This window comes from Perna viridis, chromosome 2 (assembly GCF_037379345.1).
Source record: "Perna viridis isolate PV_CMFRI_1.1 ecotype Kerala chromosome 2, ASM3737934v1, whole genome shotgun sequence".
Classification (NCBI taxonomy): Eukaryota; Metazoa; Mollusca; class Bivalvia; order Mytilida; family Mytilidae; genus Perna; species Perna viridis.
In genome coordinates, this window is record NC_142446.1 from 29892782 (window position 1) to 29964870 (window position 72089).

At 33.4% G+C, this 72089-nt stretch overlaps 4 protein-coding genes across 9 annotated transcripts; 1 reads left to right on the forward strand and 3 right to left on the reverse strand.

Moving 5' to 3' along the window:
* Positions 1–843: 843 nt before the first annotated feature.
* On the forward strand, positions 844–25039 carry LOC148624561 (uncharacterized). 3 transcript variants are annotated; one of them, XM_088567234.1, is made up of 25 exons: positions 863–1020; positions 2765–2824; positions 3103–4884; positions 5695–5858; positions 6251–6449; positions 7123–7203; positions 7589–7705; positions 8250–8348; positions 8821–8976; positions 9923–10015; positions 10788–10901; positions 11924–12019; positions 12739–12935; positions 13434–13499; positions 14232–14319; positions 14755–14981; positions 16445–17124; positions 17945–18068; positions 18626–18710; positions 19172–19244; positions 20296–20310; positions 21908–22051; positions 23290–23437; positions 24402–24483; positions 24663–25039. In XM_088567234.1, the coding sequence occupies exons 3-25, from the start codon at positions 3118–3120 to the stop codon at positions 24783–24785; spliced, it is 4938 nt and encodes a 1645-aa protein (XP_088423360.1). In that variant the 5' UTR covers positions 863–1020; positions 2765–2824; positions 3103–3117; the 3' UTR covers positions 24786–25039. The 3 variants fall into 3 exon arrangements, with proteins under 3 accessions (XP_088423359.1, XP_088423361.1, XP_088423360.1); XM_088567233.1 differs by lacking the exon at positions 2765–2824 and having other exon boundaries at positions 844–1020; XM_088567235.1 differs by lacking the exons at positions 2765–2824; positions 20296–20310 and having other exon boundaries at positions 844–1020.
* A 1982-nt stretch (positions 25040–27021) lies between these two features.
* LOC148624562 (monocarboxylate transporter 12-like) lies at positions 27022–33248 on the reverse strand. 2 transcript variants are annotated; one of them, XM_088567238.1, is made up of 6 exons: positions 33125–33248; positions 31701–31897; positions 31188–31331; positions 29973–30746; positions 28602–28652; positions 27022–28374 (listed from the first exon to the last, which is right to left on the reverse strand). In XM_088567238.1, exons 2-6 carry the CDS (start codon positions 31885–31887, stop codon positions 28007–28009), a joined length of 1524 nt encoding a protein of 507 aa, XP_088423364.1. In that variant the 5' UTR covers positions 31888–31897; positions 33125–33248; the 3' UTR covers positions 27022–28006. The 2 variants fall into 2 exon arrangements, with proteins under 2 accessions (XP_088423364.1, XP_088423362.1); XM_088567236.1 differs by lacking the exon at positions 33125–33248 and adding an exon at positions 32670–32819.
* A 671-nt stretch (positions 33249–33919) lies between these two features.
* On the reverse strand, positions 33920–44949 carry LOC148624563 (uncharacterized). 3 transcript variants are annotated; one of them, XM_088567241.1, is made up of 9 exons: positions 44827–44949; positions 41099–41222; positions 40726–40871; positions 40294–40444; positions 39894–40067; positions 37284–37381; positions 36356–36537; positions 34704–34843; positions 33920–34250 (listed from the first exon to the last, which is right to left on the reverse strand). In XM_088567241.1, exons 2-9 carry the CDS (start codon positions 41213–41215, stop codon positions 34131–34133), a joined length of 1128 nt encoding a protein of 375 aa, XP_088423367.1. In that variant the 5' UTR covers positions 41216–41222; positions 44827–44949; the 3' UTR covers positions 33920–34130. The 3 variants fall into 3 exon arrangements, with proteins under 3 accessions (XP_088423367.1, XP_088423365.1, XP_088423366.1); XM_088567239.1 differs by lacking the exon at positions 44827–44949 and adding an exon at positions 44016–44150; XM_088567240.1 differs by lacking the exon at positions 44827–44949 and adding an exon at positions 43982–44012.
* Positions 44950–52193: 7244 nt separating this feature from the next.
* On the reverse strand, positions 52194–56764 carry LOC148624564 (uncharacterized). The gene is made up of 8 exons (XM_088567242.1): positions 56506–56764; positions 55944–56089; positions 55022–55172; positions 54549–54722; positions 54277–54374; positions 53823–54004; positions 53333–53472; positions 52194–53139 (listed from the first exon to the last, which is right to left on the reverse strand). Exons 1-8 carry the CDS (start codon positions 56620–56622, stop codon positions 53017–53019), a joined length of 1131 nt encoding a protein of 376 aa, XP_088423368.1. The 5' UTR covers positions 56623–56764; the 3' UTR covers positions 52194–53016.
* Positions 56765–72089: the final 15325 nt, after the last annotated feature.

Genomic DNA, 72089 nt, shown 5'->3' on the forward strand with positions numbered 1-72089 from the left:
TACTTTGTTCATTTTCAATAAATTCGGTGACATTAATTGACGTGAAAACCCGTTAGATTTCTTTAAGAGTACACTGCGCTGTTTATCAATATTGCAGTATTTCAGTGATTTTAAAAATTCAGATGGTATTCATCCGTTATAAATCCGTTTGAGCAAACATTTCAATCATGATTGAAAGGCTCCATAGGCCTACTAATGGACCGACCAAAGTTATCAAAGTTCTGGTACTCGGGTTACGCAACATACCGATCTATAATTAAAAAAGAATAATAAAATTGTAAACGATGGCCACGTTTAAAAGGTAAAAAAGGAACTAAATACAAAAAAAATATATGTGAATAAAACGTAAAAACAAATTGGTAAATGTGAGCCCAAATTTTCGGCCTAACGGCCTTCGTCAAGGACAAAGAGTATTGAAGAAAAAACTGTCGTCAACTCTCATGTCTGTGCATGGTTTGCTTCCCGAAAATGTTCTCCGACTGGACAATCCTTCCCATTGGTGACGCTTTGTTTGTGTTCTCCCATAGGTCTCGCCCACGTAAACCATTTTGCAGTTTGCAAACCACAGCGTATACGTTTTCTGTGGTACATGTGAAACCATCTTTTAATTTAAAGACGTTTGTTGGCCCGGCGATCTCATCAGTTAATAATTAAAGAAAACTGTTTCATGTGATAATCAGCAACAAAATGTATAAATACAGGTAAATGCTTTTTGGTATATATAAAAAATTCAAACACTCAAAGAATAAAAATGATTTAACTGGTTTTAAATAATGCAAAAAGCGCAATTCTACGGTTCGAGTTTAATTTACGTAAAATAGGATACTTCCAAATAAATCCGATACTTCCCGAATGGATTCACTTGCGCATGTCCAAAGTTTGAGTTGTTTACGAAATTTTTAGCTCGAAAAACGAGCGTTGAAGGGTTATGGAGCAGTTTTCGCCCGAAGCAATACTAAAACGAGAAAAAGGCTTGAAAATTAATGTAGACTCGTAATTTACCTTCTGTCGACATTTCTTGTAAGTCATTTTCGTACCTGACGTTCAGTTTGAAGTCATAAACCTCTTCTACTTTTCAAGTTGATACACGATAAGTCATATTTTTAGTCCTAATATTTAGTCTATGCCGCCTTGAAACTGGACCAGAGAAAATATCATGCAATTATTCAGGACAGACAAGCAATTTTGCCTATCTTAGAAAAACAGAATTCTCAATGAAAATTGAGAAAACACCCTTTGTGTCTTGATTTTCATTAACAAATTTTACTCAATTCACTCATGTGGGTGCCCTATAATAGATAATCAGGAAAAAAATGATATTGTTAGACATTTTAAATTTGATCTTGGAGATGGTCATAAAATATAGGTAACAATAACAAAAAGTGAATAACTCAAAAGTTGAATGATTTACAGTTCAAGTTAGGTTTGTTTGTTTGTTGGGGTTTAATGTCCGAGCAGCAATATTCAGACGATGAAAATGAAATTGATGATAAAATGAACATAAAATGATGATGAAATGAAAAAGGGATGGGACACAAGGACAATGGGGTCGACAGATTTTGATTGCCACTGGAAATAGGGAGAGGTGGGTAGGGTGGGGCAATTTAGCCTCCTGTGGCGGAGCCCTATGGTTCCTACTCCGGGAGAATACCACAGTAGGGTTCTTTAACGTGTGAGGAACGTGGCATCTTTCTCCACACGGTGCACCACTATGGTTTGTGGTCAGGTTTTCCGCATTATAGCCAGACAACCCCAGCATGTAACACGCCAGGGGTACCCCATTCCACCACCTGGGGCACACATCACAGTTGCTCTGTGGGCAGAGCGTCCTAGCCCCTGGCTAGGGTTCTGAGCACTATTCAGTCGCCATATAGGACAAGCTTAGCACTGCTGCAGGCCTATTCTTTTAATACCCGGACCTGCACGGGGCGTTCAAGTTAGGAGTTTGAGTTATACAGTACATGTAGTCTGAGTCAGAGTTGAAATGCTTATTAACTCAAAAGTTATTTCTAGGATAATTTATCCAGTTTCAATTTGAGTTTGAGATAGGATAATGTTGGAGATGAATATTGAGTGGTGCAGGTGTGTAAATAAACAAGAAGAATAACACAATACTTTGGACTATATTTTGGATGGAAAGGGTATGGAAATGTGGCAGTATGAAAAAGCACATGTATAACCTTTAGTTTAAGATGTGGTCTGAAAAAAAATAAGGGATTGCCTCTGACATTACTTTTTTAGATAACTCTCAGAGCTCAAACTACTTAAGAAAGACAGGGAAAAGTGACTTCTCTTTCAGAGAGACACTGAAAGATGTGGGATTGGTCAGGGAGAAGTGAATGCATATGCACATCATTCACTAAAGCTTTTTTAAAAAATAATATATGTTATATGTTACTTACATGCGCACAATATAAGCAGGTATATTTTTGTGTATTTTCTTGAGATAGATGCTACTTTTTCTTAAAGCTACATAATTATGTAAGTAACCAAATGTTTGGACAAAATGAAATCTGCCTGACTGAATGATTGATTGTATTGTGCATGTATATTCATGAGATTGAATTTTGATACTTCTGTCCTTTACCAAATTTATTATAGCAAAATCATTATCATATACATGTACAAAATTTATGAGTAAAGCAAAGTTTCTTGCAGTGCATTGTCCTATTGATTTTGTCTTTTTTAGCAGCACTAGTATAAAAAATTTCAGACAGTGACATTCTGCTGGAATTTTCATTTTGTTGTGTTTTTTTTTTTCCAGCTGGTCCCACTTAATCCATAATGATTTATTAGTCAAAAAATCCAGTCTCTTGATATACATGTAAGTTATTTACAAAATTTAATACATTTTACAATACTTGTAGTTATAACAAGAGGTTATTTCCCATCCCTTTCAAATCAGTAACGTTACAGAGAATATTTTATCTAAGGCACTTAGAGTTGCTAGTATTTCTTGTTAGACGTATGTGATACTTATAAATGACCATGGTAGTTGTATTAAGCTGTACCATGTGAAGCATTTACATGTATTTTATCTTCGCTAAATCCATTTTAATGTTCTGTATTTACTGCATTGACATGTGTTTTTCTTTTTTGCAGTAATTGATTAAAAATATGGAAGATGAAATTAGCAGAGAGTCAAGTGATCGCTTATTACAAGGCTTAGAAAATAAACCTGAACCTGATGAACAACCAATAGACTTTCAGAGATACTTAGAACCAGACAGACAGTTGATGGATCAGAATTTTGAGAACATGAATCCATTTGATCTGCCTGGACAGCATATGCAACATGAAAGTGTGGAACACCTTATACAAAATCAAAGTTTACCAAGGGATGTGTTTGGTGAAGAGGAATTAATACAGATTGACAATAATGCCCAAGAAAATCATGGTAGTAATGCAGCTTATCAAAGATCCAGACCAGATGGGAGTCCAATGTTTTCACAGAGTTCAGGGTTTGTTGTTGGTGGTGATGCTGAATCAGTTGTATTTCGTCCTGTCAAACAACTCGACTTTTCCTCTCTTGATGACACAGCCATGACAGATGTTATTCTACCAAGAGGAATAAATCGGTCTGCATCGACCCCTGATCACAAAAGCAAAAGTGTATCTTTAATCACTAGAGAACAGTTTATTGAAAATACAGGAATGGATCGCAATGAGTCACCTGATGGAAATTTTTATGAACTGAAATCTTCTCCTAATCAAAGTAGTCCTGAAGAAGAACTGGATAGTAAAGTTATATTTTCTCCATTGCATAGTATAACCAATCCTCAAGAAGAAAATTTTAATGTTGGGATGAGGTCATCTCCATTGTCTAAACAAGGATTTAGAAAAGAACAGCATTTAGGTTATCAGATAAGTAATATAGGAACAGAAAACCTAGAACTTTCACAACAACCTTTGAGTGAAAGTGACATTTCACCATATGCTAACAATCAAGCTATAGAACAGATTCCTCCACAAGTTTCACCCCATAAGTCTGATCATGTATTTAGCCGTCAGTCACCCCAGGCTCAGTCCCCACATCACCACAGTATAAGTCCAAATCTCAGACAGTCAATGGAGACTAGAGAAATATTTGTATCGGTTCCTCAACATGTGCAGTATGGACAGAGTCCAGATAGTTTGAATCTAAGTGATAGAAGTCACAGAACCACTAGTATTGAGGTTGACAAACAATTAGGTGATGTTTATGGTTCCCAGCATCAAAACTCTTACAGTCAAGGTAGCCACAACACTCAACAGAATGTCAATAAAGGTTTCAATAACAGAAATCAACACGTATCAAACATTAATCAAATTCCAACAGTACAGACCCAAGGATCTATACATCAGCCATCTGCATCGCAGATATCTGGAAAAGAAACTGTTAGATCACAAGCAGCCAGTAAACCTGAAGTTAAGTCATTAGTGGATAAAAAACCATGGAACTATGCACGGAATTCGGGAAACAAAGATTCTCAGACTTACATGGAAAAAGGTGCCAGCAAAAGAGAAGCACTGGCACAACATGCTAAATCCAGAATGGTTAGGGAGGAACCAAAGGGAAAAGTACAAGAAAGGCAAGTACAACAGCCTGTAAAACAGAGAAAAGATCTGAAAATGGGAAGTGGACAGTCAACTGAAAACTTAAATCATGTAAATAGTTCATCGGTTTCAAATAGGAATGCTAGACAGGCCACTCAGGGGCAAGGTAGAACAGTTCATGGATCTAAAGGGGTACCAGGACACAGAAGAGAGGTGAACCAATCACTTGACAATAGAACTGGTGCTGTCAAAGAAAATAGAGGTGGTGATGGCAGACCTTTAGAAAAATATTTAACTAAGGAGGAATACTCTCCCGTCACACAGATGGAGCAGTATTCTGATGCCCATGTAAGTCTCAAACGGGTTTTTAAATTACAAGATATTTTTTATTTGTTTGAAGCAGCATTTGCAATATACCTTATTATACTCCAGCTAAGTGAGTTTGGGTATATAGCACTTTTGTCTATACATGTATCAGTAATTTTGTTTTTTGTTTTAAAAGTAGCCCCAACCCTTCATTTTTGGGAAATTTTTGTTTTATTGGGATATATGGTACAGGGGACAGAAATGTGTCATATGTTGATCCACATCTGAAAACCAATACCAAACTGAGAAATACTCATTAGGTTACAACTTGCCAAAAAAAATATTCCCCAGAAGAGAACAAAGTACTGGGCCTGAAAAATAACATCTTGAGGAACATTTCACTGGCTTCCTTACCTGATTTTCGAAAAATTATCCCAGACAATTGGGAGTTTTCCTCCCTTTGGGAAAAATATTTTTCAGCATTTTGGGAAAAGTCTACAGGGTAAACAGTCAACTGTAATAAAAGGGTAACAAAATCACTGTGTATATCCATCCATCCATCTTTTTGTTGCACTTTAGAGGGGTAAAAAGAAATCTCAGATTCTATTTTGTATAAACTTTAATAATGTTAAATCCCATAATGACACATTGTATATGGTTCTTGACCTTGGTTTTGACAAAAATATGTACTTATAAATGTGATGATTTTAGTCCTGAAAGCCTAGACAAAATTATCAGACATGTCTGAAGAATCTACTGACAAAAATAAATAGAATGACATTGTAAATTATTGTTTGTATCATTTTGTAGTGTTTTTTTTTTTTATTTCCATTCATTTATAACTTTTCATAGGACACAAGCTTAGATGTGGAAGGAATGGAGGATGTTAGAAGTCAGTTAAAGAACATGTTGAAGATTTCCTCTAGTGAATCAATGTTAGCAGCTCAAGATTTCCAAGACAGTGGGCAAAATTTGGCTGACCCACACCAAGGGCATGTAGATTATTCCTTAATGAGGTAAACCTTGACCTGAAAATTTGTTATGTATACAATTTAAAAAAGATAAAAGTGTTTGAGTATATATATATACATTTGTATTTAAAAAAAAGTATGGAAATTACTTGGGCCTTAACCAACTTTATTTTAGCTTCAACTTTAAAAAAAAATGAATTGATCTGAACTGTTTTTGTACCTATTTAAATAAAAGGTTTAATTTCATTCTTAACAATCATATTTACTTCCAGCTTTTGTCAGGTCATACTTCCAATATAAAATATGATAGAATTAATGGTGCTTGACACGTATTGTTCTTATGTCAAAGATTAAATCTTGTTATTTGATGACACACATTAGTGCCACCATTTTTATGCATTTATTTGATGAATTTTAAGTATGTTTTAAAATTTTAGTGGAAACAGCCAAGACAATGTGTCTGAGTTACTAGAGAACTTCCCTAGTATAACTGCCTGTATGTGGACGGATAACTCCTCTGTTGGTAGAAATGACGTGTCTGTACACAATGAGAATACCAGACTTAGAGAGATGTTAGAGAAAGAGAGATATCGTAGGAAGCATTGTGAACAGCAAATACAGAAACTTAACATAAAGGTATATATTGAAAAACATTGAATTTATTTATGCTTCAGTATTATTAAGTAATTAGTTTTAATTTATGGAAAATTATTGAAGTGTTCATGATATGCATTATATTGTTTCTTGTGTATGTATTCACACTTATTCATCATCATTTGATACTTTGATAAGGAAATGTCAGAATTAATTTATCCAGATATTAAAAGACAATAACCATAGGATAAAGTGTAACACAGCTTCTAAACATATCAAACATGTGCTATTAGAAAAAGAACAAATTTCAGCTATGTACAATGTATATGTAATACAGTTTTTTAACACATGTTAATTTGTTTGGTGCTTTAGAAAACATTTTATCAAGAATGGTGATACAAAATTACGAATTCATGAAAATCTAAATACTGTGAAAGTACTTTTATGAATGGGTACCAAAGAAACACAAGTTCTTGAATTCTTTATTTGTGGTTTGGCAGTTTTCAGCATAATAACCGATGGAAAGTAAAGTGTTTTATTCAAAATGTTTTTACAGTGCTATTTAACTTTTGTCTATTTTGGCTCCTTGTGTTTCACTGTATTATCATCTGCTTAAATACGGATGGTTGGCCACGTTTTTTAATGGTGATGGTTGGCCATGTTTTTTTGTTTCACTGTATTATCATCTGCTTTAATGGTGATGATTTTTTGACAGCTCTTAGAAACACAACAACAGCTAGCAGTAGCAGTATCAACAGACAAAAGGAAAGATATTATGATAGAACAGCTAGATAAAGTAAGATCATGTAGTATTAGATGGGTTTGGCTAATCTGTTCTTACTGTCATTTGAATTGTAATCAGAAACATTGTAAGCACTGCATAAACATTTAGGAAAGTTTTTTCATAACAACTTATTGCAATCTATTTACTTGTTTTTGTTTATATTTTTCACTGATAACTTGTGTACCCATGTATCGGAAAAGATCAAACAAGATTTCAGTGGTCTGTTTCGTTTGTAGAAATGTTTACAAAAGTTGGATAAAAATTCCAAAGTGAAATTTTACACGTATTTCATATGATCAGTTTTGATGGGACATAATGAAATATTTCCATATTTAAGTGTCATGAAACAAGGCTTATTCTACCTAATCATCAACAACATAATATTTGTATTGTGTAGCAACTTGGAAAAGTATTAGAGGGTTGGAAAAAACAGGACCATGAAAAGACGTTGTCTGTTGAGAAATCTAAACAGGAAAAGAAGAAACTTGAAGACACTATCAACAAACAACAACAGGTACGTAGTTAACTTCTTGTTTAAAATTTATTATAAGGCTTTGAAATATTTTGTACAGTCTAGGTGACAAAATATGTTATATCATTCCTCGATGTTCATTGAAGACCCATGTTTGGTCTCACGCTGACATATTTCATCCCAATTTGGGGGGGGGGGGGGTTGTCTCCTTGACATATTCACCATATCCATTCAATTATATATCATCTTCAAGATGTCATTCATAATTACTTTTTATGGCTTCATAATGAGCAAAATATTAGAATAGCCATGTGTCATCTCTGTAAGTGTATAGTGATGTCATTTTAATGTGATGTTTAGGACAACACAAAATGTATCATTTAAAACTTCTCATTTTAATGTAAACCAGTTAATTTTTTTACGTTTTTCATTTTTGGAAAATGGTTAGGTTCACTTGGCTTATCCAGAGTCTCACAGAGGAATGGGAGGGTAAACATCTCTGGGTTTTATTGTACTTAGGGTGTAGAACATTTATCTGATTTGAAAAACAAAATCAACTATTCCATATTTCGTTTTCATTTTACAGGTTATTAAATCTTTTGAAGAAGACATGTCTCGTGCAATAGAAGCAGTCAGGCAAGAGAGAGATGATGCAGAGGCTACTGTTGAAGAGTTAAGGACTCAGGTATATTTCTCGAAATCTGCTAGTCCTTTGATACTTGGCTTATCAAGTTATCTAGAATATGGTATTTTTGTTGTCAGATACAACTTAGTGTCTTTCTACATGTATGGACCGTGATGTCCTTTATATGATATTTATGACTATTTCTCATCAAAACTTTGTTTGCATATAAATTATTTGATTTTTGTTGAGTTAAAATTTAAATAATAAACTTGTCACATCTATTTATAACTACATACATTGCACTTTGACAGTTTTATACACCCATATCTTGTAGTGTTATAGTGTCCTCAACTGTTTTGATGTGATACAAGTAGTTATTTCGACACATAGTGTATGTAATGTGTATTATTACTCGTAGTATTTCTAATTCAATCATTTACCAAGTTTTAGTAGCTGACAATTAAAATGTTTTAAAAGTTCCTTCATCTAACCTTATCTTGTAAATAATAAATACCTTGGAATAATATTTCAGATTGATGAAAATGATCGAAATAGAAGACATGCTGTGGAAATGTTAGAGACTGAGAAAGAAAAATCTGAACTGATGAAACAAGAGTTAGATATGATCAAAGATAACCGGGATCAGATGGATAGAAAATTCCAGTCTTTACAAGATAGGATGTATCAGGTAGGCCTTAGTGGACAGGATGTATCAGGGTAGGCCTTAGATGACAGGATGTATCAGGGTAGGCCTTTGAGGACAGAGTGTATCAGGTAGGCCTTAGAGGACAGGGTATATCAGGTAGGCGTTAAGAGGACAGGATGTATCAGGATAGGCCTAAGATGACAGGATGTATCAGGTAGGACTTAGATGACAGGGTGTATCAGGTAGGCATTAAGAGGACAGGGTGTATCAGGGTAGGCCTAAGACAACAGGATGTATCAGGTAGGCATAAGAAGACAGGATGTATCAGGGTAGGCCTTACAAGACCAGATGTATCAGGGTAGGCCTTAGATGACAGGATGTATCAGGTAGGCTTTAAAAGGACAGGATTTAGCAGGTAGGCTTTAAAGGATAGGATGTATAAAGAAGGCCTTGGAGGACAGGATGTATTGGGTGGGCTACAGATGGCAGGATGTTCAGGTAGACTTAGAAGGACAGGATGTATCTGGTAGGCCTCAGAGAACAGAATGTATCAGGTAGGCCTTAGACGACAGGATGTATCATGTAGGCTTTAAATAACAGGACTTAGAAGGACAGGATGTATTGGATAGGTTACAGATGGCAGGATGTTCAGGTAGGCTTTAGTCTTGAGAACAGGATGTATTATTGAGTAGGCTTTAGACAACAGGATATATCAGGGTATGCTTATCAGGTATGCTTTACAGGATAGAATGTAGTAGGTAGGCTTTATAGGACTGGAGGTACCACGTTAACAACAAGGACTTTGTTTATTTTTCTTATATCATGATTGAAAATGGAGGTATTACTAGTGAGCCATTGCTCACAGATTTCTTGTCCTCATTTTAACTCCATTATTCTTTCATTACGTTGAGTTTTTGTCTTAATTATTTTGCATATTCCAAGAAATTCTCTGTAATGAGGTTTTTCATATTTTTTTTTGTTTTGACAGGAGCAAGATAACTGGTTCAAGAGAGAACAGGAAATGCTGAATAAGATTGATCAAGTATCAGAATCAAATGTTAAAGTACTTCAACAGGAAAAGGTAGGCTCCTCAGTCAGCGTAACCGGAAAAGGTAGGCTTCCCAGTCAGTGTAACAGGAAAAGGTAGGCTCCCCAGTCAGCGTAACAGGATAAGGTAGGCTCCTTAGTCAGCGTAACAGGAAAAGGTAGGCTTGAAGTCAGCATAACAGGAAAAGGTAGGCTCCTTAGTCAGCATAACAGGAAAAGGTAGGCCCCCCAGTCAGGGTAACAGGAAAAGGTAGGCTCTTAGTCAGCGTAACAGGAAAAGGTAGGCTCCTCAGTCAGCATAACAGGAAAAAGTAGGCTCCTGTCAGCATAAATATTTTTTTGCCTTGTAACACTGTAATACTGTTACAGTGATTTTATGTTTGGAATAACAGGAGGAAGTTGGTAAGAGCCAAAAAGAAAAATACAGAAATTTCACATTGTAGACACCTCAGCTTTCACAGGGTCAAAATACATTTGTAGTAAATAAGTAGCATTGAAATTTAGTACACATATATGAAGTTTATTCATTATACAAAAAGAAGAAAATGAGAAAATGATAATTTGACTTGTAATTTTCTGATTTTTTTATTGTTCTGAAGTATATGATAGCTATTTAGTTAAAAGTTGATTTGATTTTGAGCAGTGCCATTATGAAGTCAAATATGAACAGCTGAAAGCTTTGTAAATTTGCAATTGGCATGTAACTATTTGATGAATGAAGGGCATCTGAAATGCAGTGTCAAACCTTTTAAGAGAGTATATCTTAGTCACATGTTTTTATATATATATATATATATATATTGAAGGACAAAAATGAAGAATTAAGCAACCGTAACAAACAAATGGAGGAAGAAATCCATGAAATTCAAAAAATGATCAAAAAGATGGAAATGGAACATGATGCTGTTCAGAGAGAAAAGGTAAGACATTTGTATACTCTAACTAATAGGATCAGCGATGAAGCATGCATACTTAAGACAGATAAAATCATAGACTTCATATTTTTTGGCTAAAGTAATAATTATAATATTGCAATTATATATTTAACCCTTAAACTGCTACGCATGACTATTGTCGTTAAATATTTTTATTTAGGTTTGCTACGCACAACTATTTTTCTCCGAAATCCTGACGATCTCAACAATGGATACGTGTGAAATGACAGTGCACTGTTTACCGAAAAACAAATGGAAATGAAGGCCAACGATTTTTTTTAGCATTCCTTTGATGTTTTTATAGGTTACAAGTTTTTGACTTACCTTGTTATTTACATGTGACTTTTTAACTTTTTATAGTGTGAAAAATGTTTTCTGAAGTTTTATAATTACATGTGTTTAATTATTATGAAGTGTTATGTTTATAGAATTATTCCAAATATTAGATCGTCAGAACCCATATTATCTTACAATTATTTGCACTTGGACAGGTGAAAAAGTGCTGATGGAAACAAACTAATGTGAAAATATGAAATTGTAGAATCCAACAATACTTATACATATTACTATTATTGGTCTAAGGTCAATAACAACAAAGATACGCTCATTCAAACGTGGTAAACACAATTAGTCATTTTTTCCATTTTTTTATTCAGCATTACACAATAAAACTGGATTTAAATTAGTTTTATAAGACATTGACAACCCCTTTAATGTAAGGTAAAAAATGAACTGAAACAACAAACACATACAGGGTTTTTGAGATAATTCAGGTCATTTGTAAGAGAATTTATTGTCACATTTTTTTATGAAAGGCAGAAGGGAAGAGGGTGCTTTGCTACTCCATCTTAAGCTAGCTGGGGATAGGTTTAATGATTCATACTGATGAAACAAACAGACAAACTGTTATTTCATATCAATTCAACGATAAAACCTGATTGCTTGCAATAAGTGATGAAAACATTCTAAATAGATATATAACTTACCATGTTACTGTTACTTTTAAGGAAAGTATGAAGGTTGAAATGGGAATAATGGAAGCTAAATTTGAGAGTGCCCAGAGGACATTGGAAGCTGAGCTGGCATCGCAGATGGAAAAAGAGGTAATTTTTATAGTACTCACAAAACTATCCTGCTTTTTTATGACTGAACAATGAAAACTCAAGAAATCAGTCACTGACTAAACTAAATTCCTGTCTGTATCAGCTCTTGTCTATGATCTCAGTGTTTTTGTAACAAACCAACCCTTGTATACTTGATTTTGTCAAATTCCCCTCTAAACATCCAGTACTTTGATTTCTTTACAGGTTTACGTGTTAGAACCTTTTTTGAAATATTTTAAAAAATGATGAGAGTTATTGAGTGTAGACTAAAACAGTTACCTGTAAATACAAATAGGACATTGGTTCAAGTTCAGTTGGAAGTAGCCAACAATCTTATTGTACCTAAATGTTTAGATTATAATGAGATACATAGGAATGACACATGGTACCAAAATACAAGGAGACTTGAAGAAGACTATTCTGTTTGTACCCAACTAATAGAACATGATCTTTGAATTGGATAGACTCTATGAATTGAGCTCCTACATGTATATTGTGCTCGAATCTTACTTCACAGTTCCTTTCTGTTGCGAGCAGGTACTTACATTATTATTATTAGAAGTCAGAAAAATCAGAGGTGACGAAAATATTCTCCTACTCAAGTATCTATTCACTTTCTATAAGATCTGAATTAAATGTAAAAACACATGAGCAGGGAGTATCCTTTTTAGTAATGCTCATTGTAATTCTAACTTGTATGATCATTTAACATTTTTCAGATTGCAGACCAAATGTCAGAACTTCAGAAGAGAGTTGAGAAGGCCGACAGTGAACTGAGAGAAAAACACTTTGAACATACTAAAGAACTAAATCAGCGTCACAAGGAGGATTTAGAGAAACATTTAGCCGACTTTCATAGACAGATGAAAGACAGAGATGATGAAAACCGTAAACAAGTTCAAGAATATGAAGAAAAGTATGTAGTAACTGCCCACTAAAATCAACCAAATGTAGCCAAATCAAGAACAATAACTCTTGCAAAGTTCAAATTCCATATACAATCTATATAATTTTTTTCTCAAAAGCGCAACAACCAAATGAATAACTAAGACTGGTTATGTGATCGGTAACTGTCTCAGAACAAGAAATAAAACTGAATTTGGTGGGTTTTTGACATAAATCACCTTCTGTCTGATTTTTAGAAAGACTGCTACTTAAGGTTAAAAAAGATTAGGCTCCATGGACCTCCTATATCTAGTATGAGACTTTATGAATTAAAAAAGCAATATGTTATTTAGTCCCATTGAAACACTCCTTCCTAGGAAAGATAATGACTTAAAATGTTACAAAGAAAGTTCATTTTCTTAAGCTATTGACTTTCATTATTATCAAGTGTTTTGTTTTTGTTTTTTGTTTTTTGTTTTTTTGTTTTTTTTTAAAGGAAGGTGCAAGTTTTTTTTTAATTTTATTTCAGACTTCAGGCATACAGGACAGAAATCAGTAATCTACAAGAAAATAAACAAAAACTAGAAAAACAGAGGTAAAATTAAAATATTTATTTTTTTATAGAAAGGAAAACATTATTTCCTTTTCCTGACTCAGCATAGTATTAACCTCTTCAGTTTGAAACATTCTTGTTGGTGGCACATTATTGGAATTTCTATGTTAATTTTTGTAATGTCTTTTTGTCTTTAACATTCCATACTTCTTTTGTCTGCTAAACAAATCTCTGTTCACCAGTTCTATCTGTCAGTAACACATGACACATTTTTGTTAGAATGCCTTACATGTTTTATTTTAAAAACGAAATATGAAATTCTATGTTAATTTCACTTCACCCTGTTAGACAGGATATTGACATTATACCCCATTTAGCTATTTTGAAGCATTAAGGTTTTAGTTGGGTTTGTAACTTAGATGTAATCTGTTTTAGGTTATTCTTTTGAACTAAATTAAATTTACAATGTAAATGTGCAGTTTCTTGTGTTGTTAAACATTGAGGTTGATGTTGAAATATTAAAAGAAATAATTCATTATACAGGGTTTGACACTAACTTTATTTGTTTGGTGGAACAGGACTACTTGAGAAGTATAACAGGTAGTCTGGTAATTACGGTTCTGTTCTTAGATCTTAGGAAAAATAATGCAAAATTTAGAGATCCCATAGGACTACCATGAAATTTTTTCAAGTAGTCCTCTCCAAAATTGGGGTGGTACAGGACTACCATACTGTTGTTAGTGTCAAACCCTGTTATAATTTTTACATTTTTAGGACTGATATTCTGTTAAAACTACAACAGATGATGCAGTCACAGTGGAATGAAGCATTAAGTCTATTAGCTACAACTCCTCAAAGAAAGGTTTGTTATAGATCCTGGACCTTCTTTCATAAAAAATTTTCAACCAATCTGCTTCCTCATCTTGCTTAAATTTAAAATTTGAGGAAAAACTGAAGGATTTTAGAGGAAAATTTCACTTACAGATTTTATTATGAACACAGACCCTTAGCAAAGACCTACAAATATACTGTTTTTTTTTGCAATCATGGAAAAGATTTTAAAAAATGGATTAATCTATATAAGTGATAAGAAGTCTTCAAAACCAATTAGTTAACTGTAATTGTACTTATGTTGGTAACTAGTGAATTATCCTCTTGTTTCAAAAAGGTTAGTTCAGATATATGATTAAAAAACTTCTTATTTCTGTGTATGGTGATAATGCATTTACTAACGTTGCAATATGGGGGTATCACTAGTGGGCATTGCTTCACATATTTCTTGTTTTTATATCTGAAGAGAGGTCCATCTAAGATTCAAGGAAATGTTGAATTCAGTCTACCAAAGAATCATTCAGATTCAGACCTGCATATATCTGACTTGTCTAGCAGAGAACAACCCCATGAAACAGTATCAGCTCACAGAGTAGACCACTTCCATCCTGGCTCTGATGAAGTACCTCTATCAGCTGAAGTCAACATGACAGATTTTCAGGCATCTTTACACATGCAGCAACTGTTACAAAGGTAACTACATGTATATACGAAACCTCATTCTTTACACTTGGCAGTGAAGACCTTTCTTTTACCTAAAAGTAGTGCTCCAGATTACTCCAGCAGTGGTAGAGGTTGGCTGGTAAGCTATTTTCTGACTTGGTGCCATCCTAACCTCTAGCATCTGACATATTAAAAGCCACTACAAATGTGAATAATCTATACATATGTTTTAAAATATTTTAAGTCTTTTATTTACATAAAAGAAGTTTAACCACTGGAAATCAAGCGATAAAAATACAAAATTTTTGTTAAATACCTAGAAAACATTTGTAATGAAGACATTTATTGAAGTGACCAGCTATTTTGAATTAGGTCAATAATTTTACAGAATACAATATATTTATACCACATGCAAGCAAGTTGTGGAGAATATAATGTTTTTGACCCATCCATCCGTCAGTCCATTAATCCATTTTCAGTTTTCCTGACTTTTTTTGTAATGCTTACAGGTATTGACATGATATTTGGTATATAAGTTCACTATGATAAGTTTCTAGACAGGTTGATTTTTATTGAAATTACAGGCCTTGAACTTAGCTAAATTCACAGAAATAACAGTTTTTCGGACCTTTTTTCTATACGTTTGCAGATTATGATTTGACTTTCGGTAAACAAGTTCACCATGATGAGAAGTTACAGGTTAGGTGTATGTTTTTGTTCTGCTACAATGATATTTACTTTGGATTAATTAAAACTTAAAGAAGTCAGTCTGGTGTTTGAAATTTCTACATGTATTTCTCTTACGAACAAATTTACAAAGTATCCAACATGGGGACACATGGGGTATGTGAGCGCTCTCACTAAGGTTCTTTAATTTTGGCAAAACGAACTTTAAGTTGGTAAAGGCAATTCGTTGATTAATAATATATTTTATACTGCTTTTACCAAGGATTTCCAGGATTGCTGGATTTTCTCATCTGGTAGGTCATTTGTTTTTCTTCAGTTTAGTCACCTTCATTTTGTGTTAGGGTAAAGAAACTGTATAAAATGTTTTACATTGTAAATATTTGACTATAATTCTGCTGATTTTAAAGAACGTCAGAACGAGCAGTATGCAATATGGTGCTCGGAAGTAGGAGGTTGGGGTATGGAGGAACGGAATTCCAACCTCTTGTGTTGTAGGAGTATATTCCAGATCGAAGTTTTATGTGTGTTTTGTCCATCTATTCATCAGCAGTTGATTTGTATCTAAATATAAATAACATGACCTCATAAAGATGAAAAGTAAGTGTAAACTGGAACCAAATCAATGAATCATGAAAAGTAATGAGCAGGATACAAGAGATGCTTAGAGAAGACTACCTGTAAGTATTTGTCATTTTTACTAGCATTGAAATTCAGACAATTTGTTTACATGCTGTTAGTTTGAAAAGTCTTTTCTATCTTTCTTGTCGTTGAACTGCAATCTAAATTAAACCTTTTCATTTTGATAGTTTATCTAGTCTTACAACACAGCCTTTCCCAGCAGGACAACCTGTAACTCATCCGACCAACCAGGACACACAACCTATACATTCTATACCTCCAAGATCAGCTAATACTTCTCTTGAGGATGCTAAACCTGCCTCATATCCTTCTTCTCCTAACCCTAAGAAACAGACGAATGTATCACAAGTATCTCCAAGTCCCCCTAAGACCAGCTATTCTCAGCTACCTTATAATTTGAACCTAGATGAAAACGATGAATTCAATGCTCACCTACAGATGTTATTGAATGCCAATAAACCAAATCCTTCTTATAATGTCTCATCAAATGGGAAAGAAACATTCAACAAATCTGTGTTGTCTGCAAGTGACGCTGAAAATTTTGGACAAAATTTTGTGCATTCTACTAGGCAAAATCATCGAAAGAATGCTAATGACTCTGTTGATCAATGGTTACGACAATCTCAAGGATCTCACAACCAAAGTAATGCCATGTTTAGACAGTCTCAAAGATCATATGATCAAAATGATATGCCACATGACCTCAATAGATCTCACGCTAGTCATGTGAGTAGTCAAGCAGATGATTACAGTAGTCACATAGGTATGGCTGTACCTATCCGTCCTCCACAACAACATGAGAGTTTCCTCAGCCATCCTGATACTGAACATACCAGTCACTTTGTAGGTAGGTTCTGTGTAGTAATACTTCGGTAATATGGAGTAGGCATTGCCTATGAAAGCAAGCACTTTGAATTTCAACATACTTCAAATTTTATACTATCACAAGCAGCTCCAGCATAAGTTTGATAATTTGTACATATTCTGGAGCAATTACAGTTCTATGAAGAGTATTTTACGCATAACCTATGACTTAAACATGTGCACACAACGATTTTAAAACAACTTCAAGAAGATACTGATTGCCTTTCCTATCTTAAAAAAGCTGTTCTTCGATTTGGATAATACAGTCAAAGCTATATGTTAGATTCATAAACAGCCAGTGGAACTGAACAGATGACTCACTGTGGAGAAACATACATTCTTTTTCCCAAACTTATTAAATCATATTCATTTCTTTATGATTAGGAAAAAATAAGAAAAGACCTCATGACTATCAGAAAAAGATTTTGCTGAGATGTGATCTTCAATCAAACATATTAATTTGTTTTTCTAAAGAAAATGTGAATTTTTTTCTGTAAGGACAGTCAATTTTTTCTTGTTACTTCCGGAACATGATTTATTTTTTGTTGGTAAATTTGGGAACCTTAAGGTAATTAAAGATACATGTGATAGCCTTAGAGTTCATGCCCCTTTGCAGTGCTCTCTGTTATCTCAATACATGTATACAATTATATTAGGATCAAGAAAAAGATATATTGAAAAATTACTACTGCTTTATTCCTTATCTATAACTGATAAAAAGTTAGCCCAGAAAATTATTATTGAATAAAATGAAATCAAGTTCAGAATGCATTACAATATAATGATGTTGTTTTGTCATCTAGATCAATCACATTTAGTCCAGCCTCCACAAGTTGTGTCTTATTCTCCACCAACAAAACAGACTCGGACACAGGCACTACAACAAGACCCTCGGAATCAGGACTCTATACTCAATGAATCAGTCAGGTAGATATCAATTTATTGTAGATTGGATTGTAGAGATTTGTAGCATTTACTTCTTTTCTTGGTCAGTTCTCTTCTTAAATGAATTATTTGTTTAATTGTTTTCGCACAGAATATAACCCCAGTTTTTCAGGGTATTTTAAAAATGTCACACTAGTAGTTCATTAAACACCAAAAACGGCATGTAATAGCTGATGTTTACATTATAGTTATAACAATATCACCTGGTTTTTTGCTAGTGAAATGTAACATTAAAGTGACAGCTGTGGTGAAAGGTATTTTCCTCCTATACATTAAGTAAATTGTTTGTAGTAAGTAATGTTTTTCTGAGGAAGAAGTAAGTATTTATGCTTGTCCTGAGTAAAAATCTGAAATCCATCATTCTTTCACATTCTACTTCACTTTCTCTTAAAAGAAATCTGAAGTTCTCATCCTCTTGAAAGAAATCCTAGATCTTCAGTACTATGCAAGAACCTACAGATGTATTTATCTTCTTGATACTTTTTCAAACAAGAGTTACAATTTTTGGTTTAGAAAACCACTTATTTTTTGGTTTGCAGACTAACCAGAAACTATGATGATATATCTGACAGAGTAGAGGAGCATGAACATAGACAAGGAGAGTTACAACATTACATACAGATGGTAAATATTGTTAATCAGGTGGAGAATGGTTCTATATTTAAGCACTAACTTAACAAACAACATGTGATTTGATGAGACTTTTATATATATGTATACATGTATAAGTAATGGTCAGTTGATAGCTCTAATATTTAATTATACTCCAGCTTGAAAAGTTGGAGGTATACAATGATCATGCTGTCTGTCTGGCTTTAGTACTTATCTGCAACTTTTTTTTTAAACTGTTAAATGGAATTTGATGAAACTTCCATACAGGGAAGGGCAAGGTATCTAGAGATGAGCTGCTGTGCTCATTTTCTTTAGTTCTATAATGCAACAATGATGTTTGTGTTTCTGTAATCATTACATATGTACACTGGCACCCCACATGATGGTCTCATATTTTCAAGATTATGAACCAAATTCACTTAATGTAGTGTAAAGTCAATAGGTGATTTTCAAGTTCTCATTTTATTTTGTAGTTACTACAGAAACCTCCAGGAGACCCAGTCCCAGAAACTGATGGTGTGTCCCTCTTCTCTCATGATCAAACAGGTAATATGAAAGAGATATGTATGGGGTAGGGGAAGTTTCAATTGCCTCTACTGTTGAAAGTTGAACCTTTTTTTTCTCAGGGGCGTGTATGTTTATTAATCATGTTGTAAGAACTTTTAAATCCAGATAACTGTAAGCAGGCTAAGGCAGCATAAAAGAAGTAAATACTGGTCTTTCTGTGAAGATATTGTCACTCATATCTGTCTTTTATGGGTGAAATCCATTAAAAACAGAGATTTTAAAAGATATCATAGTTCATATTGCTCAATTAGCCAGACATCTCCGAGGATATTTATGAATGAATTGACAATGTCACTAAAGGCACTGTAGCAGTATAGTGACAGTACTGAAAAACAGAGCCAATTTTACTACAGACTTTGGAAAGCTTAAATGTGATGAAAGGAAAAACATTTTTTCTACACTGGTACCTGTATTAGATCTTTAATTTCTTCTGCTTGTGAGGAAGGTTCAATGTCTCTCAACAGAACTGTCCACATTGTTTAAAAGATTAAAATTTCAACAGAGGCTCATGTAAGAACTTATCAATCTTCTAAGCTTTATTCTAGAAATGAATATTTATTAAGTATCACCATAATTTACAAATAAGTAAAAAAAAAAAAAAACTTGGCGTACTAAACAAAGGATTTAATTTGACTTTAATACCCCACTTCATTCGTCTGCAATGTTGTTTTTGGTTTTCTACTTATCACAGCCACTTGATATTTTGACTGAAGCTTAATATAGTATGCCATATGATGGGATTTGATTTCAGACTGAAGAAACATCAACTTCCTGTTGGGCAATTTATATTTTGACCATATGATTACTTGTGTGGGGAGGGGGTATCAAAGGTCTGAAATTTGTTTTAGATAGCTACTAAGGGTTCAATTGAAGTTGTACTCTTTTCTGGTACTTCAGTTATGGACCAAGCTGCAGTATTCTTAAATCATAACCTTGAAGACCAGAATTTAAACAGAAATTTTGTGTTTCTATTTCATTTCAAATTTGTAGACAATTCCACTAACATATAGATTTTTGTTGTTGTTGCCAGCAAATAATTCTCGAGGTAAGGTTTTAGGATTACCAGCACTGGAGTTCATTTTTTACACGTTTTTTTTCCTGAATGCACTAACCCAGTGTTTTACTAACACAAACACAATTGTAATGAAAATGTGTTACATTATATGGTAATACATATGCAGGACATTTCATGCCAAAAAGAAAAAAATGGAAATATTACAAACTCTTAATACCTCTGTATTTTTGTTTTAGTTCCAATTAATTCTGCTTGTGCAGTCACTTTGCTTGGTTGGACTGTTTTTGTCTATCTTTGAATTTGTATCTTCATTCAAGAAGTGTAAGAAGACATGGTACATGTAATAATATACATTTGTCCATTTGCTGTATTTTATGGGTGCATCTCTTCTGAAACTGCTACAAATTGTTTTCATATTAATTAATTTTGTTTATGAATTGTAATATACGTCCATTTTATGGAAGTATTTGACATTTTACCAGCAGCTGGGATCATATGGCTACATGTAGTAATCTAGTTTAAATTTGCTTAATTTCATAGAAACTGTTAAGTCTAGTATTGCTAAAAGAAAATACCAAAAAGGGACATTAGTTTTTGGTTGGATCAAATACTAGTTTTCATTGGCATTCTGCATGTAATTCCATACCCTGATATGTCTAGTATTTTTGTAGTAATTCAGTAAATGATTATTTAGTGCAATGAGTAACCATTCAGAATACTTATTGCACTTGGTGACAATGTAGTGCAATGAGTAAAAACTCAGAATACTTATTGCTCTTGGAGACAATGTAGTACAGTGAGTAACAACTCAGAATACTTATTCCACTTGTTTTTAGATTACAACATGGTGAATAGCAGTGGTCAATTTCACAAAAAAGTTGTAGGTGTAAAATTGATTGTAAGTAATGATGTCACATATCAAGTTCTAACTTGCAATCAATTTTACTCTTAGGACTTTTTGTGAAATTGACCAAAGACCCTTAGAAATCTTTAGCTATTTATTGGTAATGAAGAAAAAAAGAAACCATTCACATACTAGGTTGATTTTTGTGCAATCCTAAATCCTTTAATTCTTACCTGTTAACATTTAACACATGGAAATATAGTTACTTTATATTTGACATACCAGTAATTTGATAATAATTCCATTTAAAAATCCCTTTATGGAGTAGCAGTGGCAGCACAGTTGTATATTTGAATGCTGATAAACAAGTTACATTTATACATTCATAATATAATACTGTAAACATAATAATTTTCACAGATGCTCGTGTTTTCAAAAAATGATGAAGGGTATATAGGGTTAAAAAATTCATTTCGCTGGTACTATTTTTTTTTAAAGCTTTCTGTCCACAGTAAAAAAAAAAGCAAAAATTAGTACACTGCAAAAATTAATATGTTTACAGTTGTTTCTAATTTTGAATGTAGCTATAACTGAATGAATGCAATTATAGGAGAACTTCCACTATTCGTTTTGTTCATTTTCATTTTCATGTATTATTTTTCCCCATAGATTTTTTAATTTGAAGATATTTGGATGTGAAGATTTTTTATTCAATTGAATAAGATTTTGTGACATCCATATGAGACACCTTTCTCATTTAAATTCATAATTATTCTCTTGTAGAGGATTTAGATATGAATGATACAGCTCAGGCTGTCCAAATTCAGAAAGATTTGTCAAGGATACAAGAACTCAGAGACAAGCCTACAGACCAGACAGACAGGAAAGCTGTGAAGGTGGCTAATGCCCAGGGAAGCAAAGGAGTGGGTCAGTACTAATTAATATTTGAATTCTAGATGAAGTTAATGAAAAACATGCAGTCACAAAAATAATGATTGTTATGATGGATATGACCTTCCTGTTGGAAGTATTGTAATGATTCAGAGAAATGTTTATAGCAATGGATTATAACTTGATTTGTTGGCATTAGCTTTGAACAGTTTGTTAGGCCCTCAGTAGCAAAGGGTTCATTATTGTTTGAACTATAGGAGCATAAAAGGCAACTTGTAAGTCCTCAAGAGAATGTTCTATAAAAAATTATTCAAAGTCACCCAAATGAAAATTTACTCTTTCTACCTATTTTTCTTCTTTATCATGGCACTAACTTTGTTCAGACATGTTGTGGAAACTGTTGGACCCATCTTCCAAATACTGCAAATAGCAGATTTTTTTGTAAAACCAAATAGTCAGCTCTAAACCATTGTTCTTGATTCAGATTTATATTAGCATAGACTGTAGATTGTGTATTTTTCACTTGTTTGCCTGTCTATCTGTCTGTTCATCCATTAATCCACATTTGATACTTGAATTAAAACATTATGCACTTTCATTTCATTATTAGGGTGGAGAGATTGTCTTTATTGAAATGAGTTTTCGGTAGACAAAGCAGAAAGGATATGTCATAACACAACTATAGGCTTGCTTGAAGACTTAATGTATTAAATACTTCTCTAAGAATCAGGCAAAATGTGCATAAAGTGTGGCACATGAACAAAAAAAACCCAGATATTTTATTGGATTAACCAAGTATTTATATCTGATAACCACCAGAAATAACCATCCAAGTGTATGTCAAATTTGCCTTTATAACATACTGATAGGTCAAATTTAGTTGAAATGCACTATGGATAAATGGCGGGAAATTTTTCGTGCACTTCTTTTTATAAGCAGTCAAAAAATATCTACGTTACAGATGCTTCAGGATAAATTTAAGTAGCTTTTCAGTTGTTTTCTAGATTTATTGAATATATTTGAGGCAAAAAGGACCAAATTGAGAAACATGATGTGCCACCCATTGCACGATTCTTACACAGAATGGTATTTTAATATTTACATTCCAACTAGTGTACAGTACCGCTGGGGAAAGTAAATGAATATTTTATATAAATGATATATTGATTTAAAAGAATACATCTATGACAGGGAGACTTGTAGCAAGTTTTCCTATGCATAAGCACAGCTGTTTAATTATAATACATTGTATTAAAAAGAAAATTATATTGCAGGTAATTCCTTTCAAGGCATTCTACAACCAGAACATTTAGTAGAGATATCTCGATACTTAGAAAAACATAAGAATCATTTATCCGGTAACACTGAAGAAGATGAACAACTAGCAGAAATTGTCGGCTTACTAAGGAATATGCAAAAACAGTAGGTTATCTTGAGTTACAGTACATTGTATTTATTTCTGTATTACTGGTACATTTGAGGATGTAAAATCAAAATTTTAAATTGACCATTGAATTGCCCTTTTAGTAAAAATTTCCTTTGGTTTAATATTTTCATTCTCTTAAGCTAGTTAATTAAGCCAGCATTAAAAAAACTGCATGTAATTAAAATATCTTCAGAAGTTAGAAAAAATATATACCTTGCTAGCCACCTCTATCATTGCTAGATTAAGGGTATACAGTATTCTTTGTGAAAGTCTTTACTTTTTTTACCTGCATTTCAACAATGAAGTAGCAGCTCATACTTTGGGGGTACATACTAAATGTACTGTTAACTATTTAGTGATCATGGTGTCTGTCCAATTGTCCATTTGTCTTTTCCCAGTTCTAATCTGCACCTCCTTTGAAACTGCTGAATGGAATTTGATGAAACTTTGACAGATTCTTTATTACATGATGCCATTGTGAACCTTTCTATTTTGTTTCCTGATGCTAAATATGGACTTTGTCATTTGAAGACCAAGGGGGGACCCTCTTCCAATCCACTTCTCTGAAACCACTTAATGGATTTTTATGAAACTTACTGGGTAAACAGATTATTTATTACATGATACCATTGTGCACCTTCTATTTTGCCTTTCCGTCTGAATGTCTTTTATCACTTACGGGGGTTTCCTATATGGTTTCTTGGAAGGGAGCAAGGGGTATCAGCAAATGAACATTGCTCTCAGTTTTTGTAGTAACTTATTTTCACAGTTTTGGATGTCATTGTAGTTTCATGTCTGACTAATATGCATACATTGAAGATATGTAAGGACAAACATATGATGGGGGTACATGTTCAGGTATCTTATTGATCTTTTTTTCCTTCATATTTAGCTTACTCAAAATTTCTGCCTTTTAGTTTAAGAGTCTTCCTGTAATCATTTCTGTTCTTTTATTTACAGTGATCCACCAAAAAATCTAATGATGTCACCGAAATCGCCAAAAGAAAGGTCAAGGAGAAATATCAAAGGATCAATACCTAAGGTCAGTTAATAGACATTAAGTCCCTACGCAAGTTTTGTAATGCCAAGTCCCTATGAGTAGTTGATACATATTCTCACCTTACCTAATAAAGTAAAATAAATTGAAGTGGTAAAGCTTTCAATTAATTTCTCAGAATGCATTGGTAACAAATAAGAATACATAAAGGTCTTATTGTTTAGGTGCCAGAAACTAGTCAAGTACAGAACAGTAAAGGTCAGGGTCAACCAAAGAAGGAGAGGAAAGTTGCATCAGTTGGTCCTAACAGACATATTCAAGGCAAAAGCAAAAACGCCTGGAAATGACTAACACATAGTGTGATATACTGCCTTTATAATATTCTTGGATACAGGCGTTTGAATCTCAGTTTTATGAAGTTGCTGAAGGAAATGTACCTTGATTCTTCATTACTTGTGATAATCTTGTTGGACTAAAAGATACAGGAAGTTTGTGATAAATACGTTCGTCAGTGGTTGTAATACAATTTGACAGCATATTTATTTATTCAGTAATTTTTTTAATGAATTTTTATCTTTACATAAAGTTATTTTTCCACTACTGTATATTGTTTAATTGTTTCATCACCAAACTGCAAAAAAAAAATAAATTAAAAATCCCCAAAAAGTACCTGTTATATGGTATGGTTTACCAAATAACTAGGAAATTCTTCCTTATTCAGTACATATTTTCTGAAGGCAAAATGATAAGAACGACTCTTTTCTTATAGCGCTCACCATCAATAGGCCATTAGTTACATCAAATTTAACCTTCAATGAAATAGTGCATATTACACTAATAAAATGAAACAAGTTTCACCAAGATTAAAATACACAGAAAAAAAGTTTTTACCATATTTAAATTCATGATAGGATTTCAATACACTGCATAACCTGACCAATGATACTGTCAAAGGATTGACCATTATTGGAGTCAATAGAAAGTTTAATGACTTCACTTCAAGCTTGGTTCTACTGTCCATAACCTTTAAGCCTTATTTATTTTAATCTGCTTAATTGATCAACATGCAACACTCTCTAATTGCTAAGATTCAGACAAGATTCAAAAGCGAGCTTAAAAAGTGTAAAAGCATAAAAATGTAACCTGTCATATCTTGCTAACTCTTTCTGGCAGGTGTTACACCTTGCCATATATAAAAATTTGACACTTGGACATTGACCTTTGCTGTATGCCCTTGTTAAAAAAGTCTTTTAAAACATGCTCTTACTGTAAACATTTGTCTTAGAGACTTTAACTAAATAAATAGTTTTAGATAGACATGAGGACTAAATATGTGCCAATTTACTATGATTTTATAGTGTTTACTGGGGTATTACTGACAGTGACCTACTCTTTTTGGTACAATGCTGTTTTGCTGTTTTGGATTTTTTACCATGAATCCAGCTACTATTTAAAAAAAAAATTGTTCTTATAACCGTTCACTTACTATCAGTCACTGTTTATGTTGGTATGGAGTTGTAAGGAGGGATCAAAGCTATCCTTTTCTAATTCAATCCAAGAACACTTCGTTTTTGTGCTATAAATTAAGTGTAAGTTTTTGGATCTTTATAATATTACTTCACAACATTGTAGCCCCGTGCAGGTCCGGGTGTCAAAAGAATAGGCCAGCAGCAGCGCTAAGCTTGTCGTAAAAAGCGACTAAATAGTGCTCAGAAACCTAGCCAGGGGCTAGGCGCTCTGCCCACAGAGCAACTGGGATGTGTGCCCCAGGTGGTGGAATGGGGTACCCCTGGCGTGTTACATGCTGGGGTTGTCGGGCTATAATACGGAAAACCTGACCGCAAACCATAGTGGTGCACCGTGTTGGGAAAGATGCCACGTTCCTCGCACGTTAAAGAACCCTGCTGTGGTATTCGATACGAGTAGGAACCTTTGCGCTTTAATCTAAATTTGTTGACCCTGTTGCCCTTGTGTCCCATCCCTTTTTCATTTCATCATTTCATGTTCATTTTATCATCCACTTCATGTTCATCGTCTGAATATAGCTGAAATATTGCTATTCGGACGTTAAACCCCAACAAACAAACAAACAAACACAACGTTGTATTATCCTAAACATTCAGAACATGAAGCTAAAACAAGCATTCTATGGAACTTAACTGTATAACTTAAGTATATACTGTAACTATGATTTGGGGATTATGACCTTAGAAATCTTGATGCCAACTGACCAGAATCCCCATATAAACAGCATGAGACCTTGGCATATGTCATGGGAAACTTGTTTAATGAATTCGATTACAGTAGGAACTGTTTACCACATGATTTTTTTGTCTGGTATACATGTATGTGTGTCAATCTAATGAGCACGATCATTTTCTATATCTCCTATAAACAGGTAACAAAATCCCCAGGAATATTTAATTTGAAGAAGCTATAAAGAAAATACAAGATCAAATGATGATAGTTATGATTTTTTAATGGAATTTTACCTTTTATTGTGTGAAGAAGGCAGTGAGTGGCACATCAAAAATTTACCATAGTTTATTGGCATGAATTTTTAAAAGTGTAATATGAAACAAATACGACCAACCTGTTTAATTACTAAAAAGTAGTATGCATATGTAATCATTCCGGAGACTTGCGGGAAAATATGCCTGCACTTTTAACTATACAACTTTTTTAATTATCGACGATAACAATTTTATACTGCAACCATTCTATTTGCAGCCAATTTGTATTGACCGAATATTTACAAGTCAGGGGCGTAGCTAGGCCTGTTTTAGTTGTACGCAAAATTACGGCGAGGGGTCTTGGGGGGGGCGGGGGGGGGGTCGCTCAAGGCCCCCAGTGAGTCCGGCAAGGCAAAGTCCTGAGGGAAACTCCTCAATTTTAACGATTTTGGAGCCAGTTTTTCAGAGCCTATACTACGTTCATGGCATGCACATGTGATAAATAGCCTTTATTTCATCTTTAAAATGTGTGTTTTTATTTTTGTTACTTTTTCCGAAAGTACGCAACTGTGTATTTGCGTATAGGCAGCTACGCCACTGCAAGTGATATACAGTCACTGACTGAATATAAAATTCTGTCGTTACATTTGAAGTTGCCAGGATGTAGCCCGCTTTTAATAAAAACATTATTTTTCTTGTTTTTTTTTACATTTACATTGTGACAATAACACTGCATTGAATGGACAAAAACTTTGATGAATTCGACTCGTATCGGTGAAATGTTCTGCACAGCCTTGCATTTTCCCGCGGTTCTAAGCCTCCTCCGTATATCAGTTTTATGTCAGCCAGTGCACTGTTATTGTCTACATCTTCGATAGGCAAACGCAATCAAGAAGTATATTCTCCGTTTTCTTACATTTATCGGTCCTTTCTCTGAAGGGAAGTTTCATCCCCAAATTTTGGTTTTAGTGTTTCATTGTCAACAGATAACATGACTTTTATCAATACCTTAGGTGAACTCGAGTCCAATTAAACGGAGTGGGTCCCTCTAATGCGGTCCCCTTTTCGGAAACCCTAAATCCGCCACTGCTTAGATCGTTAAGTATAAATGAATATCATTTTAATTGAAAATTTTGATCATGAGTATCTGGAGTTCCATACGTTCTCGTAAGCGGTGATATTTCTTCATGTTTTATAACTATTTCGTTTTCCTTAAAATATGCGTTAATACCTCGCACAAAATGTCCAGATCCGCGAAATGAGCCAGAACTTGCAAAAATTTCAGGCGCGATCATAAAACCAGAACCATGAAAAAATCCGGAGCCTGCAAGGAATCCAGATCCTTCAGCAAAACGGATATCAGGTGTATCTGATGAATCTATACTGCGCGAGACATCAGCATTCTTGGTAAGATTTGACGACATATCCCTCTTCTTGACAGCAGCAAACAAAGTCAGGATAGCACAGAGAAGAAATGAAATTCCTGTAATGCAAAAAAGTTGTTACTACAAGACAAATTATAGTAGTTATGAGAAATTATGGAAAATCAGTTCTTTTCTGGGGAGAAACAAACTCCCAAAAATATATCAAACCAAATAAAGTAAGAAAACAACGAGAAACGTAAAATGCTTTGTCTTCCAGGACACAATGTTCATGCCTAAAATCTGTTTTTCTTAATTAACTCTAATGAAAGGGTTCTTGATTACTAACCTGAGAAATAAAAACTGGTGTCGTATGTTCCACCATTATCAACAATTGCACCTTTAAAAGATTAATTTCCAATTTAATGTAAAAAAAATGTAAAAATAATGTACTCTATGTTTTTAATGTAAACCTTGGATGCATAGATGACTTTTCCGAGCTTTCAATAAAATCGGAAAACTTTCTTAACCACTATAAAGCTACTGTAGCTACAGTTTGTATCCGATACCTGGGGGAAGTCAGGGGCGGACACTTTGAAGAGGAGGGCTGCTAACCCCTTACGAATCCGCAATTGGGGAGTATAGGGTACAGGGAACAAGGAAACGGATGGTGAAGGAGAAAAGGGTAAAAATAAAGAACAGTAATTTATTTCTGTTGTTGATAGGTTAAGCTTTCACTGTGTTCTCGGACACGGATTCAATGGAATACATAAAATATACATATATGCCCGATTCTTACGGTTGGGTCTTGGGTTTTAAGGAGATACACTTTTTGGGTGAGAAAAAGGAGAGGACTGCCCTTGTCCCCCTAAGATATACGCTTCCTAATGAAGATGAGCGTTGCAGCAAATCAGTCGCTTGTCTTGATTTTAACATTATTGCATTATTGGACTGGAGCGGGGTAAAAATACTAGGTTGGCCTAACCTTTTTAAACTAAGGCATTTATATTTATCAAACAGTCTGCTGGAATAACTGTTTTCAAAACTTGTTAATATACTTGTTACAAATTTCTCTTAGCAGATCAGAACTGACATAGAAATCTGTTGAATTGAGGTTTGCGAAGAGTAACAAAATGATTCCCCAATTTTACAATTTTGCTGCTGAAATCTATAACATACCTACAGCATTTTTTTTTGTTAATATGATGGACGGAGTTCAATGTCTTATTAAAAGACAAAAAAAATCGTCTACTTCCGTGTCGACAAATATCGTCACCTAATTCCGTTGGAATAATTTTTAGCCATTGATTGTACTGGTCTTACATTCTTCATACATATAGAACATCACTGACGCTTAGTCCATATCTAGTTATTTAAATCAAGATGCATTCCCATGTATTAACACGTCTACTGCTTTTGTACTGACCAGCATTTGTGTTGTAGAAAATACTGTGTCTCGACTTTTAATATTTTATAGTTTCTTGGATGTTATTTCCAAACCGAATTGAATTATAAATCGAATTAATAGATTGCCTTCAGTAACTATTTTATGGAAAGTTTTGCCTTTTTAAACTCGTACGTACCCTACAAACATTAGACGCGTTAATATTTAAAAAAAAAATAAACGAGGTTAATTTTTTTATCAATTCGCAATGTATTTTGATTTGAACTTACTGAGTTCAAAGGGATAACCTTGATGTACATGTAAGGCAGCTATTACCTGCAATGGGAGGCCCAGCAATTCCTCCAACACCAAGAGCAAAAAAGTAAAATCCGATTGCTGTTGACAAATACTCTAATCCCACCATCTCAAAACACAAAGGAGTCATCACAGCACAGAAAGCGCCGCTGTAAAGTCCAAAAACTACCGCATACAAACACTGTCCAGTATAATAAGCAGAATAAAAAGGGAAAGTAATAGTGAATATCCCTGCTATAGAAACTGATCCGAAATATAGCAATAAGACATCTATACCACCATCTCCACTAACAAGACCAACAATTACTCTGTTAATGGTGCTACCAAGGCCAATCAGGGCCAAAAGGAATGCTGCTTGGTCGTTGGAATACCCATGTATTATTGAATAGTTTGGCAAATGAAGGAGGATTAAGCTGTAGGGGAGACCAATAAATACCGTTCCTACTAAAATGAAACAAAACGATGGATTTTTAAATACTTCAAAATGAAGTGTTTTCAGTAAAATTCCTCGTATAGTTCTCTTTTCGTCAGTCACAAACTTTTTATGTATTTTTTCGAGTTCGGATGGTTTCATTAGGGCTCCACATACAAACAAGTTACTGCCTATAGCCCCTAAAAGAAGAAAGGCTCCACGGATAGAATATTGATTTGTGAGATACTGAATCATTGGTCCAGTTGCAAACATGCCAGCCCCTGCAAACGCTAGGCTTATTCCCATCGTTATGCTTCGATATTTTTCGAATGAATAGCCAAGAACCACAAATCCTGTTGTCGTTGACACCCCAAGACCGGTTCCTGAAAGTGAATTTGAGCTAAAATCAAATACACGTAAAGGAATATATCACAAATTTGAAACAAAAACAAAAGAGTAGAAAAAGAAACGCTTGCACCATTTGCCTAAACCACAAGAATTTTGCTTTCAGTATCAACTATGCAGCACGATAAGTGCGCATTTTTTGCCTGCACATCTGATTGTGGGAGCATGTCCCAATGCACCAACTTCAGATTGCTGCAAGGGAAATACAAATATTGTTTACCCTAGTGTTGCACATAGTTTTATCATCTTTTTGTATTGAATCCGTGTACCCCACTGGTAGCTTAACTTTCTTTTTTATTGGCATTGAATTGAATTGAATTCGTTTTTTTTATTAACATTTATGCAATAACTTTTCTGCACTTTTGGATGTGCGAATACAATGTCATTTAACACTAATTAATAGACCAATATTTACATACCAGCCAGTATTCCGTACGTCACCAAAATAACATTCAGATCATCAGCAAAATACGTAGCAACCATACCAGCTGTAATAAGGAATCCTCCAATCATAGTCGACACTCGGCAACTAGTGAGATTGATGGTAACACTTCCTAGTGGTCCTATAATGAGATTGTTGTGAAATTAGTCAAGGAAATTCAAAACTCTATCACATAATTATTGATTCAGATCCACATTTTCAAGTTTGGTCTAAGTACTTGTGTGAACTTTGATTATGTTTATGAAAAAAACATTGAGTTTTAAAACTGACATACAGACCCATCCATTTTATAATCAAGAGCGTGGTTCTCTGTGATCATTTTACTTAAGTCAGCGATAGTATGAGTAATAATAATACTTTTTCTGCCATCCTAACAGGCATCAAGTAAGTATAATCTCATAGATTAAAAGTGAGAAAGTTTTTAACCGTAGGCATAGAACCAAACGAATTACCTTAGAATGTAAAAATAGTTTTTTTCTCATTCACGTACCAAGCAAACAAAGCAAATTCGAAAAGACAGCTCCAACAACTGCTGTTTTCGCAACATCTTGTTTATAGTATTCAAGAAGACCAACATGTATGACACCAGAACCATAACCAACGGCTGCATTCAAAAAATTGGCACCAATAGCTCCTAAGAAACACAACCAAGCATGGCCTTTGTCTACATCTTTCATGGCCAACTCCCTGAAAAAAAATATGTGCACTGAAGTGATGCTTATATGATATTCTACATCTGCAATTCATACCACTATAATGTATAGAAACCCAAAATATACTATCTTTTAAAAGACATATACATTAGTGGTGTTAAATAACTACCTCTGTTGTACGTAAACGTATGTAAACCGGGTATTGAATTTCACTATAACTATGTATTCGGAACCTAGTAGTCCAATTAAAAACAAATAGACACAAAAATAGAGATATATGGATGGTGATAAAAACGTTTTTCGCGTATGGAATTGAGAGTGAAATTTAAAGGTACACGTGTAAAAAAAGATTAATTCACTAGTTTTATGGTGACAGACTGATTGGGTCAAAATTGAAATTATATTTAACTACATGTATAACTAACTTTAATAGCAACTTTTTAACATATTAAAACATATTATATAATGATTATACTTTGAAATACAAAGTAGGAGCACGAAAGAAAGAGACAGGTTGTGTTTCCAACGAAAACAAAACAGGAAAAGAAATGCGTCATTGAAAAAAATGTCATTAAAACAAATTTTGTAAACTTGATTTCACAGCATTTTATTTCAAAACCATACTTCGAACTGCTGACATGACTGTAGGTAGTTAATACCTCAAATGTGAAATATTATATCATATCTTAATATTCAATATAACACGTACGCTCAATTTAAAGTGTTAGGAGTTTGCTTTGGTCAGTCACTACTGTCTTTAGTGTGACGGCTACATACTTAAAATCTAACTTGTTATTAGTACCTACCTTTCCTTTCACGTCTTGGTCCAATACAAGGAGAATTCCTTAATAAGCTTACTTTAAATACAAATCCCAATGTTTAAACAGTTTAAAACATAAAGGTAAAGATGGTATCATTCATTGAACTGTTGTTCAAATAATAAATGTCAAGGTGCTTTTGATAGCAGTAACCAATGATATATTAGATAATTATATCCTTACGAACGTTCTACCATAATTGCGATGGAATTCATTTGACGTCTTAGACAGTCCAGCTTACCTGAATGATAGGTCAAAAACGAATTTTCTAATGTCAATAACCCGAAAATTATTTTCATCGCTTTTTTTGTTAACGTAAGTGAAACGGTTTGTGTCTCAAGCACAAGACTTGGTGCATATTGGTTCTTATCGTTGAAATTTTCATTTCCATTCTTAATTACAAAGAGAAAAAGGCAAAACTCTCAAAAATTCGAACCACTTACTGTGTAGAAATGTTCTTATCGTCCTTGTTCGTTATTGTTGATTTTTCATACTGAGAGACTGCTTCTAAGCGAGATAACAACAGATGAATGACTATATATAGAGTAGATAGTGTTGATTCTTTAGACGACCTTTTATGGAGCTGCCTACGCTTTTGCTGACTTGTATACCGTGTGGATTTAAATGAACAAGACTGTACATGTCTTGTTTTCGGAATAAATTAATATAAATACAAGTATACTCTTTCTTAGAAAATCTTGCTCTCGAATTTCCCAATGCAGACATTTTTGCAGTTTTTTTAGACGATAATTAACTGCGCGCGCAAAAAAAAAATTTTTTTAGTTGTACTTCATAGTTTGTTTTGACTGGCCTGTTTTAAAAATTATCCTAAGTTATCAACTTTGTATGGTATCTCCCAAATTTTACCGAATTTCGACTAAAGACCCGTTTACACGACATATGTTTTTCAAAGTATTTGAAGAAATCTTGTCATAGTTGCCTACTTTGTAACTGTTACCCATCCAATAGGCGGGAAAAGTCACGCACCTGTTATTTATTTTTTTTATTATTATTTACATTTCGAAAACTCATTTTGACTGATCAAATATCTTGAAAGTCCTTCAAAGTTAACTAAAAAATAAGATGGAATTCTATTCCATCACAGTCCGTCAAAGATTTGTTTTCAAAGTTTTTGATAAAGGTTTTCAAGACTTTGAAGGAAAACTGCGATAGTGCCTTAACGAAATAGCCTGTAATGGAAGTTACTCCAACTGCAAGTAAATAAATCCAAGACGAGCGAGAAAACGACTTGTTTAATATGATTTTTCATTCAATCACAAACATAAATTTATACATTCTACTAGTACCAACTATAACTGAAATTCTACAACATCCGGGTATGTATCCCAGGATTTGGAAGAATAGAAATCAAACAATAATCAACATATAATTAAAGTCTGTCTATAAACCTCAATATGAAAGTTCTAACTGTTAGAACCAGGTATCAGTTTATAAGTTTTTGACTAGAGGTTGGGGATTATATCTGTTAACTCTGTTGAGATTAACTCTCAGTGACATCTCGTAAGGATATGGTACGTCAGGTTTAGATACTGCATCTAATCTATCCATCTGTAAAATGTATGAAATCATTAAGGGCCTACCAACTGCCTAGCCTGATGCAAAGAAAACAGTCTCGTAAATTTTTAAAGTTCGACACTGATATTTAAAAAATAAATAAGGTCCTAAACCAGAAGTAGAGTGCAAAGTTCTAGCTTCTATGTATTAAAGATTGTTTATTTCAGCAACTGTAAACTCGTAAAGTGTGATTTATGCATTAATCTTCGACAATCGTTCAGTAAGGGTTTCAAGCACCTTCCTTACGTATCAAATTCTGAAGGTAAGATTTGTGATACATATCTACCGTGCTATATGACAAATATGATAAGAATTATCATTGCCCCGCCAAATAAAGAAAAACTACTTTCTATATTGCTACAATAATTAAATCTAAGCAGTATTATCAGGTTTTAACAACCGTTGTTTATTTTTATTCGTAGACAGTCTGTACAATAGGTCTTTTACCTCCTCTACTGACATGTTCCATCCACTTCCAGCAGCCATATTGTCCTCCAGTTGTTTGATAGACGTAGCTCCAATAATGGTTGAAGCCACGACATCTTTCTGCAGGGTCCAACGTAAAGCTACTTGTGCTATACTTTTTTCTAACATAAAAGAATACAATACATAAGTAACCAATATTTGTAAAAGAACCATTTTTACCTATTTCTTGCCCCATTTTATATTTATCGTACACAATAATACAAGTACAAAAAAGTTGAATTGGATTTATGATATACCAATTTTCTGTTTTAGCTGTTGTTATCTCCAGGTTGCTATCTTCCAGATGCAGCCTGGCACTGTTTACCCCAAAAACAATATTTCTACGATGTAAGTCGCTAGGTGAGAGCGAAATACTAACAACTACTTTTCACCAAACGTTGAAATGTACAGCGCCATTTATCATCTCCAGTCGTATATTAAGAAAAAAACGTCAAGGCTCGTAAAGTATTTTGTCGGAATGATATACAAGTCTCCTTCATTGTGAAACCTATTCTTTCTCGGAACTATATTGTAAAATAAAAACGTTAATGGTAAAAAATGTATGGCTTCTATCGATTTAGGTCACCGCTCTTTGCGGGGTGAATAATAATACCCCCCCCCCCCCGAAATGTAGACAATGAAAAAATAAAAAAAGAGGCTTTTTTAACATTGAAGAAGTCAACCAAACATTTATAAATGATATCATTCATTTAGTTTTACATTCAAGTCTGTGTATTTAGAAAACCATTCTTATAAGGCACCGATTTTTATCCAGGGTGGGGGTGGTGGGGGTGACTGGGATCTGATGTCGGATAAGAAATTTTTATTTATATTTCAGCTGCAACCGAAATTGAAAATCTGCCTTGTTAAATAATGGGGAAAATACAAAATCATTTTATCATTCATTTATCGCCCTTTACCCCTCCTGTTTTCAATGGATGAGTAAAAAATATTGTCTCCAAAAATAAAAAAGATCCCAGGACCCCCTATTTCCAACAGTATTATTACATAATCTTTGAATGGATGTTGAAAAGTCGTCGCAGGATCGAATTGTGGAAGATGTCGGTTTACATGAGACCTCCCTTATACTAGACTTGAGCCATTCTGAGCTATACTAGTGATCAAGTCTATTGTTGAAAATGACGATTTGTCACTGGTTATAGAAAAATACTTTTTAGCGAATCGACAACTAGTTTTTAGAGAAAGGAATTAAATATATCGATGTGTAAAATTGGACCATTCGCTAATCAACTTTATTCGATTTTTACTTATTACACAAATAATTTCTGACAAACAAAAAAAAACGTGTTTAATCCTATACTTTTAAAATAATTTGTCAGGAAATTTTACTCTGGATATACCATTAGAAACAACAATATTCTCAAGGAAAGAGAGGTGTGAGTAGAAGGAATGTCCTTAATTGTCTATACAAATATTAACAGCTTATCATAATTTTATAGAAACAAATATCAAAAGACTGAGTAAGAATTACCATACAATGTACCACCTCAGGAGAAAAAGATAACTCAGCTTTCATAAGGAGATTGCTGTGTTACTATATACACTTTAATTTAAACTGGTTCCCATTTTAAACCAATTTTCCCCAACAAATGCTTCCGAAATGTTTACTTTACCATGTGCCTTTCCTATCTCTTCCAGTGTTGATATGAGGTCCCAGTAGTGTTTACTGTCACAATACTGACTCCATGCAGGGGCAGACTGCAATGCATTTTTCTCATTCTGGGCAATGAATGCTATTCTACCACTTGATGGGTCAAGTTTTTCATTCTTTTTATATTTTCCAGTCAGTAAACCTCTTAAAAATACATAAGCCATAATAATATAAGTACCAACATCATTTTGGTGTATAACAACTCCTTTTAATCATCTAGTCTTGTGGTCATTTAGTTGAGGTTGTTTGTTTGTGAAATTGTTTCTAATTGTATATACACTTACACAACGCTTTCAGTATCTTAATTATAATTGATTAACTTTAACTCTTCCAGTTCAAAAATGATTACAATCTCCTGCGCTGAGGGTATATATACGCGATTTCAAAGCTCTATACCTCTGTAATTAATTAAGTATCACCGAGAGGTTCTACAATGTGCAGTACAAGGAATGAAGCCTCGGTGTTTTATATGTTTTGAAATTTTGTAATACTGCAAATTTCGATAAATATGATAATATAATTTGAGATAATTTGGGGTCAGTGCATAGTTTGATATGATAAATTGTATATGATTGTACATGTAATAAAGTGGCATAAACAAGTCGACCATGCCACACTGAGATAGAACATAACTAAATCTGAAAGCGGTTATATATATCTGTAGAAGATTGTTATGATTATAGCTGTTATGGTGTATAAACAACACAGCTGTGTGTATAGCATCAAGGATTAACGATTTCTATATAAATTTTAACTCGAATAATTCCAAGCCTTTTCCGTCTCCGATTCTCTCCACCCAAAGGAGCAATCGTAGATCGGCGGATTTATACGCCTGATATTATTCGGGTTATATTAATTTTAGTTAATATAAATTTAACATGATACATTACCCTTTAAGTGGACTCCATGGAAGTACTCCCAAGCCTTCATTCTTGCAAACTTGGAATTCTTCAAATTCGGGATGCCGCACTAAAAGGTTGTACTGTTGCTGCAAGGAAGCATTCCAATTCAATTTACTTTTTAAAAATATAATTTTTAAAAATTAAACAAGTATGTTAAAAAAATTGGATGAGCACGAATAGTAATTTGATATTCACAGTAACAGTGTTATGTTGCTACCTGGTTGAAGTCATCACAACAGAAGTTTTATGGTCGTCATCATGAACCCGTGGATCGTTACGGTGTATCCATCTGCACTATGAAAACTGATTTGTTCAACGTGTCTTAGTTTTGCTTTCCTCTTTCGTCTACTCCGGACATGACTTGTTATGAGCAACTCGGCGTGTGTTTCTAGAAAAGCAGAGGATGCTTACACTACCGGTACACCTGGTCCATGCTACCAGTTTTTAGTGCAGACCCGAGTTGCTCATTTGCTTTTGTTACTTTGTATGTATTATTTTGGTTATTTTAGGTTTTTATCTTTGTTGTGTTTGCCTGTTTTCCATGTCGGGACTTTGTCTCTGGATTACATTCTTTTGATTTCGCTATAAGCTGGGTTCCCTTGATTACTCTTTGCGTTGATCTTAATTAGCAGTCTTTTTAAATCAGACAGGAGGTGATAAAGCATGTCAAAAACCCACTGAATTCACTTTAATTTCTTAATCAGTTAGACCAAATAACCAGTCATAGTTTTTCATTTGGGTGTTGCGTTTTTGAGATAAAATGTATATAGATTGTACATGAAATTAGCACTATGCAAGAGTTATCGTTCTTAATTGTGTTCGATTTTGTTCATTTTAGTGGGAGATGAATGTATAATTTTCTCAAAAATACAGATCTGAATATGGAAAGGACAACTATTACGTAAAAAAAAAGAATATGTAAATTGAAAAGGCTTTGTTTGGTGAGTTTTTCTTCACAATGAATCACTTTAGTATGGACAATGAATTTTATATGGAATGGTACTTAAATGGAAAGTGTATATAGTGGAAAGTGTACTTTTATGTTTGGGATTGGAGCATCCGTTTATGAGCTATATTCACAGCAATTCTCTTATAAGTACGTGAAAAGTCATAATTAACGATGAAACAAATACAGCAACCCTGTTTCAATGATCGTAAAAACACAGATGTATAAAAGCAAGGACGAAGCAAAGAAAATAATGACACCCATAACAAACAAAAAATAGAACTAGAGGCTCTAGAGAGCCTGAATCACCTGCTCAATGATATTGACTCTATCGTACAGTACTATTGTCACAAGAATCATGCATCTTTGTTATCCAACCGGTTTTCACATTATGAAATAATCTCTCATAGTTGTTTTTCTTATTCTCCAAGGGCCCATAACTCCAACATCGATCAACATTTTGGCATTATACTGATCAATTTACTATGTGAAAATTTGGATAAATCCATTGGTTTTCGAGTAATTTCCTCAATTCGTAGTAATGGTGGTCATGTTTTTTCACGGATCAAAATTCTCCACACACACAGATTGTTAAGAATACGATCCTACCAAGCATTCATGCCATGTCTGGTTACAATCCATCCGATAGTTTCAAAGGAGATTTCGAAGTTGGAAATGTAAAATTCGGGAAGAGATCCATTTCAGGACCCATAGCTCATTTATCCGTCCATGGATCTTTCTGAAAATTTCGGAATAGGTCCCATCCCATCATGCTGAACAATATCAAACCAACCTGATTCTAGCTAAACCCAAATGTTCTTGAGTTATTTACAAAATTCTACAATTTTACCCCTTTGGTCTATTTTTAGTAACGGCGACTATGTTTTTCATAAGATCGTAAATCTCTACGCACAGATTGCTAAGATTTGCTAAGAATATCAATACTTAAGTTTGTTTCAATCCATCCAGTGGTTTCAGAGGTGTGGAAATGTGAAATTCGGAAAAAAATTCTTTTCAGGACCCATAACTCATTTTTCCGTCTTTGGATCTTTCTAAAAATTTCGGCATAGGTCCATCCCATCATGCTGTACAATTTTACTCCAGTAAGGTTTTAGCTAAATCAACTGAGTTATTTGCAAAATTCTGCAATTTGACCCCTGTGGATTATTCTTAGTAACGACATGTCATGCAAAAAGGAACAAAAATCCCCACATTGTTAATATACCCTAAGGAGCATTCATGCAAAGTTTGGATACAATCTGTCCAGTAGTTTCAGAGATGTTAGAAAAAGTTAAAGGAAGACGACGACGTACACATAGTAATGACAATAGAGGGGTCAGGTGCGCTGAAAGGGAAAGAAACTGTTAAGTAAGCAATTGGGAAATCCACAAAGCAGTGATAGTATTGACATTTAGTTCCTCCTGTCTTTCATGGTTGAGTGGTACGCACAAAGTTGAGTAGTTAAAAGTATTTTTTATCTTTCAAAATAAGAATATATTATCTTTCCAAGAAAAAAATTACTCATATCTACTTCCGACTTACAGTGCTCATTAATACAAATACTTTATGTTCTTTTATTTCAGAGAGATCGTTAAAAACTAAATCTTTCGTCACGAAGCTCTTGACTACATGCCCAGTACAAACAATCTTACCTGTAAGCTAATGACGGGTGTCATCCCCATGTATTTTGTTGCGTCTACTGTCTTTTGCATCTGCCAACCAACCAAATTACAGACTCCAATATATCTTATTTTACCACATCTCACTAAATCGTCCAACGTCCGCAAAGTTTCTTCTACAGGGGTAGCATCATCCCAAAGATGGGTCTAAAAGTAAAGTAAGTAAACGAAAATACGACTTTAAACTAAAATAATTTGTTGCAGGCCACAATTTGTAAACAGTACATATTTATGGACATAAACACGTCGAGATCGCCATTTGGTATGAGATACGAAAACTTCACTATTTCTTGCATGCTATGTTCATTTCTTATGTCAATTGAATGCTGATGTGTGTGAAAGGCGTTGTTTAACAGTTTTAATGTATACCAACCTGATACAAGTCGATGTAGTCGGTTTGTAGACGTTCCAAACTTTCATCCAGACTTTTAATGATATGCCGTCTACTCAACCCAACGCTGTTCGGTTGTAGTCCCGTTTGAAATCGGACTTTACTTGCAATGACCACATCATCCCTTTTGCGCCTGAGAAAACGGATTTCATATTTTAACTTAATATGATTTAACTGTTTAAAACCTATAAATTATCTGAACATGGTCAACTGTATTTATTATACAACAGTCTTAATACAAATCTTAAAACGAATGTAGTCAAAAGCTTCTGATACAACAAAGTAACCCCTGTGACGAACATTTACATCACAAAAAACTAAGTATCTACCACATGCTTGAAGGTTCATAGAAGTAGACTGACACATCTTGATTTTTTCATAGACATCTGCACACAATGGGAAAGTACTTCTTACTTTTGTAACCATCTCCCAATGATTCTCTCTGACTGCCCCATAACGTAGACGTTTGCCGTATCAAGAAAGTTCCCTCCGAGTTCAACGTAACGGTCCATTATCTGGTGTGATTTCTCCTCGTCTGATTGGGTCGGGCATTTCATCGCCTAAAACGCAAACATCATTAAATCTTGTTTGTATTGTAAATGTATTTGTTGTCACAACATCTCATTGTCTCTTCAAGTACCTAAAACTGCACATCTGAGGTTGAGTCTGAAGTCCATATATTTTGAAGATTTGGCAGGCTGACCAACAAGTGAAACAAAAACGAGGGTATCAACTTTGTAATACCAAACAAAGAATACAAAATTACATAGACTATCATCTAACTTACCTCCATAGGAGCGTTTTCTACTTTTCCGAAAGTCATAGTTCCAAGGCAGATATTAGATACTTTCAATCCGGACTTTCCAAGATTACTATATTCTACTAGCTTCGCAGGTTCTGCCATGTTTTATCTGATATAAAAAAATATTCAACACTATTAGACACCAACCATTTTATTAGCGCAAAGTGAGGGTCGGACCTTTTTGAGAGAAAAAAGTTTTTTTATCCATCCATTAGCAAAAAATAAGGATTATATCTTTTTCCCTTTACTTAACGAGGCCGTTGTTCAAGTAAGAAGTGACATCGGTTGCTGCTAGAATATAGGTACCAGTATCGTATTGCATATCCCTGAGCGGGTGTATGTCAAAACATGGATGCTATAAAAATATAGTGCATTTTCTTTTTGCCTCTCTACAAACTAATGTTTTATCAAAAGATATGAACAATGACTTATAAAATAGAGCAAACATCACACTGGAACTTTTTTAAGAGAAAATCTAACATAATATCATAAAAATGTTCCACTGAAAAGGTTGGTTTGGTGAGTGCAAAACGAAAGTGAAAGTAGGGAAAATGGCTATTTATAGTTCGACTACTTTTCTGTCCGATCTTCGTGGACTCACCCTATTTTCTTTGCGGGAAATTATTTTTTCACATGTCCTTAGAAATGCTACATAAGTGAAAGTTTTATTGAATCAATTTACATATTTTTTTTAAAATCCTAAAAATATGCACTTCACTATAGAAGTCTATGGGAAAATTAATACGACACTGAGACCTATAAATAAAAATTGTGCGCTTGCGCGAAAATAAATCTTAACCAGACATTAAATCCAAGCCCCTCTCGTGATAATAATAGTGGAGGACTTAATCGATTTTTATCAATTTAGATCGAAGATCAGAATTGATATTATATAGCAGTCGCTAGAGCCTTTAGATTTATAAAGCCTGTTAGCATCTGCAATTATTTTACACTACCACAGGAAAACAGTCCAATTGGCATAACCGATTAAGGTTCAAATGCAGATAATAGGTATTTCTAATATATCATATTTGATTCTATGCTATTGCGCTAATAAACAAACACAAGAAACAACTTTAAATACGAATTTAATTTGGTTTGTATTTACAACGATCCAAATAAAAATAGTTGACCTCTAACCTCTTATCAGTATCTGAATAAACCAATCGTTCATTATATTCAATAAGTGGATATATTCAAGTTGCCTACAAACTAGAAATGAAAACCATGCGAGATTATTAAGTCATCGATTATAGAAATGAAAAGGAGGAATGCTGGGTACCAACTGGAAAGGCTGTTTTCATTTATTTCATGGAAGGCCTGGCAGATCTATTTATTTACAAAAAAGGACAGCGGTTCCGCTCGACCAAGAAACCTTCTTAAAGAAAGAGGTCCCAGGCAGGGACTAAACTCCCTGTTCCAGGCTATTATTTTCCACTTATTTTTTTTCTAGACTTTTAACAAAAGGTAGCATAACCCCTAAACCATCCTGATCTATCATCCAATGTATCGTGTATTTTTATTAGTTACCGTCTCGGAAGCACGGAGATGAAAAATAAAAAATGAAACTTTGCTAATAAACGATGGCAAATGAATAATATTGATAATACAGGAATGATGTCAATTTGTGGTCTGGTGATATTGCTTTTTGTAATAATCATTCTATTTAGTTATTTGGCCTTGTGTCATGATGATAGAGCTGTAGGTGCTTCAGGTCATTAAAAGAGAAGGACTATATAGTGTTTCCTGCACCAGACATGATTGTTGATATATTGTTCTAAGACTGGCATTTATGTTGATGTATGTGTCTTTGGAACAAGGTGCCCAAGCAGAAACTAAGCGCTTTTACATGGCACATATGACATATATGCGTCTATGCGATAACTTGTAGGGCTTAAGCTATATAGCTTATCATCTGAGAAATGTAGCTAGTTGAGAAGGACATGCTTTATTTCAATGACTGTGGCTTAAGTTTGAATTTGACAGACAGCTTCGAATTGAAGATCCGACTTTAGAAACTGAGAAAGGCCAACTAGTAGTTTATAGTCCAATAATGCAGTATGTTGAATAGTTATTTGTTAATTCATCTAAGTGGTCCATTTAAACCAACATCAAACCTGAATATTTCGCAAACTGGCGCACTGCATGCTACGATGCACCACGAATTTGTTGTGTGTTTATTAAATGTCCTTTGTAATCAGAATGGTGAATTTAAAAAATAGATCGAAGAGTTCAATACTAACCATTTACAACAATAAGCTTGTGTTTTGATACGTTTGAATTCGACCCCGTATTTTCCTTTTATCCCTGTTTTTATCCCATATTTTTGCAATTTGACGAACGATTATTTGAGGCGTAAAAATTCAAACGATCGAATTTAAATTTATTCAGTACGTGAGTACTTTGATTGTTGGAGGGACGATGGCAGAGTTGTTTCAAAATATGGCATACATCAAGTCAGTGACCTTAATCTGAGGAATATACATTTTCACTTAAATGTATACACATTGTGCAGGGTAACGTATTATCATCCCGTTGCGACATGCTCTATGATATTAGCGACTTAAAAAGAAGCGCATATGCCGTTTAAGAACCATCGTGTCATTTGATGATTTTACTGATTTTTATGGGGGCGTCTAGTCCAAATAGTTATGCCGTCTTGGGAGGCTAACTAGTTTTTATTTTGCTTGGTCGTGAAAATGCGAACGTAATCATTATTTGGACTATATGGGCGTATATTTGATAAAAAATATATACATTGTCCTTTAAAAACATGTCCAAATCAAATGCATTATAAAAATGTGTAATCAGATAGAAAAAAATATACCAAGGATCTTCTTTTCTGACACCTCCACTTATAGTACTTACGCTTTCTATCAGAACAATATTAGAGATGGCTTACCTTTATCGCTGACAACGTCCTATTTTATGACGTTTAAATACGATTGCTCCCCTTTAAACTTTAAACTGGAGCGTATTCGCATTCAATGCGAATTCTAATTCAGTTACACGCTCATCCGACAACGAATTTCCAATCTGAATTAATGCAAAATGAAATAATGGCATTATTGAATTCGCTTCTGGATGCGTTTTAGATTCAATAATTCGCATTCAATTCGTATTCAAATAGTCTAGCCATTCAAATGCCATGTGAACGGACGCCTCCAGCGAAAGCGAATTCTAAAAAGAAATCCAAAGACGTTCCGCACAGTTTGGTGACGCTTTGCTTTAATCACTTAGAAACATGATTGAAACGTGTAATAAAACAGTGAAAAAAGACAGACTGATTGAAAACGGTTTGTTATTTCTTGTCGTTATTTTGTGTTCATATGAGAGAAAAAAAAAGGTTTTTGCTTCCAATTCATACGTAAAAATCTCAATATTTCATGGGTCTATAGTTTGTATTTTAGTATGTATACATAGCCTGACTACAGACACGAGATCATAATTCAAGCTAATAGACGGTCACCAGGCGCGTAGCTGAGGCCAAATTGAAGTGTAGGCAAAATTACGGCAGGGGGTCTGGTAGTCCGAATTTCCTCTGACCCTGCAACCCTCTTCTTTTTTATTTGGATATTGATATGTCGGGTTGGGGTCAGAACGATGTGCCATACAAAAAGTTGGGAAATTTACATCATTTTGCGTTACCGCGGAGTATCGCCTTTCAACAGCTTGTAACGACTTTCAAGTTGAAATTGTGCATGTCACACTACCTAGTTCGATTCAGGAATCATTTTCCTGTATGATGATACCAAATTTGCAAGAAAAATTACATTTATTATTGAAGTTTCAATAATTTTCCACAAGAGACCCTGTTTTGTTGACATTTTGAACCGTAATAGAGAGTAGGCGGCGCTTGTTACTTTTGGAACGGAAGGGTAGCGGGCACGTAATTTTTCAGCGGAATTTTGAAATATTCTGTTAGAGTCCGGTTTTAAAAATCGTTTCTGTTCCGTTCCGTTCCGTTCCAAAGCTCCGAAGCTCTGCGGAGATAGCGTTTTAGAGCATCATTTATGCCTCTCCTGGATGTATTTTATCTCAAAAAAGAAAAAAAAATGGCAAAATTAAATGCAGGCAAAAGCTTTTTTGCCTAACGGCAGCTACGCGCCTGGTCACCAAGAGGACAAGCAAGCACAGTTGCGAAGAGAATTTGTGTAGAGGCAACAGTAGATGCCATAGTAGAAAATTACATGTATGGCAAGCCAAAGTGAACAAAAATGAGTGTTTTCTAATATTAAAAATGATTTTTAATATTACAAATTCATTTTCTAATATTACAAATTTAATTTGTAATATTACAAAATGTATGATGTTTTATAATATTGCTAAATCAGGAATTTGTAATATTAGAAAATGAATTTTTAATATTACAAAATAAATTTCTAATATTAAAAAATCTTTTTTTAAATAAAAAAGAAATGGTTTTGTAATATTAAAAATTCATTTTCTAATATTACAAAATATTGATTTTTGTCCATTATGGCTTGCCATATACATGTCTACAGTGTATTTGGTTCCATAGTGATTTACGAAGACCAGTATTAATCCAGCACGAGTTAAATGGTAATGTTTGAACACTATGAAAAAAAATAACAGTATAAATTCAGCACGAGTTATGGTAATGATTGAGCACTATGGGGAAAATACCAGTATTAATCCCGCTTCAGTTATGGTAATGATTGAGCACTATGAGGAAAATACCAGTATTAATACCGTATGAGTTATGGTAATATTTGACCACAATGAAGAATAGACCACTATTAATCCAGCATGAGTCATGGTAATGATTGACCACTATGAGGAAAAGACCAGTAATAATCCAGCATGAAATATGGTAATGATTGACCACTTTGAGGAAAAACCTGTAATAATCCAGCATGAGTTATGGTAATGATTGACCACTATGAGGAAAATAACAGTATTACTCTAGCACGAATTATGGTAATGATTGACCACTATGAGGAAAATACCAGTATTAACTCAGCATGAGTTATGGTAATGATTGACCCTTATGTGGAAAGAGCCCATACACATCTGGAAAAATGATTCAAATATAATATTTCCCTCGGAAAATCGGAAAAGTGTGAAAGGTTCAAACGTTATGATATTTATGGTGTCATTGATTCATTGCGCAGTATTCGACTCGAGAAGTCGAGTTGGTCCTTTTAGTGTAGATGAATAGACAGTGTCCAATTTTTTTACGTAAAACATATAAGAATTATTCATAAATCACTTGTAATAGCCATGATATTTAAGTAGAAACCAACTACATGCAAAAAAAAAAAAAATGGATGATTTGTGTAAAAAAGCATCAATTAATATGGAATGTAATAAAATCAGATATAATAGCAGTGAGCAAGGACATACAATCAATTATAAGTAATGAAAGGTTAAATAGAAATGACAAATTCTGAGAAATCCTAGACATTATAAAAGCATTTGTATCACGACTATTTTAAAGTAAGGACAAAAAGTTGATTAGCCAATAAACTTGGTTCACCAGCACGATGAATTTCAAAAGGTTTCATATGCGCACACAATTTCTCTTTCTTATTGAATATCTCGGATTTCTTCCATAGTCGTCATCAATAAACTCGTGGATCGTTACGATGTATCCATCTGCACCATGAGAACCGATTTGTTCAATGTGTCAAAGTTTTCCTTTCCTCTTTCGTCTACCCCGGTCTTGACTTTTCATGAGGAGTTCGGAGGGTGTTTCTAGAAAAGCAGAAGACGCTTACCCTATCGGTGCACCTGATCCATGAATCCACGGGTGTGAGAAATTCCGCCTTTTGACGAGTGGAGCTCAACGGAACGAGTTATTATATGAAGAATTTCTCACTAGAGTGGAAGAAATCCCAGATCTTCAATAGATGACGGGTGTAAGAACCAGTTTCTTCCGTTACAGCCAAAAGCTGTGGGATTACAAAAAGCACAATGAGTAATTTGCATAAAATATGTGTCGTATTACTGGGCGCCGATTAACCACGTATCAGTATTCCGTTATATAGTAACCAATTCTTAAGTTTTTGTATAATGTGAATATATTAACATTCATTGTCATAGAAAGATATGGACCTGCGTACAAAAAGTTAGATAAATTTATTCATTGACCCTCTGAACTTTACTGGACTATTTTACTTTGGGTGTTGCGATTAGCTATTTTACCCATGACAGGCACGGTCGCGTACACCTGTCTGTCATAGAAAAACAACGAAAACGGGAGAACATACAAGTTATCCGAGGAAAAAAGAAAACTGATATATATATATATAACTTGTGGTGTTCGCCTGACAGTTCTATACTACATGGCATGAAGCGAAATACCCAAAAGACGTACTATAATCACTTAACTTTCTAAAGTCCAGTTATCTTGTTACAATTTTAAGTAATTACGCCTTTAAGGCGAATTACTGGATAAGTGTCACGAATGAGTTGCTTATTTTTGTCGTTTCAAAGGTCTTAGCAGGTATCTAATTTTATTCCGAGTATTATTTTGAGAATTATTTAGACAGTGAAAAATTTAGCAAGTACATAAGGCGCCAATCAGAAAACAATCCAAAAGAGCACACCCTTCAGAGCTAAAGTGCTGCATTCTGGAAAATCGTCCTGTCTATAGGTTACAGACCACCAATTCAACCAATGAGCATTTGGAACGTACGCAAAAATAGTCCTACGCAGAAATTACCCCTGTTCCTCATAGTGCTGTGAAAAAAAGTTCTCATCTTATTTAAAAAAATTAAACAGTTTCTGAAAGGAAAAAACATTTCTGTACATTTTATAGGTGCATTTTGCTTCTTGTGATGTGAAGCCTAATCTCTATAATGATTTCTAAATATACCCCTATTTTGTGAAAACACTGGGATTTCCCATGCTATTTATAGACCCTTCACTTCCGGTGACCAGTACTGCACTGCAAGTCTGCTAACCCCACATGCCATTCTGAGGATTGTGAGCTGACATATGTAGAATCATGCTAATATATAGTCCTATGCAGGTTAAAGTTAAAGTAAAGTCCAGAGAAGCCATTGAATATTGTAAAATTAGCATAGAAGCCTATGGGAAGTGGAATTAGTGGTTTCTAGCCTTAATCTATATACATCGAGGAAAACTACGCACGATGAGTTAGACGATACAACGAAAGGGCTTGTGTACGATTTTTGGTTGAAAGAAAGCAGCAGCAGACCTACGAATAATAAAAACGATCTTAAACGTGTCCGTATAGGTCCTAAACTATCTTCTTCCCACCAGCGTTACATACTAGAAAAAAAACAAACGGAAATATATTTTGACTTCATAAGAGAACATCCTGAGATATAGATTGGACAGCGCGCATTTGAAAAATGTAAGCCTTACTTTATTCGCCCTGCTACTCGCAAAGATAAACTTACATGCTGTTGTCGACTTCATGTTGAGATGAAAAGTCTGTTTAAATAATGCATGCAATTTCGAAAGAAAACACTCATCGGAAAAGAAAATTGTGCGGTATCACTCTATGGTTCCTTACACGAACTTGTTGTTGCAACATTTTGGCACGATCTGCCAATACGCACCAACATAAAATGTCTTGTTTGAATCTGGAATATGCCTAGTGTGGTGTTAACAAACTTGACATTTAGATGAGGAATTGGACAAAAGCGGAGCAGACGAAGTATCATCGGAACGATACGAATATGAAAATGTAAAAATAAAAGGAGATAAAGTAGTTAGGAAGCTTGTTCTTGTAAAGAAAGACTCCAAGGTATGTGACATGTTTGAATAAATGAAACAATTACTTGTGTGTTTCCCTTCCCATCAATTTAGGGCATACTTACAGTCAAAACAATTAAAAACTTTGATCACAAATTCACCAGTTACGCATTGTGTTGCAATCCATGATTTCTCTGAAAACTATAAATGTACTGAACAGAGTGAAATCCAGTCTTCTTATTTCCAAAATCAAGAAGTTTTTATACACGTGATAATTTTACACAGACATGCTATTTTAGAGTAACAAGTGTGGACACAGACTGGTATTGCCCGAGGAGCAAGTATGGACGCAGACTGGTATTGCCCGAAGAGCAAATTTGGACATACATACGTTTAGTCTTGAACGTGTTTGCATGGACTAGAAAAACTCCTCCATTTATTGATATCAATAATTTAATTATGCACATGTTGATAAATATCCATTAACATTTGTTACTAAATACCTACCGATATCAATAACTGGAGAACAAATTCCACATTGGCTTACCGCAACCATAAGACAAGGCATATACACATTACAGTGCTTCTTCCTCGAAGGTGTACTTGTATGGATGTCTTGAACTTGCTATGTCATGTTAAGGATTGACCATTTTACTTTGTGTAGGTAAGCTTGGTAAAGTTCTAGACTCTCAGTTTTTTAGATTAACAGAAACCAAGGGTATGGTATCTGTCAATTACATGGATGGCCCTTATTTTAAAATGGCAGAAACATATTTTTAATACTTTACAAAAATTGTCAAAAATGTTGTTTTTTTTCATTGTTGTATATCAAAGCCTTCATTTGTTGATTGAGTGTATGTTGTTACTCGTACGTCTATAATCATACAGTAAATCTAACTGTGTAATTCAGTCAATGTCTATTGAATATTCTAAGGAAGACATCATCTGACATCACTAAGGCTATAAAACATTTTAAAAAAATATTGCATCTGCAATGTAGCTCAACTTACATGCACATATGTGTACACTATCATAATAAAATGAGCCCAGAAAAGGAGATTATTACAACCTCATTTCTACTTCCTAAACTATTTCTCCACATAACTCAAATTTTGAAAATCAAATTTTACCATTTAAAATCTTGATCCTTTATGTACTTTTGTACGTGTAAAAACAAACTTGGTTTAACAAATGTAGACTTGACGGACCCCTCGTACTTGTACAGTTCATAAACTATTTACACACAATAACATGTACATAGTCATAATATGATAGCTTTCTATAAATCGGAAATTAGACAAAAAATGGTAAGTAAACTTTAAGAATTATAATAGATTTTATATGGTAAACATCTTAGAATAGTGTAATATTTACACATGCCATGTTTAAAAATGAAGGTGACTAAAATTATATTTTTATGTACATGTGCAAAGTTTACTTTATTTGCACCATGTCGTAAACAAAAATGGTTAAATTAAAAATCATATTAACAGTTGTCAATACATGCAGTCCGACATATTCATATACGTAATGTATAACAAAAACTATAAATCGTTGGAGCTCCACGGGAATGTTCTCGCATGTACACTGTACTTTTACGTGTACATAACCTCTATATGTATAATGTAGAGTTCCCAAAACTTCATGTTACAGTAATGGGCAGCTAATTGGAGTACCCCAACTTAACAGATTCCTCAATACCATATGTTTTGCAACAAAACGTCGAAAAGTTCATATACATGATATACGCGTACATGTATGGAACATAAACTCATAAAAGATGTGTAAAGGGAAGGCCCTACTTAACCTTGGACCCTAAGTTTTTTCTCCAGCAAAACGTGAAGAAATGTGGACCATATTCTTTTTGTGTTCTTAATAAAATGCAATTTGGAGAATCTACCTACACCCTGGACTGCTTTATGAGCATTTTTCCATTAGAAAAATATTTAAAAATTTGAGAAAAAAAAATCGATTTCAGAACCGCTTTAGAAAACCCAAAACCCAAACCTAGAAAAAAAGAAGAAAATAAATCTATCCTAGATGGAAAAACAGAGAGTTAGAAATACTGGTTGTTTATATTTAGAACCGACTGTAAACACACATGCCGTGAGTGTGCTCTTGGTCGTGGATAATCCATTTTGGGATTCGGCACTTGAGATAAGTTTTGACCACCACCTACAAAATTTTAGAATGGTGATCGGAAACATAACATTATTTGTTTTGGCCTAGGAGATTTTTCGTCAATTGACTGGCAAGCACCAGAAGTTCTATCAGAACTATCTGTCTTACATGCACTGGAAAGTGTTGATTTTATCCCAAAAAGTATTTTGCTGGGTCAAAGATTCAGCCAATGGTGCAGGCTGTACAATATATAGCGTACATATCACAATTGGATCAATAGGTCACGGATCGACATTAAATCGCGTGAAAATGCATTTATTGATTGAACAGGGTCACATGACAACTAATTTCCAAAACAACATGACCCACATTCACGGGTGGACTGTAAACGCTTCGATGCTTTACAGCGTTCGTGAGAGTCCCATAATGATAGCCAAGAGCGTTAAGAAACCCCTCAGTCCGTCATGTATTACAAATACCGCATATGAGTGCAAACTGGGTCTAACAGTATTGAGTATACATAATAGCACGAAAACTAAAATTAAACCAAGTATACGAACAGTCAGCTGATGGTCAGCGCCACTAGTATCGTGCAAATGATTGTCTAACACTGTGTTTCGAAAGATTTTTGGAGATTTTAGTGGTTTATATCCAGAAAGACAGTCGATTTATCTGCTTGAAACAACGATTTCCTAGCTTTATAATGCACGAAATGAAGGGTGTAACGGATATATGGAAAGTGCTATCTTTTTCAACTTAATTGTTATAGTGCTATACAAGGGACTCAGATCTTTTTGAAATGATTTTAGGGTGTGTTTATTTGTGTAATATTTTTTCCACAGCAGCCAGATTTTAAAAGGGGTATTTTAACTCCGCCGTATTTCTGCGACTGTTCCAAGTTAGGAATTTCTTGCCTCTGTACATATTGTTCGTTTTCACTTTCATTTTACTTTTACGCAGCTGGAATACACAGGGGCAACTATTTCGCTGAATCTGTATAATGTTTTTTTGGGACCAGCTGCAGCCTGCCATGTAGTATGACGGTTTCCTCGTCATTCTCTGAAAACCCATTATACCTTGCAATGTGAGATCGTCTGTTGAATATTCGTAAATGCATCTGTTCATTTTTTTATAATCTAAGAGTAATCATTGTCCTATATCATCACTATGGACATTGTAAATAGTAACACTACGCCACATCAGCTCTAGATTTGGGTAATAGATGACACTGATAACAACTACTATCTTTAAAAAAAGATAGCCGACGCAGTAAAATTTTCTTCTTTTTATTTCCAAGTTTCTACATTTCTTTCAAGAAAATAACACATGGCACGCAATTACAAATTTTCGATACAGGTTTTTCGAACGCCATTATGTTATCAGTATTTGGCCAATCGGGAAACAGAATTGCGATCAGGTGACTTGCGTTTCCATACAAGAACACCCTTAAGTTCAAATGGTAATAGGGAATTTTATTCCTGACACAGGCTTCTTAAAATATCATTTTACATAGTTTTGAATTTGTTTAAACGAAAGGCAAACATCTTTCACACTTAATTGAACCGCTAATTCTGGTACACTAAAAGTGAGTAGTCAGTGGTCGGTAACACTATCTAACAAAACTTCTGTTTGTTTTCGTAGATTACTATTGACACTTACTACAAAAAAAGTCTTTGAATACAGATAGTACGAAATAGTACAAGCTGCCTATAATGATTCTCAGGTTACTTGCAGGATATAATATCTGCACATTGCATTGCTTTTTATTTGAATTCTCTGAAAATTGGAAAGACAAAAGATAAGAAGAAAATACACAGCAACAACCAAAATGCCATCAAAAAACTAAATGCATCTAAAAATGGAACATGAATTTGAATTGACTGAGATAGTGCCATAATAATTCATGACCATTCAAAATTTTACACAATGAAATAACTAAAATTATACCACAAATACACTAAAATTTGCCTGATATATATAAACTATTTTATAACCTCATTACTCTAGATAAAAAGTCACAAGATAATTATTGAAAGTGGAGAAGGAAAGAAACTTTTTTGTTTAGATATTGCCGCACCACTGTCACCCAATTATCAACACATGTTAGAGATATTTGGCTTCCGAAAAAATCTATTTTCCCTCTGTAGGTTTGCTCTTATTATCATCTCGTATGGATACGGAATTTCTGGTTTAGAAACTTCATCCAATTCATTCATCTGCAATACAACGATATTTGTTAAAGTTTCAAATGTTGAACTAATGAAGAAATAACGTTCTTATTTCAAAAACAAAATAAGAATAAGTTGATTAATACGTTTGTATAAGCTGAAATAATAATAAAAGAAAGATTGATCTGATTTGCTTGATATTAACGGAAGTACGACACTGGGCATAGACCCGAGGTATTACCTCCTCTTCTGTGATAGTCCACCCACTTCCGGCAGCCATATTGTCCTCCAGTTGTGTGATAGACGTAGCTCCAATAATGGTTGAAGCCACGACATCTTTCTGCAGGGTCCAACGTAAAGCTACTTGTGCTATACTTTTACCTAAAATTAAAAATAATATTAATACTGAGATGTTAATAATCCGGGTTTGAAAGTAAATAGCTCTTTCAGGCAATATATGAAAAATCTACAGACTATTGCACAAAGATATATGCACTTCGGTTTTACAATTAATTAGTTTAAACGAAAAGCATTGATTTAAGTGACCCGTTTAAAAAATTGCAAATAGATAATAAATGTATAGAATCGTACGACAAAAATAAAGAAGAAAAGAATGTGTTACTTAGACTGCTACGATTGCCACTTAATCTTTATAAAGCATGCCTTTCCATCTTTGAAGTAGATTATATATTTAGCTTTTGCCTCAAACAAATTTTAAGGTATATTCATACCGTGGGCTTTTCCTATACTTTCCATTGTTGAAATAAGCTTCCAGTAACTTTCATTATCACAATATTTACTCCATGCAGGGGCAGCTTGCATTGCATGTTTCTCATTCTGAGATATAAAAGCAATACGACCACTAGATGGATCCAATTGTTCGTTCCGTTTATATTTACCAGTCAATAAACCCCTGAAAAAGTTATATTTTACCAGTTCTCACATTGCTTCAAATCGTCTTTCATTTATAAATGTGCATCTTCTGCTAGACAACGACCGATCAAGTCAGTCTTTGAAGGTATCCAGTAAGTGCATATTTAACCTATTAAACCATTTATAACCGGATTCTGATTTATTGACGTTAGAAAACAGTTATCATGCAGGCTACATACACGTACGTTTAAAAAAACATGAATACCTTATAGAAATGTTTGTAGAAATTATATCCAGAAATTTGCTACTTGCCCTTTAAGAGGACTCCACGGTAGAACACCAAGTCCTTCATTTTTGCAAACCTGAAATTCCTCTAACTCTGGATGACGAACCAACAGGTTGTACTGTTGCTGAAATCAAGAAGTGAGTTCAAGAATTATGGCTTAGTAAATCAGTTTTCAATCCGAATAGTACATACTAGTAAAAAGCAAATATGTTTATACGATCACCAGTTTAAAAAAAACCTATTGATATACATGCATACAATGCACAATATGTGTAATAAGTTATAAAACTGACAATACCTGCAAACTTATAACTGATGACATTCCCATGAACCTAGTAAGATCAACTGTTTTCTGCATTTGCCAACCAACCATATTACATACTCCAATATACCTCACTTTACCACACCTGACAAGATCGTCTAATGTCCGCAAAGTCTCTTCTATTGGAGTGGCATCATCCCAGAAATGAGTCTGGAAGAACATTCAAGATACTCTGTTTTTAATCGATAGAAAGGTATTGAAATATGTATACATCGTAAAATAAATCTCAAGCGGACATACCCTTGAATACTCCTTTTCTGCCTCGAAATACGTTTTTATAGGCTTGTTCTGTTTTGCGCGAACAGACAAAACATTAAAAGAAACAATAACACAGGGTAGAACAGAAACAATAACACAGGGTAGTCATCATATTACATATTTACAAATATTTTGTGCGCTGTTAATTTTTTTGGTGAACTCTGCTTTTAGTATTTTGTTAAAAGAACTACCTGATATATGTCAATGTAATCGGTCTGCAGACGTTCCAGACTTTCTTCACAGCTTTTTATTAGATGTCGTCTGCTTAAACCCACTTGATTAGGTAACATGCCAATTTGTCCTCGTGCTTTCGTTGCAATGACAATGTCATCTCTCCTATGCCTATGAAAAAAAAATTCGACCAAAGTCTCAGATAAATAAATTGTTTAGTTTTTGTTACTGTTTTGAAAAAAATCAATTCATTTTTGATTGTTTGCGCTGAATGAAATCCGCTTAAATAACAGAAATTACTCTTACACTCCACATGAAAAAAAAAAAAAAAACATTAAGAGCGCCTCCTTATATAATTAAGTAAACCAATTTGAAACACACATACAATTGAAATTTGGAAGGTAAAAAGATGACAGCACGTAAAAGTATCTCGGGATGCTCCTAAATAACGTATTTCTTTGTCAAACATAGTTTATTCTTGATTTTCTATGCTCCCGTACAAAAACTCTGTTAGCATGTTCAAAGAAAAAGAAAGAAAGAAAGTACACAGCACTAACTTGTATATTAACCCAGACGGTGTCTTCCTCGAATGCCAACATTTTATATGTCACCTCGTTATAATTTGAATTTATCTTGTGGTGTATTTGTTTTGTTGCATTAACTAGATGTAAGAAAGGTTTCAGGTCATATCAAACTAGTTCAACTCCACTACTCTTTTACCGACTATCCCAAATCAGGTACATATTTGTTAATCTTGTGTGATTTCGAGTTTATGTTTTTAATATATCAAATGTGTCCACGAAATATCTTACTTTCACTGGAGGACCACGAACAGCCCTTGTCATTGTTTGGTAGACTTCTTGTCTCCTTTACACGTTTCCCTTTCCCACTTTCTTACCTACATGATGGATATTATGGCAGTTTTTGTTTCAAATGATTTACTTTTTCATCCATGTTCCTATTATACTTTCAGACTGGCCAAAACAGTAAACATTAGCTGTATCCAGAAAATTTCCACCAAGTTCAATGTAACGGTCTAAAAGTTGATGGGATTTCTCTTCGTCGGCTTGTGTAGGACATTTGTAAACCTATAATAATACATGAAAATATGATTATTTTGAAAATGTCGGCTTGAAAATCTGGTAAAACTATATTAACAGAAAACATTTGCAGATTTAAAACAAACCAAGACAGAAATATCATAAAAACTGTGCATCGAAGTTCAAGTTTACTTCTTTTTTTAAATATTTGCCAAGAGTCAATCAAGCTTCTAATTATCATAAAAAGGTTAACCCTAATGCAGTTCGGAGGAAAGTTCTGTATTATGATAATTGTTCTTTTTTTCTTGATTCGTTACAATAACAATTTTTACATACTATTAAAACATATTTTGTAAAACCTATGACCAAAAGATATTCATCGTAGACTACAAAGGTAAAGCGTAAGACTATATGGAAGCAGACAAATAGTCGTAAAATACTTGGAAATATTAAGGAATACTTACAGTTAGCGGGCTGTCTTCTACTTTACCAAATGTCATAGTCCCTAGACAGATGTTAGAAACTTTTAGCCCGGACTTCCCCAAATGAACATATTCCACTAAACTTTTGTTTTCCATCATCGTAATTTTCAACTCTTCAGCTCAAACACAGATATACTATTTTACAAAAAACAAAAAACAAAAAACAAAAATCGAATATGTTCGTTGTCCTATATCATCACTTGAGGGCACAGTAGGATAAAACACTTACATCGTATCAACTAAAATATTCGGGTAACATACGCAAATGACCAAGTGACACTGATAACAAGAAGTACTATCTTTTAAAAAGATAGCCGAGGCAGTAATATTTGTTCTTTTCACTTATAATTTTCTACATTTCATTCAAGAAAATAACACATGACACGCAATTTCAATTTTTGATGCAGTTTTTTTTTCGAACGCAGCTAAGTTATCAGTATTTGGCCAAGCGGGAAACAGATCATTGCGATCAGGTGACTTGCTTTTCCATAAAAGAGCGTCCTTAATGTCAAAGGGTAAAAAGCGAAATTATACCAACTGCGTCGAAAAAAATAACCGTTTTCTAACATCATGTTAAATATCTTGACTTGTATCTCAACAAATGACTTGGGGTGGGGCACTCCAATACTTCTTTGATGGGGGTGCCGTCAGGATTCTGTAACACCAACCTATTCATATATATTGTTTTTGAAAAAAATGTAGACCTTTTCAAATATTTTGTCAGAAAAAGGGACCTAATCCCATACATGTTTATAGAACATGTATATGGAGTGTTCCCTTAATTATGTTACACTATGACATATAATAACAATATTCCACATGCATTCATTCTACAAATACGAAAAAATTACAATATATGATAGGACAAGGACGCTTTTGATTATCTATATAATGTGTAATATAAACTTTATTGACTTACTTATATCATAGAATTATGTTCGTTTTTCTCTACTTATTCAGATATTTGCAAGCTGGAAAATGGTATCACCTTAAATATAGAAAGTGCCCCCGCCCCCGAGCAAATGACATATGCGTATAAATACGTGAACCGAATTGTATATAAGTCAACGTTATCGACAATGCAATAAAAGTTGCTCGTAATTCGGGATATTCGAGTCTCATATTCCCTGTCATCTTCGCTTACAGCTCAGGGAATATAGAACGTTGATAGGGAAATGAGCCTATATCCACTATGAAGATAACAGACCAAGCTATATTGAATGTGTTACGTGGCTGTAATACACTTAAAACAGTTTGTTTTTAAATTTTTAATTAAAATAACATATAATACAATCCTTCAGACAATCATATCTAAATTAATCTGTAATACTCATTTAAATGCAAGTCTTCTCAGAATCATACCAGGTTAAAGACTAAAAATAATCCAGTGAATTTATAACATATATTGTTTGCAAATGATATTTTGCTAGCAAATTTACTATATTTATGTTAAAAAATGCCCCTTCACGACTTGAAACATGAAACATCTTTACAATTCTATTTCTATCATTCAATTCCTTCAACCAAAGTTAATCCTTGAAACACGTGCATGTACAGCATAACGAAATTTGCAATATTTTATATTAGGAACCCATTATACAATATACTTTAATCTGTAAAAAAATCTATTTCACTGCAACCTCGGTCAAGCCAAAATCTGACGATCATGTAAATCTGTAACCTCACTGTAAGCATACATTGTTTGGGGTTATAAAGGAACAATCTTGTCTGTGTTTCAACATTCCTTGTAAGTGTAATTCCTCCTAAACCGCACAACGAATTTTGATGAAATTTTATTTGAATGTTGGGGATCTTATCTGGATGAGCACTTAAGAATATTTCTTTGTGCAGTATTTCTAGTCACATCTGTCAGCAGACAATTAAAGGTATTACCTGAAGCTATTGAATACATTTTACCAATCCCTGTAACGTGTTAGTTGCTTACATAAATTATTAGCAAAATAATTAAGCAAGTACCAAATAATTCCAACCTATCTAGTCTCTTGTCACAGATTATATATTATTCAATATTACAAATAATTCTTTCTTTCGACAGAATTGATAAATATGTCTAGATTTTATCAATTAACGTAAACTAAAATGCAATTTTATTTATTTTTATTTTTTGCTTAATCATAGATAATTTTACTGCATCACATATTCCTGTTATTCAAAGAATTTGCTCCTGCAATTTTATTTATTAAACATTATACTTTCCTTTCACACTGATTAGATTATCCCTGTTGTCAAGGCTTTGCATATAACCATCTTTTTTAATATTTTTTTTTGCTTGATTATATAGAATTTTACGCTTATACATGTAATAGCAATACTTAAAGATTAGAATGGTTTGTCAAATACTCATGTTCATTTAAATTTATCATCAAGTATTTTGCTATGCATGTAAATTTCTACATAAATGGAGTATCTCACTTTTTCGGTAGTTTGCGCAAACCCCAGGACATGCCACAGCGTTTAACCCTCTTTTCTGGAGGCAACCCGTATTTTCGGCAGCTTGTTCCGACCCCAAATTTTACTGTAAGTCACACCCTCTGCTTTTGTTTTACGTAGTTTTACTCTTGCTTTATTTTTATTTTTTAGTGCAACAAGCTTAGAAGCAATGTATTATTTAGTCTTCAACATATGATTACTGATTAAGTTATTCAATATATTAAAATGTTCCTTTACATATGATACTTGTATATAATGCTTTCATGGTATGCCCCTCAAGCACTTAACTTATAATAAATAAACAGGTTTTTTTATTTATACGGTAACCGCTGTGGCAACAATGCTTTTACTTCTGCCCTTTTATAAATGCACATTTTCACATTATATTGATGTACCTTGTATGATGAATGTTTTTTTTAACGGTCTTGACTATCCTTACGGATCTCGCACGACCGCCCCTTAAGGGTATTATGTTAGTTATTGCTGTTAGTAGATGGAAGCAGCGGAGCCCAGCCTTTGGGATACCCGACCGAAGAACTCAGTGTGTGTCCTACTAGCGGCTGAGCTGCTCTGTCGAGGCTCTGGCCTACTCCCAGACCCCACGTGGGTCCGAGAGCGTTTCCCCATACTGTTTGGGAGTATGTCAACGTGTGGAGTGGTGTACCTTATAGGTATCAGCTTCTTATTTATAATGATACATTTAAAAGAACTTTACATGACAAATTTCTATCCTTGGTTTTTATGTTGCATTATTTTACTAAGTTAGTTTATAAGACTAACAGTGTTCCACTGCCAGTTCTCACTGAAACAAAAGGATTATTGCGAAATTCGTGAGTTATCGCCCTTAGGTTTAACGAATTCGAACTTAATCTTTGTAAATTGAACATTACTTGAAAACGTTACTGAAATTTTAGCTTTAAAACACTATATTTAACAGTTAGGTGAATGCTAATGAATTTCCAAATTTCCAATTTTAACTAGCTTAGGTCTTGCCTTATTTAGTAAATAAATTTTAGTCTATTACTTACTCATTTTTAAGATCATGTACATTAAACAACATAGAGAAAACGAAGCAACATATTTACACAATATATGGAAAACATACATACACAATGGTCCATATCAGCCAACTGCCAAAAATTAAGAATTCTCTGTTCCTCCGGTTTTCACTACTTTTACGAAATCCATTATCTATATTTTAAAGTCTAAAATCCAGATATAAAATAACCACTGTAATTTTGTACATGTAACACCATAGTCTGAAATTTCTCAAAAAAGAATATTTCAACCTCTCCACTGTTCAAAAATACAAAAGGTACCAGGAGACCTTTCCTCTCTTCTGCACCATCCGTAATGTTAAAAAAAATACGGTCGGAGCGGAGAGGTCGAAGGCATAGCATTGCTCCTTGGGATGTCGACTGCCTCCCCGTCCGACGTTCTATATAAATATTTTTTAGACATCTTTTGTTGCTCGGGTAAACTCGCTCACGGTAGAGTATTGGTGGAATGGTGGTGTTTATTTATTATGTCTAGTATTGTTTTTGTTTTGTGTCAGTGGCCCGTCGGAAACTGTATGCTTTCGAGGCTGGTCAACTTAATAAAGATATTAAGTTTTACACTCTATTTGTCCAATGATCAGTGATCAAAATATATTTTTTCTAATGATTTTAGTTTAATAATTATTAATTATACTTTTATTTATTTAATTACATGTAATACTTTTCGTTTATTTATTTTGATAAATAAGAATTTAATTATTTACTTAGTTGCTTTATACGTCGAAACTTTACCAATTTACTTCAGCTAAAATGCAATTTTATTTATTTTTAATTTTTGCTTAATCATGGAGAATTTTACTGCATCTCATATTAAATCAACAACTATCGTGAAATGACTTCGATCGGTTTCAAAACTGAGTACTTTCAACCGATGGTTTCGGAGTCATCTTCCTCGGTTGTCGGAGATTCTTGCATAAAACTAGTATATGAGAAATAAAAATATTTCCTGCGATTTGGTGGCATAAATTCTGACTGGTTCCTAAATAAACATAATAGTTCAATAAAAACCCTACCACATTGACGAGCGCATTGTATTGCCAATATTTATGACTGCACGTAGTGAAATCATTGAAATTTGATAGGAAGATATTGAAGTGACATATGAAAGTCATCAAATCACTCAACACCGTAGTTACTGAGATCAGGACGACAGTGAAGGCAGCTCTGTGAAATGTCGTGCTTCCGATCGGAGAATGGGCAATTACTTTTGCCTCAGTCCGTAAACATATCAGTTTTGACGTTATGTATAATGTCGAGACGACCATGATTAAAACAGACATTAAGCTTAATATCTTCGTCCAAAAACCTAAGTTATTGGTAAATGTACACCAATCGCCAGTACTTCGTGCAAAGTCGTAAACAAATCCGATCGGAATGGTTATTCCAATGTTCAACAGCCATAGAATAACTAAGATAACAGAAGTTTTCTTCTTAGTCATCAAAATCTTGCTCCTTATTAGAAACATCAGTACAAGAGCTTTTTGGGTCGTCAAAAGAACTGTTCCTAAGATAGATATACAACGAAACGCATACCCCATGGTAATAAAGGTCCATAAATATACATAACAAAATGGATACTTTATCCGGACGTAAGGCATGCCCTCGGAATAGTGCGGTGTCGATGAATCTGGCACCATCAGGATTAACAAAAATCCGAAATGTTTCGGAAGGAAAAGACAAATCGCCGCTAGAGTATCAGATAGCGCTATAGAGCACAACAGAATTTTTGATGGGGTAAGATCTTTTCTAAATAAATAAATGACGAATATGTTGTGTAGTATAGTAACGTATGTTATACTTGCTCCTAGATGAACAACCCATCTACTTTCGCTCACAAAATAATTGAATATCAGTTGCATGCTTTGAATTGTCACAGAATTAGCTGTCGTCGTATGGTTGCTGTCGAATTCAATGTTGAATTTTCTGCCGGTAGAATTCAGTGTGACGTTCAAATCCATTTAAAGTTTGTTAATACTTAGACTTATCAATGCTCTATAACCGTAAGACGTTAACGTTTTTATACTTAATGGGACATGACTTTTAAAGCACAAAAATCATGGAGATGATCGACGGATGAACCAAAAGATCCATCTGAAATATCGCAAGTAGCAGAAAGAATCAAATTGTTTTATGCCAATGGATGATTAGAATTTCCAACCACGTGTCTTTTTCGTTTAAATATTTAAGCTTTATTTGATCACCATGATTGTTTTTGTTCAGTTTTATGTGGAAGTTGATATATGACGGAGATGTTCACAACAGACTTGTTTTTAAAAGGTAGTTTAACTAAAGTAGTTCGATTAGTGTTCTACATGCCTTCCTAAGAGTCAGAATAAGTGATTATAATCTGAATTATGCAATCCTAATACCCATATACATATATATTTGACAAAGTCGTTCCAGTAAATATTAGAAATTGCAAGGCAAAATTCAATAACAAAAGACTTTAAAAATGGTTTCGGAAGAAGCCGGTCGCTCCTGCTTTGATCCTTTGCATTTGTTTGGAATTCTTTTTCACGTAAAAACTTCAGTAAAATAGCACAAGATAAATAGAAGCATTTTTTTTTAATTCGGACTTTGGATACAAATGGTAGTATTACAACTTAGGAATGATTGAATAAATGACAATTTTTTGCTTCCCGCCTTATTCTTACAGAGTGTAATACTCCATACAGTTCCTATGAAATCATTCTATTCAATTTTATGAATGTACCAAAAGCGAAATTTCTTTATACTTGATATCAGGTTTTTTTTTATTCTCAACGAACACTAACAGAAAAGTAAAAAATCAGCTTAAAATAAGAATTAAAAAAAAAATCGACGATATTGTAAACTAGGAATCAATTACTTTCTGAAAACAGATGTCAATGCAGTTGGTTCAACTTCATTTATACTTCATATAATTTGAAACTCGCCATTGTAAAAAAAATCAATATACTATTTGAAAAAATATTGAAATATTTCTGTCTCTGAAACTGCAATCTCCTTTGGGACCAAATCAAGCATTTCAAGTAGTACTTCACATAATAATCGTGCAAAATGTTATTTGATTGGAAGACCTACATATTTTAATTTTTGATATATCATTTAAAATGTCAGAGTAAACAGAAAGTAACATGTGGCTTTTCATATAATTCTTATTCCTAGGAGATAAAAATTATAAAGAGTGTACCGTAGAATTCAAAATTAAGGGAGAAAACTCAGTAAATAACACTGAAATATAATAGAAACTATTGGATTTTTCATGTTTTTCATCTTATGAGTGCAGACAGATTGAAATGAATGATTATACATGTCATCCTATAGACCTATAAAGCAACTTAATAACAAAAATAAAAACATGTAGCCTTTTTAGGTGTATCACATTTTCCAGAATTTGCATGATTCTTACAAAGTCAGCTACCTATATATATTTAAATTTATAGTATTTATGATGATTGTAGTTTGACGCCAATACAATGTTATTGTCTATATCAAGAGACAAAACTTTATTGAAACGTACACACCTATCATAATTCTCCTCTCACTTGTTTTTTAACACAATACTAACACACTTTACTGAATCCGCGTAAAATTACACGTTTACAGTAATTTGTTCACATTTCCCGATTGATTCGAGACATTACTCAGTTCCAACTTGGAACTGAGAAATGTCAAGTTGGAACTACGAAATGTCTTGTATCAATCGGGAAATGTGAAAGAAGTCATGGCACTTACGGTCTTTTGACTGTACTAACGAGACCATCTGCATCCTGTTATAAGGGTTTCCTCGCCGTTCATTGAAGGCCAATGGGCAGTCTGGCTGACATTTCCATCCCGGTTGGGTTGTTTAAGAAATGATTCGTGGAGGGGGTAGATCTGTACCTATGTTAAAATGATTACAAATCATAATCGAATATAAATGCCGTACCCATGTTAAAATGAGTACAAATCTACCCCCGGTAGGAATTATTTCATTTCAAATATGACAATTACGGTATTTTTTGTGACAAAAAATTCCCTAGGCGTAGCCAAAATAACGGCTGTTCCGTTTACCTCCCCCGTATGGAAGTTGGATTAAATGTGTATATTCATGTTCTCGTATGTGTTAAATGTGTGTATTTATATTATCGATTTCAATTAGATAACCTCTCAGTCGTTAAATCATCACGTAAACGTTTTTAAATGAGTATTTTGTCTCGAAGCGACAGAGAAAGATAAGAGACAGTGCGCAGGTGCTAAAGGTGGGGTTGTACCGACATATACTGTTTGACGATATAAAGACGTCACATTATCTAATGTCTCTTATTTAATCTATACCATATAAGTCATAGATTTTCGACGTATACCAACCAGCCTACATGCTATTTACCACTTTAATAAACTGTCCCCTAATGTTCCCTCAACTAAGTCATTAAAGAAACAAATGACTTCACTTTCCAGCTATTGTCAACGCTACATGGAACAAATGTTCATAGATGGAAAACAAACTCATTTACCGTGATTGACATTGTATTGCGTTTTTGAAGTCAAGCTGTGAATTATAACATGTTAAAAAGTTACAAACAAGAATAACAAACAACATACTTCCGAATGAAAATAATATTACTTTCTTGTTTGATCCATTACCGTTGTCAATTGATTTTGCATTTTCGTGGTTAAATATTAACATTTCGATAAAGGCCAAGGTAACCATAATTACCAATAATAGTAGCACCACAAATATATGAAGGCACATAAAAACTTGCTTTAATTTTTACATGTCATTAATTATAGTAACAAAGTTAGTTTGAAGAACAATCTTTAGAAGGAGTTCAAAACATATAATCGAAGTTATATATATGTTTAAATGCAAAGTCGAAAAGAAGCCGGGACCAAAAGCGTTATGCTGCCATACCGTCAGTGACAGTATGTCATCAATTGATAAACAGTCAACGAATTTTCAGGAAGTAAGTTATGTATGGTAGGTTAGTCAAATGTTTCTCACCTCACCTTTTTACATTGCAAGTAATTCATTGAACAATCTATGTATGTCCTGTCTTTGACAACTTAAGAGTGAACTAAATAATCTGTGCTCTTCCGAAGATTTTAGATTCCAAGATAGTTAAGACGTTTGAAGAGCATTCTGAAATCGAGTGTCCCCAAATGTTCTGTGCTCTTCCGAAGATTTTAGATTCCAAGATAGTTAAGACGTTTGAAGAGCATTCTGAATCGAGTGTTCCCAAATGTTCCTGTTTTAATTTTGATTCCTTTATTTGTGCTTGTGTTCGTTGTGTGTCGTCTTTGTCATATATATTTTAATGGACATATATTGGTTGCTATTTGGCATCAACTTTATCGTAAAATTATTTTAAAATAATTCTTGAATACATCTACAAAAGTTTTTTTTTCAAAACTTATAAACAGTTAAAAAAATCTCTTTTTTAGGTTAAATTTCTATTAATCGCATGGATACGATTGTATCCTTTAAAAATACACATACACGTAAAAGAAAATATATGTATTTATAACTAACCATAAACAATATCTTACGACGTCTGATGATGTCTGTTGAATATTTTGTGAAAGCACCAGTTTATAATTTAAGTGTAAATATCAAATGCAATTTTATTCGTAGCTCAGTTTAGTTTTGTCGTTTTGCAATATTTTTTGTATACTTTGTCAGTTTTATTTTTGACATCGGCTACTTGTATTATCATTGTACTAAATTGAATTCGTTGAAACAAAAGCCCATACAGCAATATTTAGTGCATTAATTTATATAAAAAAAACATCGAATAGTCAGTGGTGTAGCCGTTGTTAACATGACTTTTGTTTTCGACGGCTACCTCAACTAAAACATCATTTAACAGAGAGTGAAAACCCCGATAGTACGAACAGTTACTGAATTTATCGTTATAAATGCTATAAACTTTGTATTGATCAAGATTTTTTTTAACCAAAGAGCCTACCACAATCGGAACACATCAGCCTTTCTAGTTACACACTAGTAGGCACTAGGCGGATAGATCTGTCCAGAATTTGACCGATCCGATTCTAAAATTATAGTTAAACTGGTTGAATTTTTTACCATCAGATGTAAATTATTAAAAGTCCCATTACTTCCTATGTTGAATTAAGCAAGTTTCAAGGTCCCAATCCTCTTTAAAATTTGTTAAAATGAGTTTTAACAGGTTTTATCTTAGAGGGCACCCTATAAAGACGCTCTCATAAAATTTGCAGCATACCTTTAATGGCTTCTAAGAAAGAACGGTGAAGTGAAAGTAGACAGGTACTAAAATACTACTTTTCTTTTGGAAATTTGGCATATCAATGGGCTTAAGATCTAGACTCTGACAAATTATTCTCTACACCAGAGATCAAAACTGTTGTATTCAGTGTGTACCTGACATGATAAGATTTTAGATGATACCTAGTTTACATATACTGGCTAAATCACAAAAAAATATACAATGCATCCTAGGAACTTCTTTGTTTTTTACGGACTACATTCTGTGTACAGGCGACTGGTTCCACTTAATAGTGGTATTTTACCATTACTTTTTTTATTAGCTCCTCGCTTCGCGCCATAATTGCTGGAAGAGTTGTTGTTCTTTATTTCTAGTGCTATCCAACTAAAATGTTTAGCGCCACCTGGTGGATAGAACTACTTTGATTCGTGTATGACTACAATTCCGGCGTTTTTTTTCAAGAAGAAATTCTCCTTTCTGCATCCGAGGTTATTTTTTTAGTGTAGCGGAAATGGCCGAATAGTTCCGCTTGAGCCTTACAAATACTAAAAAAATGATAAATAAAACCAAAATATATAACAATAGTCAGAACACAAAAAAAACCTAATAACATTAAGAAAGGAAACACGGATGAAGATATTGATAATGATATTAACAGAACAAAACAAAAACAGAATTTTACGCGGGGAAATTGTATACTCGATCGGGCTTATTAAACATTTTGAACAAATACTTCTTTAATACTTATTCTTCTTCTACTTATTTATTTATTTATTTATATATTTTTTTTTGTTTTGATTAGAAGGTTGGGTACTGGTTCATTAGATATTAATCTAAGATGTAAGGAAAGCCATGAAATATAACTTCGCTAAAATATCGGGAAATAATTTTCGAGATCAATGCCAAGTTCAGGTAAATGTATATATATATACATCGTGACACAAAGATTTAGAAAAAAAAATAATTAAACAAAAAACTTTTTAAAAGGTCAATAATTATATTGAACATATTTCACGTAACTTTATACAGCATATATACCCAGGTAGCACGAACCTTTTTCGAAACATTTTATTTAGAATTTATTGTTAGTTTGCTAAAACATTTTCAGCAGAACATTTTAAAAACGTTTTTAAAAAAAATGATTTTTTTTTTCAAAATGTTTTAATAACATTTTTGAAATAATTTACCGTTTAAGTTTGAAAAAGGTTTTCAGAACTGTTTATTGAAATGTTTTTTAAATGTTTTAATAACATGTCACTGTAATGTTTTTGAATCTTTTCTTAAAACATTATTTGGATATGTTATAAAATGTTTCTTATATGTTACGAAAAAATATTTTCTGATAATGATTTCATTACATTTTTTTGAAACAGTTTAAAAAGTTTCCAGATATGGTTTTAATAAGGTTTTCTGAAATGTTCAATAAATAGTCTTATGAATTAAGAAAAACATTTTAACATATTATTTTTAAAAGGTTTTAAAACAAATTTAGAAAATGCTTCTACGATGTTTTAAATTACATATGGGAGAATCATTTTGAAAATATTCTTGCAAAATATACCTTGCTTAAGCTGAAAATGTTATGGAAACAGTTTACTAAGGTAGAGACACTGATAAATGTGACCCCTAGAGAGGACATCGCATCAATGATTTTGTGTGTATTTTCCGTGTTTTCATTATTAAAATATGTATATGTTAATGAACATGATGAAGGTAACGATAAATCAATGAAAAAATCGATATTATTAGCAAAGCATAGAATTTTTTTATGCGATTTTTGCATTAAAATATTAATAATTAAGATTGTCTGTACTAATACATACATATCCTCAATATCCACTAAAATGATTTATAATTACAGTTTCAAAGCTGTAAAAATAGGTATGAACAACTTTCGAGTGAACATTTGAAAACAGTAAAACAAATATTTTGAAAAATGATATAATAACATTTTATCAAAACGTTTTACAAGTGTTTCTGAAATTTGTTTTGAGAATGCTTTAAAAAAAGTTATTGAAAAACATTATAATAACATTATAGTGAATGGTTATTGAAAACGTTAATAAAACATTTCTGCAACCGTACATTTTTACGTTTTAAAAACATTTCTAAAAATGTTTTCAGTCTTTTTTTAAGGAAACGTTTTTAAAACATTTTTATTACGTTTTTGTGTTAGCTGGGTAGGCAATAACAGTTTGTCGAACTAAAACAATACATGGCTGAGAAATAGAATCAGTGAATCAGTATATAACGCGAGACCTAGCCGACTGCTTTAATCGATCCTTGTCGAATTCGTTTGTCGTTTTTATGTTACTTAAGTCATTATTACTGTCGTTATACTGCAATTCGTAAATATATTATCACATTTAACTTCAAAAGGACTTGTTTATTATTTCTTACGCCACTGGTGGTCCCCGATATTGACATGTAGGAATAAAGTGTTATACAGACAAAGATGTATATAATCAATTAACATAATATCAATACATTTTGATTGCTTAAATAAAACGAATATAACTGAAAATTTAAGTTTGTATACATGTTAACTAGTGGAAGTCAAACGTTTTTTCACTTCCACATTTTAAAATTAAAACAAACATATGTCCTTTATTAACTAGGGAGTGTTTATCAGGAGAAGAGTCACTTGTGATAATAATAAGTTTTGTTTACCAAATGTTAAAAATGTATATAATTGCCCATTTAACGATGAACGAAAAGATTCAATTGAAATCTATGACTGAACAAATACAGACGACAAAAGAGGCTCCATACCAAAAAACCCAATACGGTCAGGCTCAACATGTTTATTTTTACTACTATCTGTATTCAATTGCAATATTTGAATAAAAGTATATTGATATTTGTACAATGAATGGTGATTTCTCTTTTTTACTCAAATGGTTCTTAACTTGTCAATGACCATCCCGATTGCTTAGTTCATTTACATGCCACTATGTATGCTGACGATATATCAAAGCATGCTGCTCATAAATGTGTAATTGTAATTGAGAGAAAATTAAAAGAAGATCTTGTAAACTCTATTCAATGGATGAAATGTAACAAACTTACAATTAATCTAATTAATCTTAGGAAGACTCAGTGCATGCTTATTGGCACTAATCAGAAACTAAAAACTAATCTAATTTTAGAAAAATATGTATTATTGTTGTACTGTATGGTCCACAATTTGTAAACAAAAAAGAGCTGCAGGAATCATTTTGATTTGCCTAATGTTTTGACAACATCGTATATAGTATTTGACAAATTGAGATGGATGCCAATGCCTAATTATGTTATACATAGAAAAGCTTAACTAGTGTTTAAGTCTTTGAATCAATTTACACATGAGTACTTATTTCTTTTTTTAAATTTGTTCATCAAATAAATACTAGAAATACTAGACAGAGTAGAAGTAACATGTTAGTTGTGCCAAGAGCCCGAACGGAATATTTATTAATATTAATAAAAAGTGGTTTATTATGGAACAATATGCAAAAAATAACAACAAATGAGTTTCAAAAAAGCATATCTAGAAAATTATTTAAGAAATATTGGATGGACATATCAAATGAAAGACAAAAGATTAGAAAATGACAACATATTTTCATCATTCTTCAAAATTATTTTTTTTATTAGACAAAAGACAAAAAGACAGAAATTTTCACTTTTGAAAAGATTTACAAATATGGATCTATTATACTTATAAAAGCTATTGCTATTATCAACAAAAATCAATCCAGTGAAAGATAAATCTACTGAAATATGGCTACATATAAAAATGGTTTTGTAAATTTATTACTAAATAAATACACCCATGTACTATACTGTTAATATGTTATTTGATGAAACCTTTGACTTTACATCAAAAAAGTAAAAGACAAAAACACTTTGACACTGTATTTTTTTCTATAAAAATAGTTCTTATTTTGATTGTATGATGTAATGAAAGCCATGAAATAAAGTTTTAAAATACGTAATTGACAATTAAAAGTTGAAATCTCTGATGAAATAACAAACCAATCTAAAAATTGATTATTGACTTTTGTAAAGTTTGACATTATAATGATTTTTTTCTATTTTTGCGGACAGATGCACTTTTGTAACTTCAACATAACTTCACCATTATCAATTTTTAACAGGGTTATGTTGCTACAAGATTGGTCATTATAACAGAAGTTGAATGGTCGTCATCATGAACTCGTGGGTCGTTACGGGGTATCGATCTGCACTATGAAAACTTATTTGTTCAACGTGTCATAGTTTTCCTTTCCTCTTCCTTCTACTATTAATTTGACTTTTTATGAGCAACTCGGTGGGTGTTTCTAGAAAAGCAGAGGACGCTTACACTCTACCGGTGCACCTGGACCATGCTCCCAGTTTTCAGTGGAGTCCGTGTTGCTCATTTACTTTTGTTACTTTGTATGTATTATTTTGGTTATTTTATGCTCTTTGTTGCGTATGTCTGTTTTCCATGTCAGGTCTTTGTCTTTGGATTACATTCTTTTGATTTCCGTTAGAAGCTTGGTTCCCTTGATTACCCTTTAACTTCTATATAACCAAATTCTTTGCTAATTGTTCTTTCCTATCGTACGCGTTAATGAAATATAGATTATATATTTATGCTTATTTTATCTGACTTTTAAAAAGTAAAATTAATATAAGTGAGCCAAGACTGGCAAATGGATGATTGATGATGTTCTGAAACGTGTCCAAAGTAATTTTATATATAGTCAACTTATATTTAAACATGACAAAATATTTACAAGACAAAATGTACATAATATGTCGTATGTACAAAAATTTATGTATTTAAACAATTGCTTTATTTTACTGAATGCCTTGAAAGGTAACAAGAATTTGTTACAACTCGGAAAGGAGTGTTCTGTTCTGTAAATTGCAGTTTTAATGTCTATCAATAAGAAAATCGCACAGATATGTTTAAAAGAGTATATACATAATCCATTTGAAATGCCAAACGCAAATAAGCATTCAATCTTTGTACTTAGGGAAAATATTACAACAATGATAACAGAACATTGTTCAAATAACATGTTTTCATTTAAAATTTACAATATTTTGCTGGCCTAAGAATACTATTTCATGGATCGTCATGTTTACCAGGGTCTAAATCACCACACAAAAATCAGTATCATCGCACAAAATTTGCAATCCCGTTCATTCGTTTTATTTTTGGATTACCTATTACAGAAAGGAGTAATAGCATCATGGCATAAATTATTTATTATTCGGATTCGTTTACTGAGAACATGCACAAAATGATGTACTTAATTTGTACTAATTGTAATGCACAATCAATCTGCGATTATGTCTGTTGAAATTTCTGTACATCCGCCACAAGTTGTTATTTAGAGTCTTGCTACAAGCTTCTCTGTAAATTATATATATCATTTGATTAAATATCATTACTATTAAATATTCATTCACTATCCAGTTGTAATATATATATTATATGATTGAATATCATTACTATCAAATAATAAATATATATTACAGAGAGACTTGTAGCAACTCTACCTTATTTATAATTTAAGTAAAAACATCAAATCAAATTTTAAGTCTACGCAGTTGCATATCTGAATACAGTTTTCTTTAAGGGCAACTTACTAATACAATAATTGGTTTCATAAAATGGTATTTTTTTTTAATTTTCAAGTGCCATAAGACTAGCTTCAGCAAAACAATAAATTCAAATCTGTATTAGATATACAATACTAAGATGACCTTAACTTCGTTTTTATTACATTTTTTCTCTGTTTTACCCATCAAAAACGTCTATTATAGAAATTTAAGATCATTATAACATTTCCTCTTTATAAGATATAAGCAA

Excerpts from the sequence above, each read along its gene's own strand:
- LOC148624563 (XM_088567241.1), bottom strand. The coding sequence starts at position 41,215 with ATGGCAGAACCTGCGAAGCTAGTAGAATATAGTAATCTTGGAAAGTCC. Across the intron at positions 37,382-39,893 it reads CACCCGTCATTAGCTTACAG|CAACAGTACAACCTTTTAGT; the intron begins GTAAGATTGTTT and ends GCTTCCTTGCAG. Across the intron at positions 36,538-37,283 it reads CCATGGAGTCCACTTAAAGG|AGGTTTACTGACTGGAAAAT; the intron begins GTAATGTATCAT and ends TGTATTTTTAAG.
- LOC148624562 (XM_088567238.1), bottom strand. The coding sequence starts at position 31,887 with ATGAAAGATGTAGACAAAGGCCATGCTTGGTTGTGTTTCTTAGGAGCT. Across the intron at positions 28,653-29,972 it reads TGCTGGGCCTCCCATTGCAG|GTGCAATTGTTGATAATGGT; the intron begins GTAATAGCTGCC and ends AATCTTTTAAAG. Across the intron at positions 28,375-28,601 it reads CACCAGTTTTTATTTCTCAG|GAATTTCATTTCTTCTCTGT; the intron begins GTTAGTAATCAA and ends TTTGCATTACAG.
- LOC148624561 (XM_088567233.1), top strand. The coding sequence starts at position 3,118 with ATGGAAGATGAAATTAGCAGAGAGTCAAGTGATCGCTTATTACAAGGC. Across the intron at positions 10,902-11,923 it reads ATGCTGTTCAGAGAGAAAAG|GAAAGTATGAAGGTTGAAAT; the intron begins GTAAGACATTTG and ends GTTACTTTTAAG. Across the intron at positions 18,711-19,171 it reads TACAACATTACATACAGATG|TTACTACAGAAACCTCCAGG; the intron begins GTAAATATTGTT and ends TTTATTTTGTAG.
- LOC148624564 (XM_088567242.1), bottom strand. The coding sequence starts at position 56,622 with ATGATGGAAAACAAAAGTTTAGTGGAATATGTTCATTTGGGGAAGTCC. Across the intron at positions 55,173-55,943 it reads ATAGGAACATGGATGAAAAA|GCATAGGAGAGATGACATTG; the intron begins GTAAATCATTTG and ends TTTTTTTCATAG. Across the intron at positions 54,723-55,021 it reads ATTACATTGACATATATCAG|ACTCATTTCTGGGATGATGC; the intron begins GTAGTTCTTTTA and ends ATGTTCTTCCAG.